Source organism: Myodes glareolus, chromosome 7, assembly GCF_982192425.1.
Source record: "Myodes glareolus chromosome 7, mMyoGla1.1, whole genome shotgun sequence".
NCBI lineage: Eukaryota > Metazoa > Chordata > Mammalia > Rodentia > Cricetidae > Myodes > Myodes glareolus.
In genome coordinates, this window is record NC_142032.1 from 106807261 (window position 1) to 106879025 (window position 71765).

The following is a 71765-nucleotide window of genomic DNA, read 5'->3' on the forward strand; positions in this document are numbered from 1 at the left end:
TTGAAAGTGCCTTAAGCTACTTACAAGCATTCACCAGAAACTCACATGCGTTTCTCTGAAAGAGAAGCAGTCTGTTCCAACACTTCAATTCACTGTGCTTAGTGAATGGATTGTTGCTTCATTTCTAAATGCTGTCCTTTCAGAGAAAATCACTTTCCTTTGAAAGTGCCTTAAGCTACTTGCAAGCATTAACAAGAAACACTAATGCGTTTCTATGAAAGAGAAGCAGTCTGTTCCAACACTTCAATTCACTGTGCGAAGTGAATGGAGTGTTGCCTCACTTTCTAAATGCTGTCCTTTCAGAGAAAATCACTTTCCATTGAAAGTGCCTTAAACTACTTTCAAGCATTCACAAAAAACTGACATGAGTTTCTCTGAAAGAGAAGCAGTCTGTTCCAATACTTCAATTCACTCTGCGAAGTGAATGGAGTGTTGCTTCACTTTCTAAATGCTGTCCTTTCAGAGAAAATCACTTTCCTTTGAAAGTGCCTTAAGCTACTTACAAGCATTCAACAGAAACTCACATGCATTTCTCTGAAAGAGAAGCAGTCTGTTCCAACACTTCAACTCACTGTGCGATGTGAATGGAGTGTTGCTTCATTTTCTAAATGCTGTCCTTTCAGAGAAAATCACTTTCCTTTGAAAGTGCCTTAAGCTACTTACAAGCATTCACCAGAAACTCACATGCGTTTCTCTGAAAGAGAAGCAGTCTGTTCCAACACTTCAATTCACTGTGCAAAGTGAATGGAGTGTTGCTTCACTTTCTAAATGCTGTCCTTTCAGAGAAAATCACTTTCCTTTGAAAGTGCCTTAAGCTACTTGCAAGCATTAGGAAGAAACTCACATGCATTTCTCGGAAAGAGAAGCAGTCTGTTCCAACACTTCAATTCACTGAGTGAAGTGAATGGAGTGTTGCCTCACTTTCTAAATACTGTCCTTTCAGAGAAAATCACTTTCCTTTGAAAGTGCCTTAAGCTACTTACAAGCATTCAACAGAAACTCACATGCATTTCTCTGAAAGAGAAGCAGTCTGTTCCAATACTTCAATTCACTCTGCGAAGTGAATGGAGTGTTGTTTCGCTTTCTAAATGCTGTCCTTTCAGAGAAAATCACTTTCCTTTGAAAGTGCCTTAAGCTACTTACAAGCATTCAACAGAAACTCACATGCATTTCTCTGAAAGAGAAGCAGTCTGTTCCAACACTTCAATTCACTGTGCGAAGTGAATGGAGTGTTGCTTCACTTTCTAAATGCTGTCCTTTCAGAGAAAATCACTTTCCTTTGAAAGTGATTTAAGCTACTCACAAGCATTCACCAGAAACTCACATGCGTTTCTCTGAAAGAGAAGCAGTCTGTTCCAACACTTCAATTCACTGTGCGAAGTGAATGGAGTATTGCTTCACTTTCTAAATGCTGTCCTTTCAGAGAAAATCACTTTCCTTTGAAAGTGCCTTAAGCTACTTGCAAGCATTAGGAAGAAACTCACATGCGTTTCTCTGAAAGAGAAGCAGTCTGTTCCAACACTTCAATTCACTGTGCGAAGTGAATGGAGTGTTGCTTCACTTTCTAAATGCTGTCCTTTCAGATTAAAACACTTTCCTTTTAAAGTGCCTTAAGCTACTTGCAAGCATTAGGAAGAAACTCACATGCGTTTCTCTGAAAGAGAAGCAGTCTGTTCCAACACTTCAATTCACTGTGTGAAGTGAATGGAGTGTTGCCTCACTTTCTAAATGTTGTCCTTTCAGAGAAAATCACTTTCCTTTGAAAGTGCCTTAAGCTACTTACAAGCATTCAACAGAAACTCACATGCGTTTCTCTGAAAGAGAAGCAGTCTGTTCCAATACTTCAATTCACTCTGCGAAGTGAATGGAGTGTTGCTTCACTTTCTAAATGCTGTCCTTTCAGAGAAAATCACTTTCCCTTGAAAGTGCCTTAAGCTACTTGCAAGCATTAGGAAGAAACTCACATGCGTTTCTCTGAAAGAGACGCAGTCTGTTCCAACACTTCAATTCACTGTGCGAAGTGAATGGAGTGTTGCTTCACTTTCTAAATGCTGTCCTTTCAGAGAAAATCACTTTCCTTTGAAAGTGTCTTAAGCTACTTACAAGCATTCACCAGAAACTCACATGCGTTTCTCTGAAAGAGAAGCAGTCTGTTCCAACACTTCAATTCACTGTGCGAAGTGAATGGAGTGTTGCTTCACTTTCTAAATGCTGTCCTTTCAGAGAAAATCACTTTCCCTTGAAAGTGCCTTGAGCTACTTGCAAGCATTAGGAAGAAACTCACATGCGTTTCTCTGAAAGAGAAGCAGTCTGTTCCAACACTTCAATTCACTGCACGAAGGGAATGGAGTGTGGCTTCACTTTCTAAATGCTGTCCTTTCAGAGAAAATCACTTTCCTTTGAAAGTGCCTTAAGCTACTTACAAGCATTCACCAGAAACTCACATGCGTTTCTCTGAAAGAGAAGCAGTCTGTTCCAACACTTCAATTCACTGTGCAAAGTGAATGGAGTGTTGCTTCACTTTCTAAATGCTGTCCTTTCAGATAAAATCACTTTCCTTTGAAAGTGCCTTAAACTGCTTTCAAGCATTCACAAAAATCTCACATGCGTTTCTCTTAAAGAGAAGCAGTCTGTTCCAACACTTCAATTCACTGTGCGAAGTGAATGGAGTGTTGCTTCAGTTTGTAAATGCTGTCCTTTCAGAGAAAATCACTTTCCTTTGAAAGTGCCTTAAGCAACTTACAAGCATTCACAAGAAACTCACATGCGTTTCTCTGAAAGAAAAGCAGTCTGTTCCAACACTTCAATTCACTGTGCGAAGTGAATGGAGTGTTGCTTCACTTTCTAAATGCTGTCCTTTCAGAGAATATCACTCTCCTTTGAAAGTGCCTTAAGCTACTTACAAGCATTCACCAGAAACTCACATGCGTTTATCTGAAAGAGAAACAGTCTGTTCCAATACTTCAATTCACCTTGCGAAGTGAATGGAGTGTTGCTTCACTTTCTAAATGCTGTCCTTTCAGAGAAAATCACTTTCCTTTGAAAGTGCCTTAAGCTACTTACAAGCATTCAACAGAAACTCACATGCATTTCTCTGAAAGAGAAGCAGTCTGTTCTAACACTTCAATTCACTGTGCGAAGTGAATGGAGTGTTGCTTCACTTTCTAAATGCTGTCCTTTCAGAGAAAATCTCTTTCCTTTGAAAGTGCCTTAAGCTACTTACAAGCATTCACCAGAAACTCACATGCGTTTCTCTGAAAGAGAAGCAGTCTGTTCCAACACTTCAATTCACTGTGCGAAGTGAATGGAGTGTTGCTTCACTTTCTAAATGCTGTCCTTTTAGAGAAAATCACTTTCCTTTGAAAGTGCCTTAAGCTACTTGCAAGCATTAACAAGAAACACTAATGCGTTTCTATGAAAGAGAAGCAGTCTGTTCCAACACTTCAATTCACTGTGCGAACTGAATGGAGTGTTGCCTCACTTTCTAAATGCTGTCCTTTCAGAGAAAATCACTTTCCATTGAAAGTGCCTTAAACTACTTTCAAGCATTCACAAAAAACTCACATGAGTTTCTCTGAAAGAGAAGCAGTCTGTTCCAATACTTCAATTCACTCTGCGAAGTGAATGGAGTGTTGCTTCACTTTCTAAATGCTGTCCTTTCAGAGAAAATCTCTTTCCTTTGAAAGTGCCTTAAGCTACTTACAAGCATTCAACAGAAACTCACATGCATTTCTTTGAAAGTGAAGCAGTCTGTTCCAACACTTCAACTCACTGTGCGATGTGAATGGAGTGTTGCTTCACTTTCTAAATGCTGTCCTTTCAGAGAAAATCACTTTCCTTTGAAAGTGCCTTAAGCTACTTACAAGCATTCACCAGAAACTCACATGCGTTTCTCTGAAAGAGAAGCAGTCCTTTCCAACACTTCAATTCACTGTGCGAAGTGAATGGAGTGTTGCTTCACTTTCTAAATGCTGTCCTTTCAGAGAAAATCACTTTCCTTTGAAAGTGCCTTAAGCTACTTGCAAGCATTAACAAGAAACACTAATGCGTTTCTATGAAAGAGAAGCAGTCTGTTCCAACACTTCAATTCACTGTGCAAAGTGAATGGAGTGTTGCCTCACTTTCTAAATGCTGTCCTTTCAGAGAAAATCACTTTCCATTGAAAGTGCCTTAAACTACTTTCAAGCATTCACAAAAAACTGACATGAGTTTCTCTGAAAGAGAAGCAGTCTGTTCCAATACTTCAATTCACTGTGCGAAGTGAATGGAGTGTTGCTTCACTTTCTAAATGCTGTCCTTTCAGAGAAAATCACTTTCCTTTGAAAGTGCCTTAAGCTACTTACAAGCATTCAACAGAAACTCACATGCATTTCTCTGAAAGAGAAGCAGTCTGTTCCAACACTTCAACTCACTGTGCGATGTGAATGGAGTGTTGCTTCACTTTCTAAATGCTGTCCTTTCAGAGAAAATCACTTTCCTTTGAAAGTGCCTTAAGCTACTTACAAGCATTCACCAGAAACTCACATGCGTTTCTCTGAAAGAGAAGCAGTCTGTTCCAACACTTCAATTCACTGTGCAAAGTGAATGGAGTGTTGCTTCACTTTCTAAATGCTGTCCTTTCAGAGAAAATCACTTTCCTTTGAAAGTGCCTTAAGCTACTTGCAAGCATTAGGAAGAAACTCACATGCGTTTCTCTGAAAGAGAAGCAGTCTGTTCCAACACTTCAATTCACTGTGCGAAGTGAATGGAGTGTTGCTTCACTTTCTAAATGCTGTCCTTTCAGAGAAAATCACTTTCCTTTGAAAGTGCCTTAAGCTACTTGCAAGCATTAGGAAGAAACTCACATGCATTTCTCGGAAAGAGAAGCAGTCTGTTCCAACACTTCAATTCACTGAGTGAAGTAAATGGAGTGTTGCCTCACTTTCTAAATACTGTCCTTTCAGAGAAAATCACTTTCCTTTGAAAGTGCCTTAAGCTACTTACAAGCATTCAACAGAAACTCACATGCATTTCTCTGAAAGAGAAGCAGTCTGTTCCAATACTTCAATTCACTCTGCGAAGTGAATGGAGTGTTGTTTCGCTTTCTAAATGCTGTCCTTTCAGAGAAAATCACTTTCCTTTGAAAGTGCCTTAAGCTACTTACAAGCATTCAACAGAAACTCACATGCATTTCTCTGAAAGAGAAGCAGTCTGTTCCAACACTTCAATTCACTGTGCGAAGTGAATGGAGTGTTGCTTCACTTTCTAAATGCTCTCCTTTCAGAGAAAATCACTTTCCTTTGAAAGTGATTTAAGCTACTCACAAGCATTCACCAGAAACTCACATGCGTTTCTCTGAAAGAGAAGCAGTCTGTTCCAACACTTCAATTCACTGTGCGAAGTGAATGGAGTGTTGCTTCACTTTCTAAATGCTGTCCTTTCAGAGAAAATCACTTTCCTTTGAAAGTGCCTTAAGCTACTTGCAAGCATTAGGAAGAAACTCACATGCGTTTCTCTGAAAGAGAAGCAGTCTGTTCCAACACTTCAATTCACTGTGCGAAGTGAATGGAGTGTTGCTTCACTTTCTAAATGCTGTCCTTTCAGATTAAAACACTTTCCTTTGAAAGTGCCTTAAGCTACTTGCAAGCATTAGGAAGAAACTCACATGTGTTTCTCTGAAAGAGAAGCAGTCTGTTCCAACACTTCAATTCACTGTGTGAAGTGAATGTAGTGTTGCCTCACTTTCTAAATGTTGTCCTTTCAGAGAAAATCACTTTCCTTTGAAAGTGCCTTAAGCTACTTACAAGCATTCAACAGAAACTCACATGCGTTTCTCTGAAAGAGAAGCAGTCTGTTCCAATACTTCAATTCACTCTGCGAAGTGAATGGAGTGTTGCTTCACTTTCTAAATGCTGTCCTTTCATAGAAAATCACTTTCCCTTGAAAGTGCCTTAAGCTACTTGCAAGCATTAGGAAGAAACTCACATGCGTTTCTCTGAAAGAGACGCAGTCTGTTCCAACACTTCAATTCACTGTGCGAAGTGAATGGAGTGTTGCTTCACTTTCTAAATGCTGTCCTTTCAGAGAAAATCACTTTCCTTTGAAAGTGTCTTAAGCTACTTACAAGCATTCACCAGAAACTCACATGCGTTTCTCTGAGAGAGAAGCAGTCTGTTCCAACACTTCAATTCACTGTGCGAAGGGAATGGAGTGTTGCTTCACTTTCTAAATGCTGTCCTTTCAGAGAAAATCACTTTCCCTTGAAAGTGCCTTGAGCTACTTGCAAGCATTAGGACGAAACTCACATGCGTTTCTCTGAAAGAGAAGCAGTCTGTTCCAACACTTCAATTCACTGCACGAAGGGAATGGAGTGTGGCTTCACTTTCTAAATGCTGTCCTTTCAGAGAAAATCACTTTCCTTTTAAAGTGCCTTAAGCTACTTACAAGCATTCACCAGAAACTCACATGCGTTTCTCTGAAAGAGAAGCAGTCTGCTCCAACACTTCAATTCACTGTGCAAAGTGAATGGAGTGTTGCTTCACTTTCTAAATGCTGTCCTTTCAGAGAAAATCACTTTCCTTTGAAAGTGCCTTAAACTGCTTTCAAGCATTCACAAAAAACTCACATGCGTTTCTCTTAAAGAGAAGCAGTCTGTTCCAACACTTCAATTCACTGTGCGAAGTGAATGGAGTGTTGCTTCAGTTTGTAAATGCTGTCCTTTCAGAGAAAATCACTTTCCTTTGAAAGTGCCTTAAGCAACTTACAAGCATTCACAAGAAACTCACATGCGTTTCTCTGAAAGAGAAGCAGTCTGTTCCAACACTTCAATTCACTGTGCGAAGTGAATGGAGTGTTGCTTCACTTTCTAAATGCTGTCCTTTCAGAGAAAATCACTCTCCTTTGAAAGTGCCTTAAGCTACTTACAAGCATTCACCAGAAACTCACATGCGTTTATCTGAAAGAGAAACAGTCTGTTCCAATACTTCAATTCACCTTGCGAAGTGAATGGAGTGTTGCTTCACTTTCTAAATGCTGTCCTTTCAGAGAAAATCACTTTCCTTTGAAAGTGCCTTAAGCTACTTACAAGCATTCAACAGAAACTCACATGCATTTCTCTGAAAGAGAAGCAGTCTGTTCTAACACTTCAATTCACTGTGCGAAGTGAATGGAGTGTTGCTTCACTTTCTAAATGCTGTCCTTTCAGAGAAAATCACTTTCTTTTGAAAGTGCCTTAAGCTACTCACAAGCATTCACCAGAAACTCACATGCATTTCTCTGAAAGAGAAGCAGTCTGTTCCAACACTTCAATTCACTGTGCGAAGTGAATGGAGTGTTGCTTCACTTTCTAAATGCTGTCCTTTCAGAGAAAATCACTTTCTTTTGTAAATGCCTTAAGCTACTTGCAAGCATTAGGAAGAAACTCACATGCGTTTCTCTGAAAGAGAAGCAGTCTGTTCCAACACTTCAATTCACAGTGCGAAGTGAATGGAGTGTTGCTTCACTTTCTAAATGCTGTCCTTTCAGAGAAAATCACTTTCCTTTGAAAGTGCCTTAAGCTACTTACAAGCATTCACCAGAAACTCACATGCATTTCTCTGAAAGAGAAGCAGTCTGTTCCAACACTTCAATTCACTGTGCGAAGTGAATGGAGTGTTGCTTCACTTTCTAAATTATGTCCTTTCAGAGAAAATCACTTTCCTTTGAAAGTGCCTTAAGCAACTTACAAGCATTCACAAGAAACACTAATGCGTTTCTATGAAAGAGAAGCACTCTGTTCCAACACTTCAATTCACTGCACGAAGGGAATGGAGTGTTGCTTCACTTTCTAAATGCTCTCCTTTCAGAGAAAATCACTTTCCTTTGAAAGTGCCTTAAGCTACTTACAAGCATTAAACAGAAACTCACATGCGTTTCTCTGAAAGAGAAGCAGTCTGTTCCAACACTTCAATTCACTGTGCGAAGTGAATGGAGTGTTGCCTCACTTTCTAAATGCTGTCGTTTCAGAGAAAATCACTTTCCTTTGAAAGTGCCTTAAACTACTTACAAGCATTCATAAAAAACTCCCAGGCGTTTCTCTGAAAGAGAAGCAGTCTGTTCCAACACTTCAATTCACTGTGCGAAGTGAATGGAGTGTTGCTTCACTTTCTAAATGCTGTCCTTTCAGAGAAAATCACTTTCCTTTGATAGTGCCTTAAGCTCCTTGCAAGCATTAGGAAGAAACTCACATGCGTTTCTCTGAAAGAGAAGCAGTCTGTTCCAACACTTCAATTCACTGTGTGAAGTGAATAGAGTGTTGCCTCACTTTGTCAATGCTGTCCTTTCAGAGAAAATCACTTTCCTTTGAAAGTGCCTTAAGCTACTTACAAGCATTTAACAGAAACTCACATGCGTTTCTCTGAAAGAGAAGCAGTCTGTTCCAACACTTCAATTCACTGTGCGAAGTGAATGGAGTGTTGCCTCACTTTCTAAATCCTGTCCTTTCAGAGAAAATCACTTTCCTTTGAAAGTGCCTTAAGCTACTTGAAAGCATTAGGAAGAAACTCACATGCGTTTCTCTGAAAGAGAAGCAGTCTGTTCCAACACTTCAATTCACTGTGCGAAGTGAATGGAGTGTTGCCTCACTTTCTAAATGCTGTCCTTTCAGAGAAAATCACTTTCCTTTGAAAGTGCCTTAAACTACTTTCAAGCATTCATAAAAAACTCACATGCGTTTCTCTGAAAGAGAAGCAGTCTGTTCCAACACTTCAATTCACTGTGCGAAGTGAATGGAGTGTTGCTTCACTTTCTAAATGCTATTCTTTCAGAGAAAATCACTTTCCTTTGAAAGTGCCTTAAGCTACTTGCAAGCATTAGGAAGAAATTCACATGCGTTTCTCTGAAAGAGAAGCAGTCCATTCCAACACTTCAATTCACTGTGCGAAGTGAATGGAGTGTTGCTTCACTTTCTAAATGCTGTCCTTTCAGAAAAAATCACTTTCCTTTGAAAGTGCCTTAAGCTGCTTGCAAGCATTAGGAAGAAACTCCCAGGCGTTTCTCTGAAAGAGAAGCAGTCTGTTCCAACACTTCAATTCACTGTGCGAAGTGAAGGGAGTGTTGCCTCACTTTCTAAATGCTGTCCTTTCAGTGAAAATCACTTTCCATTGAAAGTGCCTTAAACTACTTTCAATCATTCACAAAAAACTCACATGCGTTTCTCTGAAAGAGAAGCAGTCCGTTCCAACACTTCAATTCACTGTGCGAAGTGAATCGAGTGTTGTTGCACGTTCTAAATGCTGTCCTTTCAGAGAAAATCCCTTTCCTTTGAATGTGACTTAAGCTACTTACAAGCATTCAACTGAAACTCACATGCATTTCTCTGAAAGAGAAGCAATCTCTTCCAACACTTCAATTCTCTGTGCGAAGGGAATGGAGTGTTGCTTCACTTTCTAAATGCTGTCCTCTCAGAGAAAATCACTTTCCTTTGAAAGTGCCTTAAGCTACTTGCAAGCATTCGGAAAAAACTCACATGCGTTTCTCTGAAAGAGAATCAGTCTGTTCCAACACTTCAATTCACTGTGTGAAGTGAATAGAGTGTTGCCTCACTTTCTAAATGCTGTCCTTTCAGAGAAAATCACTTTCCTTTGAAAGTGCCTTAAGCTACTTACAACCATTTAACAGAAACTCACGTGCGTTTCTCTGAAAGAGAAGCAGTCTGTTCCAACACTTCAATTCACTGTGCGAAATGAATGGAGTGTTGCTTCACTTTCTAAATGCTGTCCTTTCAGAGAAAATCACTTTCCTTTGAAAGTGCCTTAAGCTACTTGCAAGCATTTACAAGAAACACTAATGCGTTTCTATGAAAGAGAAGCAGTCTGTTCCAACACTTCAATTCATTGCGCGAAGGGAATGGAGTGTTGCTTTACTTTCTAAATGCTGTCCTTTCAGAGAAAATCACTTTCCTTTGAAAGAGCCTTAAGCTACTTACAAGCATTCAACAGAAACTCACATGCATTTCTCTGAAAGAGAAGCAGTCTGCTCCAACATTTCAATTCACTGTACAAAGGGAATGGAGTGTTGCTTCACTTTCTAAATGCTGTCCTTTCAGAGAAAATCACTTTCCTTTGAAAGTGCCTTAAGCAACTTGCAAGCATTCACAAGAAACACTAATGCGTTTATATGAAAGAGAAGTACTCTATTCCAACACTTGAATTCACTGCACGAAGGGAATGGAGTGTTGCTTCACTTTCTAAATGCTGTCCTTTCAGAGAAAATCACTTTCCTTTGAAAGTGCCTTAAGCTACTCACAAGCATTCACCAGAAACTCACATGCGTTTCTCTGAAAGAGAAGCAGTCTGTTCCAACACTTCAATTCACTGTGCGAAGTGAATGGAGTGTTGCTTCACTTTCTAAATGCTGTCCTTTCAGAGAAAATCACTTTCCTTTGTAAATGCCTTAAGCTACTTGCAAGCATTAGGAAGAAACTCACATGCGTTTCTCTGAAAGAGAAGCAGTCTGTTCCAACACTTCAATTCACAGTGCGAAGTGAATGGAGTGTTGCTTCACTTTCCAAATGCTGTCCTTTCAGAGAAAATCACTTTCCTTTGAAAGTGCCTTAAGCTACTTACAAGCATTCACCAGAAACTCACATGCATTTCTCTGAAAGAGAAGCAGTCTGTTCCAACACTTCAATTCACTGTGCGAAGTGAATGGAGTGTTGCTTCACTTTCTAAATTATGTCCTTTCAGAGAAAATCACTTTCCTTTGAAAGTGCCTTAAGCAACTTACAAGCATTCACAAGAAACACTAATGCGTTTCTATGAAAGAGAAGCACTCTGTTCCAACACTTCAATTCACTGCACGAAGGGAATGGAGTGTTGCTTCACTTTCTAAATGCTCTCCTTTCAGAGAAAATCACTTTCCTTTGAAAGTGCCTTAAGCTACTTACAAGCATTAAACAGAAACTCACATGCGTTTCTCTGAAAGAGAAGCAGTCTGTTCCAACACTTCAATTCACTGTGCGAAGTGAATGGAGTGTTGCCTCACTTTCTAAATGCTGTCGTTTCAGAGAAAATCACTTTCCTTTGAAAGTGCCTTAAACTACTTACAAGCATTCATAAAAAACTCCCAGGCGTTTCTCTGAAAGAGAAGCAGTCTGTTCCAACACTTCAATTCACTGTGCGAAGTGAATGGAGTGTTGCTTCACTTTCTAAATGCTGTCCTTTCAGAGAAAATCACTTTCCTTTGATAGTGCCTTAAGCTCCTTGCAAGCATTAGGAAGAAACTCACATGCGTTTCTCTGAAAGAGAAGCAGTCTGTTCCAACACTTCAATTCACTGTGTGAAGTGAATAGAGTGTTGCCTCACTTTGTCAATGCTGTCCTTTCAGAGAAAATCACTTTCCTTTGAAAGTGCCTTAAGCTACTTACAAGCATTTAACAGAAACTCACATGCGTTTCTCTGAAAGAGAAGCAGTCTGTTCCAACACTTCAATTCACTGTGCGAAGTGAATGGAGTGTTGCCTCACTTTCTAAATGCTATTCTTTCAGAGAAAATCACTTTCCTTTGAAAGTGCCTTAAGCTACTTGCAAGCATTAGGAAGAAATTCACATGCGTTTCTCTGAAAGAGAAGCAGTCCATTCCAACACTTCAATTCACTGTGCGAAGTGAATGGAGTGTTGCTTCACTTTCTAAATGCTGTCCTTTCAGAAAAAATCACTTTCCTTTGAAAGTGCCTTAAGCTGCTTGCAAGCATTAGGAAGAAACTCCCAGGCGTTTCTCTGAAAGAGAAGCAGTCTGTTCCAACACTTCAATTCACTGTGCGAAGTGAAGGGAGTGTTGCCTCACTTTCTAAATGCTGTCCTTTCAGAGAAAATCACTTTCCATTGAAAGTGCCTTAAACTACTTTCAAGCATTCACAAAAAACTCACATGCGTTTCTCTGAAAGAGAAGCAGTCCGTTCCAACACTTCAATTCACTGTGCGAAGTGAATCGAGTGTTGTTGCACGTTCTAAATGCTGTCCTTTCAGAGAAAATCCCTTTCCTTTGAATGTGACTTAAGCTACTTACAAGCATTCAACTGAAACTCACATGCATTTCTCTGAAAGAGAAGCAATCTCTTCCAACACTTCAATTCTCTGTGCGAAGGGAATGGAGTGTTGCTTCACTTTCTAAATGCTGTCCTCTCAGAGAAAATCACTTTCCTTTGAAAGTGCCTTAAGCTACTTGCAAGCATTCGGAAAAAACTCACATGCGTTTCTCTGAAAGAGAATCAGTCTGTTCCAACACTTCAATTCACTGTGTGAAGTGAATAGAGTGTTGCCTCACTTTCTAAATGCTGTCCTTTCAGAGAAAATCACTTTCCTTTGAAAGTGCCTTAAGCTACTTACAACCATTTAACAGAAACTCACGTGCGTTTCTCTGAAAGAGAAGCAGTCTGTTCCAACACTTCAATTCACTGTGCGAAATGAATGGAGTGTTGCTTCACTTTCTAAATGCTGTCCTTTCAGAGAAAATCACTTTCCTTTGAAAGTGCCTTAAGCTACTTGCAAGCATTTACAAGAAACACTAATGCGTTTCTATGAAAGAGAAGCAGTCTGTTCCAACACTTCAATTCATTGCGCGAAGGGAATGGAGTGTTGCTTTACTTTCTAAATGCTGTCCTTTCAGAGAAAATCACTTTCCTTTGAAAGAGCCTTAAGCTACTTACAAGCATTCAACAGAAACTCACATGCATTTCTCTGAAAGAGAAGCAGTCTGCTCCAACATTTCAATTCACTGTACAAAGGGAATGGAGTGTTGCTTCACTTTCTAAATGCTGTCCTTTCAGAGAAAATCACTTTCCTTTGAAAGTGCCTTAAGCAACTTGCAAGCATTCACAAGAAACACTAATGCGTTTATATGAAAGAGAAGTACTCTATTCCAACACTTGAATTCACTGCACGAAGGGAATGGAGTTTTGCTTCACTTTCTAAATGCTGTCCTTTCAGAGAAAATCACTTTCCTTTGAAAGTGCCTTAAGCTACTTACAAGCATTCACCAGAAACTCACATGCGTTTCTCTGAAATAGAAGCAGTCTGTTCCAACAATTCAATTCACTGTGCGAAGTGAATGGAGTGTTGCTTCACTTTCTAAATGCTGTCCTTTCATAGAAAATCACTTTCCTTTGAAAGTGCCTTAAGCTACTTGCAAGCATGAGGAAGAAACTCACATGCGTTTCTCTGAAAGAGAAGCAGTCTGTTCCAACACTTCAATTCACTGTGCGAAGTGAATGGAGTGTTGCTTCACTTTTTAAATGCTGTCCTTTCAGAGAAAATCACTTTCCCTTGAAAGTGCCTTAAGCTACTTGCAAGCATTACGAAGAAAGTCACATGCGTTTCTCTGAAAGAGAAGCAGTCTGTTCCAACACTTCAATTCACTGTGCGAAGTGAATGGAGTGTTGCTTCACTTTCTAAATGCTGTCCTTTCAGAGAAAATCACTTTCCTTTGAAAGTGCCTTAAGCTACTTACAAGCATTCACCAGAAACTCACATGCGTTTCTCTGAAATAGAAGCAGTCAGTTCCAACACTTCAATTCACTGTGCGAAGTGAATGGAGTGTTGCTTCACTTTCTTAATGCTGTCCTTTCAGAGAAAATCACTTTCCTTTGAAAGTGCCATAAGCTACTTGCAAGCATTAGGAAGAAACCCACATGCGTTTCTCTGAAAGAGAAGCAGTCTGTTGCAACACTTCAATTCACTGCACGAAGGGAATGGAGTGTTGCTTCACTTTCTAAATGCTGTCCTTTCAGAGAAAATCACTTTCTTTGAAAGTGCCTTAAGCTACTTACATGCATTCACCAGAAACTCACATGCGTTTCTCTGAAAGAGTAGCAGTCTGTTCCAACACTTCAATTCACTGTGCAAAGTGAATGGAGTGTTGCTTCACTTTCTAAATGCTGTCCTTTCAGAGAAAATCACTTTCCTTTGAAATTGCCTTAAGCTACTTACAAGCATTCACCAGAAACTCACATGCGTTTCTCTGAAAGAGAAGCAGTCTGTTCCAACACTTCAATTCACTGTGCGAAGTGAATGGAGTGTTGCTTCATTTTCTAAATGCTGTCCTTTCAGAGAAAATCACTTTCCTTTGAAAGTGCCTTAAGCTACTTACAAGCATTCAACAGAAACTCACATGCGTTTCTCTGAAAGAGAAGCAGTCTGTTCCAACACTTCAATTCACTGTGCGAAGTGAATGGAGTGTTGCTTCACTTTCTAAATGCTGTCCTTTCAGAGAAAATCACTTTCCTTTGAAAGTGCCTTAAGCTACTTACAAGCATTCAACAGAAACTCACATGCATTTCTCTGAAAGAGAAGCAGTCTGTTCCAACACTTCAATTCACTGTGCGAAGTGAATGGAGTGTTCCTTCACTTTCTAAATTATGTCCTTTCAGAGAAAATCACTTTCCTTTGAAAGTGCCTTAAGCAACTTACAAGCATTCACAAGAAACACTAATGCGTTTCCTTGAAAGAGAAGCACTCTGTTCCAACACTTCAATTCACTGCACGAAGGGAATGGAGTGTTGCTTCACTTTCTAAATGCTGTCCTTTCAGAGAAAATCACTTTCCTTTGAAAGTGCCTTAAGCTACTTACAAGCATTCAACAGAAACTCACATGCGTTTCTCTGAAAGAGAAGCAATCTGTTCCAACACTTCAATTCACTGTGCGAAGTGAATGGAGTGTTGCTTCACTTTCTAAATGCTGTCCTTTCAGAGAAAATCACTTTCCTTTGAAAGTGCCTTAAACTACTTTCAAGCATTCACAAAAAACTCACATGCGTTTCTGTTAAAGAGAAGCAGTCTGTTCCAACACTTCAATTCACTGTGCGAAGTGAATGGAGTGTTGCTTCACTTTCTAAATGCTGTCCTTTCAGAGAAAATCACTTTCCTTTGAAAGTGCCTTAAGCTACTTACAAGCATTCACCAGAAACTCACATGCATTTCTCTGAAAAAGAAGCAGTCTGTTCCAATACTTCAATTCACTCTGCGAAGTGAATGGAGTGTTGCTTCACTTTCTAAATGCTGTCCTTTCAGAGAAAATCACTTTCCTTTGAAAGTGCCATAAGGTACTTACAAGCATTCACCAGAAACTCACATGCGTTTCTCTGAAATAGAAGCAGTCTGTTCCAACACTTCAATTCACTGTGCGAAGTGAATGGAGTGTTGCTTCACTTTCTAAATGCTGTCCTTTCAGAGAAAATCACTTTCCTTTGAAAGTGCCTTAAGCTACTTGCAAGCATGAGGAAGAAACTCACATGCGTTTCTCTGAAAGAGAAGCAGTCTGTTCCAACACTTCAATTCACTGTGCGAAGTGAATGGAGTGTTGCTTCACTTTTTAAATGCTGTCCTTTCAGAGAAAATCACTTTCCCTTGAAAGTGCCTTAAGCTACTTGCAAGCATTACGAAGAAAGTCACATGCGTTTCTCTGAAAGAGAAGCAGTCTGTTCCAACACTTCAATTCACTGTGCGAAGTGAATGGAGTGTTGCTTCACTTTCTAAATGCTGTCCTTTCAGAGAAAATCACTTTCCTTTGAAAGTGCCTTAAGCTACTTACATGCATTCACCAGAAACTCACATGCGTTTCTCTGAAAGAGTAGCAGTCTGTTCCAACACTTCAATTCACTGTGCAAAGTGAATGGAGTGTTGCTTCACTTTCTAAATGCTGTCCTTTCAGAGAAAATCACTTTCCTTTGAAATTGCCTTAAGCTACTTACAAGCATTCACCAGAAACTCACATGCGTTTCTCTGAAAGAGAAGCAGTCTGTTCCAACACTTCAATTCACTGTGCGAAGTGAATGGAGTGTTGCTTCATTTTCTAAATGCTGTCCTTTCAGAGAAAATCACTTTCCTTTGAAAGTGCCTTAAGCTACTTGCAAGCATTAGGAAGAAACTCACATGCGTTTCTCTGAAAGTGAAGCAGTCTGTTCCAACACTTCAATTCACTGTGCGAAGTGAATGGAGTGTTGCCTCACTTTCTAAATGCTGTCCTTTCAGAGAAAATCACTTTCCTTTGAAAGTGCCTTAAACTACTTTCAAGCATTCACAAAAAACTCACATGCGTTTCTCTCAAAGAGAAGCAGTCTGTTCCAACACTTCAATTCACTGTGCGAAGTGAATGGAGTGTTGCATCAGTTTGTAAATGCTGTCCTTTCAGAGAAAATCACTTTCCTTTGAAAGTGCCTTAAGCAACTTGCAAGCATTCACAAGAAACTCACATGCGTTTCTCTGAAAGAGAAGCAGTCTGTTCCAACACTTCAATTCACTGTGCGAAGTGAATGGAGTGTTGCTTCACTTTCTAAATGCTGTCCTTTCAGAGAAAATCACTTTCCTTTGAAAGTGCCTTAAGCTACTTACAAGCATTCACCAGAAATTCACATGCGTTTCTCTGAAAGAGAAGCAGTCTGTTCCAATACTTCAATTCACTCTGCGAAGTGAATGGAGTGTTGCTTCACTTTTTAAATGCTGTCCTTTCAGAGAAAATCACTTTCCTTTGAAAGTGCCTTAAGCTACTTACAAGCATTCAACAGAAACTCACATGCGTTTCTCTGAAAGAGAAGAAGTCTGTTCCAACACTTCAATTCACTGTGCGAAGTGAATGGAGTGTTGCTTCACTTTCTAAATGCTGTCCTTTCAGAGAAAATCACTTTCCTTTGAAAGTGCCTTAAGCTACTCACAAGCATTCACCAGAAACTCACATGCGTTTCTCTGAAAGAGAAGCAGTCTGTTCCAACACTTCAATTCACTGTGCGAAGTGAATGGAGTGTTGCTTCACTTTCTAAATGCTGTCCTTTCAGAGAAAATCACTTTCCTTTGAAAGTGCCTTAAGCTACTTGCAAGCATGAGGAAGAAACTCACATGCGTTTCTCTTAAAGAGAAGCAGTCTGTTCCAACACTTCAATTCACTGTGTGAAGTGAATGGAGTGTTGCCTCACTTTCTAAATGCTGTCCTTTCAGAGAAAATCACTTTCCTTTGAAAGTGCCTTAAGCTACTTACAAGCATTCAACAGAAACTCACATGCGTTTCTCTGAAAGAGAAGCAGTCTGTTCCAACACTTCAATTCAATGTGCGAAGTGAATGGAGTGTTGCTTCACTTTCTAAATGCTGTCCTTTCAGAGAAAATCACTTTCCTTTGAAAGTGCCTTAAGCTACTTACAAGCATTCAACAGAAACTCACATGCATTTCTCTGAAAGAGAAGCAGTCTGTTCCAACACTTCAATTCACTGTGCGAAGTGAATGGAGTGTTCCTTCACTTTCTAAATTATGTCCTTTCAGAGAAAATCACTTTCCTTTGAAAGTGCCTTAAGCAACTTACAAGCATTCACAAGAAACACTAATGCGTTTCCTTGAAAGAGAAGCACTCTGTTCCAACACTTCAATTCACTGCACGAAGGGAATGGAGTGTTGCTTCACTTTCTAAATGCTGTCCTTTCAGAGAAAATCACTTTCCTTTGAAAGTGCCTTAAGCTACTTACAAGCATTCAACAGAAACTCACATGCGTTTCTCTGAAAGAGAAGCAATCTGTTCCAACACTTCAATTCACTGTGCGAAGTGAATGGAGTGTTGCTTCACTTTCTAAATCCTGTCCTTTCAGAGAAAATCACTTTCCTTTGAAAGTGCCTTAAACTACTTTCAAGCATTCACAAAAAACTCACATGCGTTTCTGTTAAAGAGAAGCAGTCTGTTCCAACACTTCAATTCACTGTGCGAAGTGAATGGAGTGTTGCTTCACTTTCTAAATGCTGTCCTTTCAGAGAAAATCACTTTCCTTTGAAAGTGCCTTAAGCTACTTACAAGCATTCACCAGAAACTCACATGCATTTCTCTGAAAAAGAAGCAGTCTGTTCCAATACTTCAATTCACTCTGCGAAGTGAATGGAGTGTTGCTTCACTTTCTAAATGCTGTCCTTTCAGAGAAAATCACTTTCCTTTGAAAGTGCCATAAGGTACTTACAAGCATTCACCAGAAACTCACATGCGTTTCTTTGAAAGAGAAGCAGTCTGTTCCAACACTTCAATTCACTGTGCGAAGTGAATGGAGTGTTGCTTCACTTTCTAAATGCTGTCCTTTCAGAGAAAATCACTTTCCCTTGAAAGTGCCATAAGCTACATGCAAGCATTAGGAAGAAAGTCACATGCGTTTCTCTTAAAGAGAAGCAGTCTGTTCCAACACTTCAATTCACTGTGCGAAGTGAATGGAGTGTTGCCTCACTTTCTAAATGCTGTCCTTTCAGAGAAAATCACTTTCCTTTGAAAGTGCCTTAAACTACTTTCAAGCATTCATAAAAAACTCACATGCGTTTCTCTGAAAGAGAAGCAGTCTGTTCCAGCACTTCAATTCACTGTGTGAAGTGCATGGAGTGTTGCCTCACTTTCTAAATGCTGTCCTTTCAGAGAAAATCACTTTCCTTTGAAAGTGCCTTAAGCTACTTATAAGCATTCAACAGAAACTCACATGCGTTTCTCTGAAAGAGAAGCAGTCTGTTCCAACACTTCAATTCACTGTGCGAAGTGAATGGAGTGTTGCTTCACTTTCTAAATTATGTCCTTTCAGAGAAAATCACTTTCCTTTGAAAGTGCCTTAAGCAACTTGCAAGCATTCACAAAAAACTCACATGCGTTTCTCTTAAAGAGAAGCAGTCTGTTCCAACACTTCAATTCACTGTGCGAAGTGAATGGAGTGTTGCATCAGTTTGTAAATGCTGTCCTTTCAGAGAAAATCACTTTCCTTTGAAAGTGCCTTAAGCAACTTGCAAGCATTCACAAGAAACTCACATGCGTTTCTCTGAAAGAGAAGCAGTCTGTTCCAACACTTCAATTCACTGTGCGAAGTGAATGGAGTGTTGCTTCACTCTCTAAATGCTGTCCTTTCAGAGAAAATCACTTTCCTTTGAAAGTGCCTTAAGCTACTTACAAGCATTCACCAGAAACTCACATGCGTTTCTCTGAAAGAGAAGCAGTCTGTTCCAATACTTCAATTCACTCTGCGAAGTGAATGGAGTGTTGCTTCACTTTTTAAATGCTGTCCTTTCAGAGAAAATCACTTTCCTTTGAAAGTGCCTTAAGCTACGTACAAGCATTCAACAGAAACTCACATGCATTTCTCTGAAAGAGAAGCAGTCTGTTCCAACACTTCAATTCACTGTGCGAAGTGAATGGAGTGTTGCTTCACTTTCTAAATGCTGTCCTTTCAGAGAAAATCACTTTCCTTTGAAAGTGCCTTAAGCTACTTACAGGCATTCAACAGAAACTCACATGCATTTCTCTGAAAGAGAAGCAGTCTGTTCCAACACTTCAATTCACTGTGCGAAGTGAATGGAGTGTTGCTTCACTTTCTAAATTATGTCCTTTCAGAGAAAATCACTTTCCTTTGAAAGTGCCTTAAGCAACTTACAAGCATTCACAAGAAACACTAATGCGTTTCTATGAAAGAGAAGCACTCTGTTCCAACACTTCAACTCACTGCACGAAGGGAATGGAGTGTAGCTTCACTTTCTAAATGCTGTCCTTTCAGAGAAAATCACTTTCCTTTGAAAGTGCCTTAAGCAACTTGCAAGCATTCACAAGAAACACTAATGCATTTCTATGAAAGAGAAGCACTCTGTTCCAACACTTCAATTCACTGCACGAAGGGAATGGAGTGTTGCTTCACTTTCTAAATGCTGTCCTCTCAGAGAAAATCACGTGCCTTAAGCTACTTACAAGCATTCACCAGAAACTCACATGCGTTTCTCTGAAAGAGAAGCAGTCTGTTCCAACACTTCAATTCACTGTGCGAAGTGAATGGAGTGTTGCTTCACTTTCTAAATGCTGTCCTTTCAGAGAAAATCACTTTCCTTTGAAAGTGCCTTAAGTTACTTACAAGCATTCACCAGAAACTCACATGCGTTTCTCTGAAAGAGAAGCAGTCTGTTCCAACACTTCAATTCACTGTGCGAAGTGAATGGAGTGTTGCTTCACTTTCTAAATGCTGTCCTTTCAGAGAAAATCACTTTCCTTTGAAAGTGCCTTAAGCTACTTGCAAGCATTAACAAGTAACACTAATGCGTTTCTATGAAAGAGAAGCAGTCTGTTCCAACACTTCAATTTACTGTGCGACGTGAATGGAGTGTTGCCTCACATTCTAAATGCTGTCCTTTCAGAGAAAATCACTTTCCATTGAAAGTGCCTTAAACTACTTTCAAGCATTCACAAAAAACTCACATGAGTTTCTCTGAAAGAGAAGCAGTCTGTTCCAATACTTCAATTCACTCTGCGAAGTGAATGGAGTGTTGCTTCACTTTCTAAATGCTGTCCTTTCAGAGAAAATCTCTTTCCTTTGAAAGTGCCTTAAGCTACTTACAAGCATTCAACAGAAACTCACATGCATTTCTTTGAAAGTGAAGCAGTCTGTTCCCACACTTCAACTCACTGTGCGATGTGAATGGAGTGTTGCTTCACTTTCTAAATGCTGTCCTTTCAGAGAAAATCACTTTCCTTTGAAAGTGCCTTAAGCTACTTACAAGCATTCACCAGAAACTCACATGCGTTTCTCTGAAAGAGAAGCAGTCCTTTCCAACACTTCAATTCACTGTGCGAAGTGAATGGAGTGTTGCTTCACTTTCTAAATGCTGTCCTTTCAGAGAAAATCACTTTCCTTTGAAAGTGCCTTAAGCTACTTGCAAGCATTAGGAAGAAACTCACATGCGTTTCTCTGAAAGAGAAGCAGTCTTTTCCAACACTTCAATTCACTGTGCGAAGTGAATGGAGTGTTGCTTCACTTTCTAAATGCTGTCCTTTCAGAGAAAATCACTTTCCTTTGAAAGTGCCTTAAGCTACTTACAAGCATTCACCAGAAACTCACATGCGTTTCTCTGAAAGAGAAGCAGTCTGTTCCAACACTTCAATTCACTGTGCGAAGTGAATGGAGTGTTGCTTCATTTCTAAATGCTGTCCTTTCAGAGAAAATCACTTTCCTTTGAAAGTGCCTTAAGCTACTTACAAGCATTCAACAGAAACTCACATGCGTTTCTCTGAAAGAGAAGCAGTCTGTTCCAACACTTCAATTCACTGGGCGAAGTGAATGGAGTGTTGCTTCACTTTCTAAATGCTGTCCTTTCATAGAAAATCACTTTCCTTTGAAAGTGCCTTAAGCTACTTGCAAGCATTAACAGGAAACACTAATGCGTTTCTATGAAAGAGAAGCAGTCTGTTCCAACACTTCAATTCACTGTGCGAAGTGAATGGAGTGTTGCCTCACTTTCTAAATGCTGTCCTTTCAGAGAAAATCACTTTCCATTGAAAGTGCCTTAAACTACTTTCAAGCATTCACAAAAAACTCACATGAGTTTCTCTGAAAGAGAAGCAGTCTGTTCCAATACTTCAATTCACTCTGCGAAGTGAATGGAGTGTTGCTTCACTTTCTAAATGCTGTCCTTTCAGAGAAAATCACTTTCCTTTGAAAGTGCCTTAAGCTACTTACAAGCATTCAACAGAAACTCACATGCATTTCTCTGAAAGAGAAGCAGTCTGTTCCAACACTTCAATTCACTGTGCGAAGTGAATGGAGTGTTGCTTCAGTTTCTAAATGCTGTCCTTTCAGAGAAAATCACTTTTTTTTGAAATTGCCTTAAGCATCTTGCAAGAATTCACCAGAAACTCACATGCGTTTCTCTGAAAGAGAAGCAGTCGGTTCCAACACTTCAATTCACTGTGCGAAGTGAATGGAGTGTTGCTTCACTTTCTAAATGCTGTCCTTTCAGAGAAAATCACTTTCCTTTGAAAGTGCCTTAAGCTACTTACAAGCATTCAACAGAAACTCACATGCGTTTCTCTGAAAGAGAAGCAGTCTGTTCCAACACTTCAATTCACTGGGCGAAGTGAATGGAGTGTTGCTTCACTTTCTAAATGCTGTCCTTTCATAGAAAATCACTTTCCTTTGAAAGTGCCTTAAGCTACTTGCAAGCATTAACAGGAAACACTAATGCGTTTCTATGAAAGAGAAGCAGTCTGTTCCAACACTTCAATTCACTGTGCGAAGTGAATGGAGTGTTGCCTCACTTTCTAAATGCTGTCCTTTCAGAGAAAATCACTTTCCATTGAAAGTGCCTTAAACTACTTTCAAGCATTCACAAAAAACTCACATGAGTTTCTCTGAAAGAGAAGCAGTCTGTTCCAATACTTCAATTCACTCTGCGAAGTGAATGGAGTGTTGCTTCACTTTCTAAATGCTGTCCTTTCAGAGAAAATCACTTTCCTTTGAAAGTGCCTTAAGCTACTTACAAGCATTCAACAGAAACTCACATGCATTTCTCTGAAAGAGAAGCAGTCTGTTCCAACACTTCAATTCACTGTGCGAAGTGAATGGAGTGTTCCTTCACTTTCTAAATTATGTCCTTTCAGAGAAAATCACTTTCCTTTGAAAGTGCCTTAAGCAACTTACAAGCATTCACAAGAAACACTAATGCGTTTCCTTGAAAGAGAAGCACTCTGTTGAACACTTCAATTCACTGCACGAAGGGAATGGATTGTTGCTTCACTTTCTAAATGCTGTCCTTTCAGAGAAAATCACTTTCCTTTGAAAGTGCCTTAAGCTACTTACAAGCATTCAACAGAAACTCACATGCGTTTCTCTGAAAGAGAAGCAGTCTGTTCCAACACTTCAATTCACTGTGCGAAGTGAATGGAGTGTTGCTTCACTTTCTAAATGCTGTCCTTTCAGAGAAAATCACTTTCCTTTGAAAGTGCCTTAAACTACTTTCAAGCATTCACAAAAAACTCACATGCGTTTCTCTTAAAGAGAAGCAGTCTGTTCCAACACTTCAATTCACTGTGCGAAGTGAATGGAGTGTTCTTCACTTTCTAAATGCTGTCCTTTCAGAGAAAATCACTTTCCTTTGAAAGTGCCTTTAGCTACTTACAAGCATTCACCAGAAACTCACATGCGTTTCTCTGAAAAAGAAGCAGTCTGTTCCAATACTTCAATTCACTCTGCGAAGTGAATGGAGTGTTGCTTCACTTTCTAAATGCTGTCCTTTCAGAGAAAATCACTTTCCTTTGAAAGTGCCTTAAGGTACTTAGAAGCATTCACCAGAAACTCACATGCGTTTCTTTGAAAGAGAAGCAGTCTGTTCCAACACTTCAATTCACTGTGCGAAGTGAATGGAGTGTTGCTTCACTTTCTAAATGCTGTCCTTTCAGAGAAAATCACTTTCCCTTGAAAGTGCCTTAAGCTACATGCAAGCATTAGGAAGAAAGTCACATGCGTTTCTCTGAAAGAGAAGCAGTCTGTTCCAACACTTCAATTCACTGTGCGAAGTGAATGGAGTGTTGCCTCACTTTCTAAATGCTGTCCTTTCAGAGAAAATCACTTTCCTTTGAAAGTGCCTTAAACTACTTTCAAGCATTCATAAAAAACTCACATGCGTTTCTCTGAAAGAGAAGCAGTCTGTTCCAGCACTTCAATTCACTGTGTGAAGTGCATGGAGTGTTGTTTCACTTTCTAAATGCTGTCCTTTCAGAGAAAATCACTTTCCTTTGAAAGTGCCTTAAGCTACTTACAAGCATTCAACAGAAACTCACATGCGTTTCTCTGAAAGAGAAGCAGTCTGTTCCAACACTTCAACTCACTGTGCGAAGTGAATGGAGTGTTGCTTCACTTTCTAAATTATGTCGTTTCAGAGAAAATCACTTTCCTTTGAAAGTGCCTTAAGCAACTTGCAACATTCACAAAAAACTCACATGCGTTTCTTTAAAGAGAAGCAGTCTGTTCCAACACTTCAATTCACTGTGCGAAGTGAATGGAGTGTTGCTTCACTTTCTAAATGCTGTCCTTTCAGAGAAAATCACTTTCCTTTGAAAATGCCTTAAGCAACTTGCAAGCATTCACAAGAAACTCACATGCGTTTCTCTGAAAGAGAAGCAGTCTGTTCCAACACTTCAATTCACTGTGCGAAGTGAATGGAGTGTTGCTTCACTCTCTAAATGCTGTCCTTTCAGAGAAAATCACTTTCCTTTGAAAGTGCCTTAAGCAACTTACAAGCATTCACCAGAAACTCACATGCGTTTCTCTGAAAGAGAAGCAGTCTGTTCCAATACTTCAATTCACTGTGCGAAGTGAATGGAGTGTTGCTTCACTTTCTAAATGCTGTCCTTTCAGAGAAAATCACTTTCCTTTGAAAGTGCCTTAAGCTACTTACAAGCATTCAACAGAAACTCACATGCGTTTCTCTGAAAGAGAAGCAGTCTGTTCCAACACTTCAATTCACTGGGCGAAGTGAATGGAGTGTTGCTTCACTTTCTAAATGCTGTCCTTTCATAGAAAATCACTTTCCTTTGAAAGTGCCTTAAGCTACTTGCAAGCATTAACAGGAAACACTAATGCGTTTCTATGAAAGAGAAGCAGTCTGTTCCAACACTTCAATTCACTGTGCGAAGTGAATGGAGTGTTGCCTCACTTTCTAAATGCTGTCCTTTCAGAGAAAATCACTTTCCATTGAAAGTGCCTTAAACTACTTTCAAGCATTCACAAAAAACTCAAATGAGTTTCTCTGAAAGAGAAGCAGTCTGTTCCAATACTTCAATTCACTCTGCGAAGTGAATGGAGTGTTGCTTCACTTTCTAAATGCTGTCCTTTCAGAGAAAATCACTTTCCTTTGAAAGTGCCTTAAGCTACTTACAAGCATTCAACAGAAACTCACATGCATTTCTCTGAAAGAGAAGCAGTCTGTTCCAACACTTCAATTCACTGTGCGAAGTGAATGGAGTGTTGCTTCAGTTTCTAAATGCTGTCCTTTCAGAGAAAATCACTTTTTTTTGAAATTGCCTTAAGCATCTTGCAAGAATTCACCAGAAACTCACATGCGTTTCTCTGAAAGAGAAGCAGTCGGTTCCAACACTTCAATTCACTGTGCGAAGTGAATGGAGTGTTGCTTCACTTTCTAAATGCTGTCCTTTCAGAGAAAATCACTTTCCTTTGAAAGTGCCTTAAGCTACTTACAAGCATTCAACAGAAACTCACATGCGTTTCTCTGAAAGAGAAGCAGTCTGTTCCAACACTTCAATTCACTGGGCGAAGTGAATGGAGTGTTGCTTCACTTTCTAAATGCTGTCCTTTCATAGAAAATCACTTTCCTTTGAAAGTGCCTTAAGCTACTTGCAAGCATTAACAGGAAACACTAATGCGTTTCTATGAAAGAGAAGCAGTCTGTTCCAACACTTCAATTCACTGTGCGAAGTGAATGGAGTGTTGCCTCACTTTCTAAATGCTGTCCTTTCAGAGAAAATCACTTTCCATTGAAAGTGCCTTAAACTACTTTCAAGCATTCACAAAAAACTCACATGAGTTTCTCTGAAAGAGAAGCAGTCTGTTCCAATACTTCAATTCACTCTGCGAAGTGAATGGAGTGTTGCTTCACTTTCTAAATGCTGTCCTTTCAGAAAAAATCACTTTCCTTTGAAAGTGCCTTAAGCTACTTACAAGCATTCAACAGAAACTCACATGCATTTCTCTGAAAGAGAAGCAGTCTGTTCCAACACTTCAATTCACTGTGCGAAGTGAATGGAGTGTTCCTTCACTTTCTAAATTATGTCCTTTCAGAGAAAATCACTTTCCTTTGAAAGTGCCTTAAGCAACTTACAAGCATTCACAAGAAACACTAATGCGTTTCCTTGAAAGAGAAGCACTCTGTTGAACACTTCAATTCACTGCACGAAGGGAATGGATTGTTGCTTCACTTTCTAAATGCTGTCCTTTCAGAGAAAATCACTTTCCTTTGAAAGTGCCTTAAGCTACTTACAAGCATTCAACAGAAACTCACATGCGTTTCTCTGAAAGAGAAGCAGTCTGTTCCAACACTTCAATTCACTGTGCGAAGTGAATGGAGTGTTGCTTCACTTTCTAAATGCTGTCCTTTCAGAGAAAATCACTTTCCTTTGAAAGTGCCTTAAACTACTTTCAAGCATTCACAAAAAACTCACATGCGTTTCTCTTAAAGAGAAGCAGTCTGTTCCAACACTTCAATTCACTGTGCGAAGTGAATGGAGTGTTCTTCACTTTCTAAATGCTGTCCTTTCAGAGAAAATCACTTTCCTTTGAAAGTGCCTTAAGCTACTTACAAGCATTCACCAGAAACTCACATGCGTTTCTCTGAAAAAGAAGCAGTCTGTTCCAATACTTCAATTCACTCTGCGAAGTGAATGGAGTGTTGCTTCACTTTCTAAATGCTGTCCTTTCAGAGAAAATCACTTTCCTTTGAAAGTGCCTTAAGGTACTTAGAAGCATTCACCAGAAACTCACATGCGTTTCTTTGAAAGAGAAGCAGTCTGTTCCAACACTTCAATTCACTGTGCGAAGTGAATGGAGTGTTGCTTCACTTTCTAAATGCTGTCCTTTCAGAGAAAATCACTTTCCCTTGAAAGTGCCTTAAGCTACATGCAAGCATTAGGAAGAAAGTCACATGCGTTTCTCTGAAAGAGAAGCAGTCTGTTCCAACACTTCAATTCACTGTGCGAAGTGAATGGAGTGTTGCCTCACTTTCTAAATGCTGTCCTTTCAGAGAAAATCACTTTCCTTTGAAAGTGCCTTAAACTACTTTCAAGCATTCATAAAAAACTCACATGCGTTTCTCTGAAAGAGAAGCAGTCTGTTCCAGCACTTCAATTCACTGTGTGAAGTGCATGGAGTGTTGTTTCACTTTCTAAATGCTGTCCTTTCAGAGAAAATCACTTTCCTTTGAAAGTGCCTTAAGCTACTTACAAGCATTCAACAGAAACTCACATGCGTTTCTCTGAAAGAGAAGCAGTCTGTTCCAACACTTCAATTCACTGTGCGAAGTGAATGGAGTGTTGCTTCACTTTCTAAATTATGTCGTTTCAGAGAAAATCACTTTCCTTTGAAAGTGCCTTAAGCAACTTGCAACATTCACAAAAAACTCACATGCGTTTCTTTAAAGAGAAGCAGTCTGTTCCAACACTTCAATTCACTGTGCGAAGTGAATGGAGTGTTGCTTCACTTTCTAAATGCTGTCCTTTCAGAGAAAATCACTTTCCTTTGAAAGTGCCTTAAGCAACTTGCAAGCATTCACAAGAAACTCACATGCGTTTCTCTGAAAGAGAAGCAGTCTGTTCCAACACTTCAATTCACTGTGCGAAGTGAATGGAGTGTTGCTTCACTCTCTAAATGCTGTCCTTTCAGAGAAAATCACTTTCCTTTGAAAGTGCCTTAAGCAACTTACAAGCATTCACCAGAAACTCACATGCGTTTCTCTGAAAGAGAAGCAGTCTGTTCCAATACTTCAATTCACTGTGCGAAGTGAATGGAGTGTTGCTTCACTTTCTAAATGCTGTCCTTTCAGAGAAAATCACTTTCCTTTGAAAGTGCCTTAAGCTACTTACAAGCATTCAACAGAAACTCACATGCGTTTCTCTGAAAGAGAAGCAGTCTGTTCCAACACTTCAATTCACTGGGCGAAGTGAATGGAGTGTTGCTTCACTTTCTAAATGCTGTCCTTTCATAGAAAATCACTTTCCTTTGAAAGTGCCTTAAGCTACTTGCAAGCATTAACAGGAAACACTAATGCGTTTCTATGAAAGAGAAGCAGTCTGTTCCAACACTTCAATTCACTGTGCGAAGTGAATGGAGTGTTGCCTCACTTTCTAAATGCTGTCCTTTCAGAGAAAATCACTTTCCATTGAAAGTGCCTTAAACTACTTTCAAGCATTCACAAAAAACTCAAATGAGTTTCTCTGAAAGAGAAGCAGTCTGTTCCAATACTTCAATTCACTCTGCGAAGTGAATGGAGTGTTGCTTCACTTTCTAAATGCTGTCCTTTCAGAGAAAATCACTTTCCTTTGAAAGTGCCTTAAGCTACTTACAAGCATTCAACAGAAACTCACATGCATTTCTCTGAAAGAGAAGCAGTCTGTTCCAACACTTCAATTCACTGTGCGAAGTGAATGGAGTGTTGCTTCAGTTTCTAAATGCTGTCCTTTCAGAGAAAATCACTTTTTTTTGAAATTGCCTTAAGCATCTTGCAAGAATTCACCAGAAACTCACATGCGTTTCTCTGAAAGAGAAGCAGTCGGTTCCAACACTTCAATTCACTGTGCGAAGTGAATGGAGTGTTGCTTCACTTTCTAAATGCTGTCCTTTCAGAGAAAATCACTTTCCTTTGAAAGTGCCTTAAGCTACTTACAAGCATTCAACAGAAACTCACATGCGTTTCTCTGAAAGAGAAGCAGTCTGTTCCAACACTTCAATTCACTGGGCGAAGTGAATGGAGTGTTGCTTCACTTTCTAAATGCTGTCCTTTCATAGAAAATCACTTTCCTTTGAAAGTGCCTTAAGCTACTTGCAAGCATTAACAGGAAACACTAATGCGTTTCTATGAAAGAGAAGCAGTCTGTTCCAACACTTCAATTCACTGTGCGAAGTGAATGGAGTGTTGCCTCACTTTCTAAATGCTGTCCTTTCAGAGAAAATCACTTTCCATTGAAAGTGCCTTAAACTACTTTCAAGCATTCACAAAAAACTCACATGAGTTTCTCTGAAAGAGAAGCAGTCTGTTCCAATACTTCAATTCACTCTGCGAAGTGAATGGAGTGTTGCTTCACTTTCTAAATGCTGTCCTTTCAGAGAAAATCACTTTCCTTTGAAAGTGCCTTAAGCTACTTACAAGCATTCAACAGAAACTCACATGCATTTCTCTGAAAGAGAAGCAGTCTGTTCCAACACTTCAATTCACTGTGCGAAGTGAATGGAGTGTTCCTTCACTTTCTAAATTATGTCCTTTCAGAGAAAATCACTTTCCTTTGAAAGTGCCTTAAGCAACTTACAAGCATTCACAAGAAACACTAATGCGTTTCCTTGAAAGAGAAGCACTCTGTTGAACACTTCAATTCACTGCACGAAGGGAATGGATTGTTGCTTCACTTTCTAAATGCTGTCCTTTCAGAGAAAATCACTTTCCTTTGAAAGTGCCTTAAGCTACTTACAAGCATTCAACAGAAACTCACATGCGTTTCTCTGAAAGAGAAGCAGTCTGTTCCAACACTTCAATTCACTGTGCGAAGTGAATGGAGTGTTGCTTCACTTTCTAAATGCTGTCCTTTCAGAGAAAATCACTTTCCTTTGAAAGTGCCTTAAACTACTTTCAAGCATTCACAAAAAACTCACATGCGTTTCTCTTAAAGAGAAGCAGTCTGTTCCAACACTTCAATTCACTGTGCGAAGTGAATGGAGTGTTCTTCACTTTCTAAATGCTGTCCTTTCAGAGAAAATCACTTTCCTTTGAAAGTGCCTTAAGCTACTTACAAGCATTCACCAGAAACTCACATGCGTTTCTCTGAAAAAGAAGCAGTCTGTTCCAATACTTCAATTCACTCTGCGAAGTGAATGGAGTGTTGCTTCACTTTCTAAATGCTGTCCTTTCAGAGAAAATCACTTTCCTTTGAAAGTGCCTTAAGGTACTTAGAAGCATTCACCAGAAACTCACATGCGTTTCTTTGAAAGAGAAGCAGTCTGTTCCAACACTTCAATTCACTGTGCGAAGTGAATGGAGTGTTGCTTCACTTTCTAAATGCTGTCCTTTCAGAGAAAATCACTTTCCCTTGAAAGTGCCTTAAGCTACATGCAAGCATTAGGAAGAAAGTCACATGCGTTTCTCTGAAAGAGAAGCAGTCTGTTCCAACACTTCAATTCACTGTGCGAAGTGAATGGAGTGTTGCCTCACTTTCTAAATGCTGTCCTTTCAGAGAAAATCACTTTCCTTTGAAAGTGCCTTAAACTACTTTCAAGCATTCATAAAAAACTCACATGCGTTTCTCTGAAAGAGAAGCAGTCTGTTCCAGCACTTCAATTCACTGTGTGAAGTGCATGGAGTGTTGTTTCACTTTCTAAATGCTGTCCTTTCAGAGAAAATCACTTTCCTTTGAAAGTGCCTTAAGCTACTTACAAGCATTCAACAGAAACTCACATGCGTTTCTCTGAAAGAGAAGCAGTCTGTTCCAACACTTCAATTCACTGTGCGAAGTGAATGGAGTGTTGCTTCACTTTCTAAATTATGTCGTTTCAGAGAAAATCACTTTCCTTTGAAAGTGCCTTAAGCAACTTGCAACATTCACAAAAAACTCACATGCGTTTCTTTAAAGAGAAGCAGTCTGTTCCAACACTTCAATTCACTGTGCGAAGTGAATGGAGTGTTGCTTCACTTTCTAAATGCTGTCCTTTCAGAGAAAATCACTTTCCTTTGAAAGTGCCTTAAGCAACTTGCAAGCATTCACAAGAAACTCACATGCGTTTCTCTGAAAGAGAAGCAGTCTGTTCCAACACTTCAATTCACTGTGCGAAGTGAATGGAGTGTTGCTTCACTCTCTAAATGCTGTCCTTTCAGAGAAAATCACTTTCCTTTGAAAGTGCCTTAAGCAACTTACAAGCATTCACCAGAAACTCACATGCGTTTCTCTGAAAGAGAAGCAGTCTGTTCCAATACTTCAATTCACTGTGCGAAGTGAATGGAGTGTTGCTTCACTTTCTAAATGCTGTCCTTTCAGAGAAAATCACTTTCCTTTGAAAGTGCCTTAAGCTACTTACAAGCATTCAACAGAAACTCACATGCGTTTCTCTGAAAGAGAAGCAGTCTGTTCCAACACTTCAATTCACTGGGCGAAGTGAATGGAGTGTTGCTTCACTTTCTAAATGCTGTCCTTTCATAGAAAATCACTTTCCTTTGAAAGTGCCTTAAGCTACTTGCAAGCATTAACAGGAAACACTAATGCGTTTCTATGAAAGAGAAGCAGTCTGTTCCAACACTTCAATTCACTGTGCGAAGTGAATGGAGTGTTGCCTCACTTTCTAAATGCTGTCCTTTCAGAGAAAATCACTTTCCATTGAAAGTGCCTTAAACTACTTTCAAGCATTCACAAAAAACTCACATGAGTTTCTCTGAAAGAGAAGCAGTCTGTTCCAATACTTCAATTCACTCTGCGAAGTGAATGGAGTGTTGCTTCACTTTCTAAATGCTGTCCTTTCAGAGAAAATCACTTTCCTTTGAAAGTGCCTTAAGCTACTTACAAGCATTCAACAGAAACTCACATGCATTTCTCTGAAAGAGAAGCAGTCTGTTCCAACACTTCAATTCACTGTGCGAAGTGAATGGAGTGTTGCTTCAGTTTCTAAATGCTGTCCTTTCAGAGAAAATCACTTTTTTTTGAAATTGCCTTAAGCATCTTGCAAGAATTCACCAGAAACTCACATGCGTTTCTCTGAAAGAGAAGCAGTCGGTTCCAACACTTCAATTCACTGTGCGAAGTGAATGGAGTGTTGCTTCACTTTCTAAATGCTGTCCTTTCAGAGAAAATCACTTTCCTTTGAAAGTGCCTTAAGCTACTTACAAGCATTCAACAGAAACTCACATGCGTTTCTCTGAAAGAGAAGCAGTCTGTTCCAACACTTCAATTCACTGGGCGAAGTGAATGGAGTGTTGCTTCACTTTCTAAATGCTGTCCTTTCATAGAAAATCACTTTCCTTTGAAAGTGCCTTAAGCTACTTGCAAGCATTAACAGGAAACACTAATGCGTTTCTATGAAAGAGAAGCAGTCTGTTCCAACACTTCAATTCACTGTGCGAAGTGAATGGAGTGTTGCCTCACTTTCTAAATGCTGTCCTTTCAGAGAAAATCACTTTCCATTGAAAGTGCCTTAAACTACTTTCAAGCATTCACAAAAAACTCACATGAGTTTCTCTGAAAGAGAAGCAGTCTGTTCCAATACTTCAATTCACTCTGCGAAGTGAATGGAGTGTTGCTTCACTTTCTAAATGCTGTCCTTTCAGAGAAAATCACTTTCCTTTGAAAGTGCCTTAAGCTACTTACAAGCATTCAACAGAAACTCACATGCATTTCTCTGAAAGAGAAGCAGTCTGTTCCAACACTTCAATTCACTGTGCGAAGTGAATGGAGTGTTCCTTCACTTTCTAAATTATGTCCTTTCAGAGAAAATCACTTTCCTTTGAAAGTGCCTTAAGCAACTTACAAGCATTCACAAGAAACACTAATGCGTTTCCTTGAAAGAGAAGCACTCTGTTGAACACTTCAATTCACTGCACGAAGGGAATGGATTGTTGCTTCACTTTCTAAATGCTGTCCTTTCAGAGAAAATCACTTTCCTTTGAAAGTGCCTTAAGCTACTTACAAGCATTCAACAGAAACTCACATGCGTTTCTCTGAAAGAGAAGCAGTCTGTTCCAACACTTCAATTCACTGTGCGAAGTGAATGGAGTGTTGCTTCACTTTCTAAATGCTGTCCTTTCAGAGAAAATCACTTTCCTTTGAAAGTGCCTTAAACTACTTTCAAGCATTCACAAAAAACTCACATGCGTTTCTCTTAAAGAGAAGCAGTCTGTTCCAACACTTCAATTCACTGTGCGAAGTGAATGGAGTGTTCTTCACTTTCTAAATGCTGTCCTTTCAGAGAAAATCACTTTCCTTTGAAAGTGCCTTAAGCTACTTACAAGCATTCACCAGAAACTCACATGCGTTTCTCTGAAAAAGAAGCAGTCTGTTCCAATACTTCAATTCACTCTGCGAAGTGAATGGAGTGTTGCTTCACTTTCTAAATGCTGTCCTTTCAGAGAAAATCACTTTCCTTTGAAAGTGCCTTAAGGTACTTAGAAGCATTCACCAGAAACTCACATGCGTTTCTTTGAAAGAGAAGCAGTCTGTTCCAACACTTCAATTCACTGTGCGAAGTGAATGGAGTGTTGCTTCACTTTCTAAATGCTGTCCTTTCAGAGAAAATCACTTTCCCTTGAAAGTGCCTTAAGCTACATGCAAGCATTAGGAAGAAAGTCACATGCGTTTCTCTGAAAGAGAAGCAGTCTGTTCCAACACTTCAATTCACTGTGCGAAGTGAATGGAGTGTTGCCTCACTTTCTAAATGCTGTCCTTTCAGAGAAAATCACTTTCCTTTGAAAGTGCCTTAAACTACTTTCAAGCATTCATAAAAAACTCACATGCGTTTCTCTGAAAGAGAAGCAGTCTGTTCCAGCACTTCAATTCACTGTGTGAAGTGCATGGAGTGTTGTTTCACTTTCTAAATGCTGTCCTTTCAGAGAAAATCACTTTCCTTTGAAAGTGCCTTAAGCTACTTACAAGCATTCAACAGAAACTCACATGCGTTTCTCTGAAAGAGAAGCAGTCTGTTCCAACACTTCAATTCACTGTGCGAAGTGAATGGAGTGTTGCTTCACTTTCTAAATTATGTCGTTTCAGAGAAAATCACTTTCCTTTGAAAGTGCCTTAAGCAACTTGCAACATTCACAAAAAACTCACATGCGTTTCTTTAAAGAGAAGCAGTCTGTTCCAACACTTCAATTCACTGTGCGAAGTGAATGGAGTGTTGCTTCACTTTCTAAATGCTGTCCTTTCAGAGAAAATCACTTTCCTTTGAAAGTGCCTTAAGCAACTTGCAAGCATTCACAAGAAACTCACATGCGTTTCTCTGAAAGAGAAGCAGTCTGTTCCAACACTTCAATTCACTGTGCGAAGTGAATGGAGTGTTGCTTCACTCTCTAAATGCTGTCCTTTCAGAGAAAATCACTTTCCTTTGAAAGTGCCTTAAGCAACTTACAAGCATTCACCAGAAACTCACATGCGTTTCTCTGAAAGAGAAGCAGTCTGTTCCAACACTTCAATTCACTGTGCGAAGTGAATGGAGTGTTGCTTCACTTTCTAAATGCTGTCCTTTCAGAGAAAATCACTTTCCTTTGAAAGTGCCTTAAGCTACTTACAGGCATTCAACAGAAACTCACATGCATTTCTCTGAAAGAGAAGCAGTCTGTTCCAACACTTCAATTCACTGTGCGAAGTGAATGGAGTGTTGCTTCACTTTCTAAATTATGTCCTTTCAGAGAAAATCACTTTCCTTTGAAAGTGCCTTAAGCAACTTACAAGCATTCACAAGAAACACTAATGCGTTTCTATGAAAGAGAAGCACTCTGTTCCAACACTTCAATTCACTGCACGAAGGGAATGGAGTGTTGCTTCACTTTCTAAATTCTGTCCTTTCAGAGAAAATCACTTTCCTTTGAAAGTGCCTTAAGCAACTTGCAAGCATTCACAAGAAACACTAATGCATTTCTATGAAAGAGAAGCACTCTGTTCCAACACTTCAATTCACTGCACGAAGGGAATGGAGTGTTGCTTCACTTTCTAAATGCTGTCCTCTCAGAGAAAATCACTTTCCTTTGAAAGTGCCTTAAGCTAATTACAAGCATTCACCAGAAACTCACATGCGTTTCTCTGAAAGAGAAGCAGTCTGTTCCAACACTTCAATTCACTGTGCGAAGTGAATGGAGTGTTGCTTCACTTTCTAAATGCTGTCCTTTCAGAGAAAATCACTTTCCTTTGAAAGTGCCTTAAGTTACTTACAAGCATTCACCAGAAACTCACATGCGTTTCTCTGAAAGAGAAGCAGTCTGTTCCAACACTTCAATTCACTGTGCGAAGTGAATGGAGTGTTGCTTCACTTTCTAAATGCTGTCCTTTCAGAGAAAATCACTTTCCTTTGAAAGTGCCTTAAGCTACTTTCAAGCATTAACAAGAAACACTAATGCGTTTCTATGAAAGAGAAGCAGTCTGTTCCAACACTTCAATTCACTGTGCGAAGTGAATGGAGTGTTGCCTCACGTTCTAAATGCTGTCCTTTCAGAGAAAATCACTTTCCATTGAAAGTGCCTTAAACTACTTTCAAGCATTCACAAAAAACTCACATGAGTTTCTCTGAAAGAGAAGCAGTCTGTTCCAATACTTCAATTCACTGTGCGAAGTGAATGGAGTGTTGCTTCACTTTCTAAATGCTGTCCTTTCAGAGAAAATCTCTTTCCTTTGAAAGTGCCTTAAGCTACTTACAAGCATTCAACAGAAACTCACATGCATTTCTTTGAAAGTGAAGCAGTCTGTTCCAACACTTCAACTCACTGTGCGATGTGAATGGAGTGTTGCTTCACTTTCTAAATGCTGTCCTTTCAGAGAAAATCACTTTCCTTTGAAAGTGCCTTAAGCTACTTCCAAGCATTCACCAGAAACTCACATGCGTTTCTCTGAAAGAGAAGCAGTCCTTTCCAACACTTCAATTCACTGTGCGAAGTGAATGGAGTGTTGCTTCACTTTCTAAATGCTGTCCTTTCAGAGAAAATCACTTTCCTTTGAAAGTGCCTTAAGCTACTTGCAAGCATTAGGAAGAAACTCAGATGCGTTTCTCTGAAAGAGAAGCAGTCTTTTCCAACACTTCAATTCACTGTGCGAAGTGAATGGAGTGTTGCTTCACTTTCTAAATGCTGTCCTTTCAGAGAAAATCACTTTCCTTTGAAAGTGCCTTAAGCTACTTACAAGCATTCACCAGAAACTCACATGCGTTTCTCTGAAAGAGAAGCAGTCTGTTCCAACACTTCAATTCACTGTGCGAAGTGAATGGAGTGTTGCTTCATTTCTAAATGCTGTCCTTTCAGAGAAAATCACTTTCCTTTGAAAGTGCCTTAAGCTACTTGCAAGCATTAACAAGAAACACTAATGCGTTTTTATGAAAGAGAAGCAGTCTGTTCCAACACTTCAATTCACTGCACGAAGTGAATGGAGTGTTGCCTCACGTTCTAAATGCTGTCCTTTCAGAGAAAATCACTTTCCATTGAAAGTGCCTTAAACTACTTTCAAGCATTCACAAAAAACTCACATGAGTTTCTCTGAAAGAGAAGCAGTCTGTTCCAATACTTCAACTCACTGTGCGATTTGAATGGAGTGTTGCTTCACTTTCTAAATGCTGTCCTTTCAGAGAAAATCACTTTCCTTTGAAAGTGCCTTAAGCTACTTACAAGCATTCACCAGAAACTCACATGCGTTTCTCTGAAAGAGAAGCAGTCTGTTCCAACACTTCAATTCACTGTGCGAAGTGAATGGAGTGTTGCTTCACTTTCTAAATGCTGTCCTTTCAGAGAAAATCACTTTACTTTGAAAGTGCCTTAAGCTACTTGCAAGCATTAGGAAGAAACTCACATGCGTTTCTCTGAAAGAGAAGCAGTCCGTTCCAACACTTCAATTCACTGTGCGAAGTGAATGGAGTGTTGCTTCACTTTCTAAATGCTGTCCTTTCAGAGAAAATCACTTTCCTTTGAAAGGGACTTAAGTTACTCACAAGCATTCACCAGAAACTCACATGCGTTTCTCTGAAAGAGAAGCAGCCTGTTCCAACACTTCAATTCACTGTGCGAAGTGAATAGAGTGTTGCTTCACTTTCTAAATGCTGTCCTTTCAGAGAAAATCACTTTCCTTTGAAAGTGCCTTAAGCTACTCGCAAGCATTAACAAGAAACACTAATGCGTTTCTATGAAAGAGAAGCAGTCTGTTCCAACACTTCAATTCACTGTGCGAAGTGAATGGAGTGTTGCCTCACTTACTAAATGCTGTCCTTTCAGAGAAAATCACTTTCCATTGAAAGTGTCTTAAACTACTTTCAAGCATTCACAAAAAATTCACATGAGTTTCTCTGAAAGAGAAGCAGTCTGTTCCAATACTTCAATTCACTGTGCGAAGTGAATGGAGTGTTGCTTCACTTTCTAAATGCTGTCCTTTCAGAGAAAATCACTTTCCTTTGAAAGTGCCTTAAGCTACTTACAAGCATTCACCAGAAACTCACATGCGTTTCTCTGAAAGAGAAGCAGTCTGTTCCAACACTTCAATTCACTGTGCGAAGTGAATGGAGTGTTGCTTCACTTTCTAAATGCTGTCCTTTTAGAGAAAATCACTTTCCTTTGAAAGTGCCTTAAGCTACTTGCAAGCATTAACAAGAAACACTAATGCGTTTCTATGAAAGATAAGCAGTCTGTTCCAACACTTCAATTCACTGTGCGAAGTGAATGGAGTGTTGCCTCACTTACTAAATGCTGTCCTTTCAGAGAAAATCACTTTCCATTGAAAGTGTCTTAAACTACTTTCAAGCATTCACAAAAAATTCACATGAGTTTCTCTGAAAGAGAAGCAGTCTGTTCCAATACTTCAATTCACTGTGCGAAGTGAATGGAGTGTTGCTTCACTTTCTAAATGCTGTCCTTTCAGAGAAAATCACTTTCCTTTGAAAGTGCCTTAAGCTACTTACAAGCATTCACCAGAAACTCACATGCGTTTCTCTGAAAGAGAAGCAGTCTGTTCCAACACTTCAATTCACTGTGCGAAGTGAATGGAGTGTTGCTTCACTTTCTAAATGCTGTCCTTTTAGAGAAAATCACTTTCCTTTGAAAGTGCCTTAAGCTACTTGCAAGCATTAACAAGAAACACTAATGCGTTTCTATGAAAGATAAGCAGTCTGTTCCAACACTTCAATTCACTGTGCGAAGTGAATGGAGTGTTGCCTCACTTTCTAAATGCTGTCCTTTCAGAGAAAATCACTTTCCATTGAAAGTGCCTTAAACTACTTTCAAGCATTCACAAAAAACTCACATGAGTTTCTCTGAAAGAGAAGCAGTCTGTTCCAATACTTCAATTCACTCTCCGAAGTGAATGGAGTGTTGCTTCACTTTCTAAATGCTGTCCTTTCAGAGAAAATCTCTTTCCTTTGAAAGTGCCTTAAGCTACTTACAAGCATTCAACAGAAACTCACATGCATTTCTTTGAAAGTGAAGCAGTCTGTTCCAACACTTCAACTCACTGTGCGATGTGAATGGAGTGTTGCTTCACTTTCTAAATGCTGTCCTTTCAGAGAAAATCACTTTCCTTTGAAAGTGCCTTAAGCTACTTACAAGCATTCACCAGAAACTCACATGCGTTTCTCTGAAAGAGAAGCAGTCTGTTTCAACACTTCAATTCACTGTGCGAAGTGAATGGAGTGTTGCTTCACTTTCTAAATGCTGTCCTTTCAGAGAAAATCACTTTCATTTGAAAGTGCCTTAAGCTACTTGCAAGCATTAGGAAGAAACTCACATGCGTTTCTCTGAAAGAGAAGCAGTCTTTTCCAACACTTCAATTCACTGTGCGAAGTGAATGGAGTGTTGCTTCACTTTCTAAATGCTGTCCTTTCAGAGAAAATCACTTTCCTTTGAAAGTGCCTTAAGCTACTTGCAAGCATTAACAAGAAACACTAATGCGTTTCTATGAAAGAGAAGCAGTCTGTTCCAACACTTCAATTCACTGTGCGAAGTGAATGGAGTGTTGCCTCACTTTCTAAATGCTGTCCTTTCAGAGAAAATCACTTTCCATTGAAAGTGCCTTAAACTACTTTCAAGCATTCACAAAAAACTCACATGCGTTTCTCTGAAAGAGAAGCAGTCTGTTCCAACACTTCAATTCACTGTGCGAAGTGAATGGAGTGTTGCTTCATTTCTAAATGCTGTCCTTTCAGAGAAAATCACTTTCCTTTGAAAGTGCCTTAAGCTACTTGCAAGCATTAACAAGAAACACTAATGCGTTTCTATGAAAGAGAAGCAGTCTGTTCCAACACTTCAATTCACTGTGCGAAGTGAATGGAGTGTTGCCTCACTTTCTAAATGCTGTCCTTTCAGAGAAAATCACTTTCCATTGAAAGTGCCTTAAACTACTTTCAAGCATTCACAAAAAACTGACATGAGTTACTCTGAAAGAGAAGCAGTCTGTTCCAATACTTCAATTCACTCTGCGAAGTGAATGGAGTGTTGCTTCACTTTCTAAATGCTGTCCTTTCAGAGAAAATCACTTTCCTTTGAAAGTGCCTTAAGCAACTTGCAAGCATTCACAAGAAACACTAATGCATTTCTATGAAAGAGAAGCACTCTGTTCCAACACTTCAATTCACTGCACGAAGGGAATGGAGTGTTGCTTCACTTTCTAAATGCTGTCCTCTCAGAGAAAATCACTTTCCTTTGAAAGTGCCTTAAGCTAATTACAAGCATTCACCAGAAACTCACATGCGTTTCTCTGAAAGAGAAGCAGTCTGTTCCAACACTTCAATTCACTGTGCGAAGTGAATGGAGTGTTGCTTCACTTTCTAAATGCTGTCCTTTCAGAGAAAATCACTTTCCTTTGAAAGTGCCTTAAGTTACTTACAAGCATTCACCAGAAACTCACATGCGTTTCTCTGAAAGAGAAGCAGTCTGTTCCAACACTTCAATTCACTGTGCGAAGTGAATGGAGTGTTGCTTCACTTTCTAAATGCTGTCCTTTCAGAGAAAATCACTTTCCTTTGAAAGTGCCTTAAGCTACTTTCAAGCATTAACAAGAAACACTAATGCGTTTCTATGAAAGAGAAGCAGTCTGTTCCAACACTTCAATTCACTGTGCGAAGTGAATGGAGTGTTGCCTCACGTTCTAAATGCTGTCCTTTCAGAGAAAATCACTTTCCATTGAAAGTGCCTTAAACTACTTTCAAGCATTCACAAAAAACTCACATGAGTTTCTCTGAAAGAGAAGCAGTCTGTTCCAATACTTCAATTCACTCTGCGAAGTGAATGGAGTGTTGCTTCACTTTCTAAATGCTGTCCTTTCAGAGAAAATCTCTTTCCTTTGAAAGTGCCTTAAGCTACTTACAAGCATTCAACAGAAACTCACATGCATTTCTTTGAAAGTGAAGCAGTCTGTTCCAACACTTCAACTCACTGTGCGATGTGAATGGAGTGTTGCTTCACTTTCTAAATGCTGTCCTTTCAGAGAAAATCACTTTCCTTTGAAAGTGCCTTAAGCTACTTCCAAGCATTCACCAGAAACTCACATGCGTTTCTCTGAAAGAGAAGCAGTCCTTTCCAACACTTCAATTCACTGTGCGAAGTGAATGGAGTGTTGCTTCACTTTCTAAATGCTGTCCTTTCAGAGAAAATCACTTTCCTTTGAAAGTGCCTTAAGCTACTTGCAAGCATTAGGAAGAAACACACATGCGTTTCTCTGAAAGAGAAGCAGTCTTTTCCAACACTTCAATTCACTGTGCGAAGTGAATGGAGTGTTGCTTCACTTTCTAAATGCTGTCCTTTCAGAGAAAATCACTTTCCTTTGAAAGTGCCTTAAGCTACTTACAAGCATTCACCAGAAACTCACATGCGTTTCTCTGAAAGAGAAGCAGTCTGTTCCAACACTTCAATTCACTGTGCGAAGTGAATGGAGTGTTGCTTCATTTCTAAATGCTGTCCTTTCAGAGAAAATCACTTTCCTTTGAAAGTGCCTTAAGCTACTTGCAAGCATTAACAAGAAACACTAATGCGTTTTTATGAAAGAGAAGCAGTCTGTTCCAACACTTCAATTCACTGTGCGAAGTGAATGGAGTGTTGCCTCACGTTCTAAATGCTGTCCTTTCAGAGAAAATCACTTTCCATTGAAAGTGCCTTAAACTACTTTCAAGCATTCACAAAAAACTCACATGAGTTTCTCTGAAAGAGAAGCAGTCTGTTCCAATACTTCAACTCACTGTGCGATTTGAATGGAGTGTTGCTTCACTTTCTAAATCCTGTCCTTTCAGAGAAAATCACTTTCCTTTGAAAGTGCCTTAAGCTACTTACAAGCATTCACCAGAAACTCACATGCGTTTCTCTGAAAGAGAAGCAGTCTGTTCCAACACTTCAATTCACTGTGCGAAGTGAATGGAGTGTTGCTTCACTTTCTAAATGCTGTCCTTTCAGAGAAAATCACTTTACTTTGAAAGTGCCTTAAGCTACTTGCAAGCATTAGGAAGAAACTCACATGCGTTTCTCTGAAAGAGAAGCAGTCCGTTCCAACACTTCAATTCACTGTGCGAAGTGAATGGAGTGTTGCTTCACTTTCTAAATGCTGTCCTTTCAGAGAAAATCACTTTCCTTTGAAAGGGACTTAAGTTACTCACAAGCATTCACCAGAAACTCACATGCGTTTCTCTGAAAGAGAAGCAGCCTGTTCCAACACTTCAATTCACTGTGCGAAGTGAATAGAGTGTTGCTTCACTTTCTAAATGCTGTCCTTTCAGAGAAAATCACTTTCCTTTGAAAGTGCCTTAAGCTACTCGCAAGCATTAACAAGAAACACTAATGCGTTTCTATGAAAGAGAAGCAGTCTGTTCCAACACTTCAATTCACTGTGCGAAGTGAATCGAGTGTTGCCTCACTTACTAAATGCTGTCCTTTCAGAGAAAATCACTTTCCATTGAAAGTGTCTTAAACTACTTTCAAGCATTCACAAAAAATTCACATGAGTTTCTCTGAAAGAGAAGCAGTCTGTTCCAATACTTCAATTCACTGTGCGAAGTGAATGGAGTGTTGCTTCACTTTCTAAATGCTGTCCTTTCAGAGAAAATCACTTTCCTTTGAAAGTGCCTTAAGCTACTTACAAGCATTCACCAGAAACTCACATGCGTTTCTCTGAAAGAGAAGCAGTCTGTTCCAACACTTCAATTCACTGTGCGAAGTGAATGGAGTGTTGCTTCACTTTCTAAATGCTGTCCTTTTAGAGAAAATCACTTTCCTTTGAAAGTGCCTTAAGCTACTTGCAAGCATTAACAAGAAACACTAATGCGTTTCTATGAAAGATAAGCAGTCTGTTCCAACACTTCAATTCACTGTGCGAAGTGAATGGAGTGTTGCCTCACTTTCTAAATGCTGTCCTTTCAGAGAAAATCACTTTCCATTGAAAGTGCCTTAAACTACTTTCAAGCATTCACAAAAAACTCACATGAGTTTCTCTGAAAGAGAAGCAGTCTGTTCCAATACTTCAATTCACTCTCCGAAGTGAATGGAGTGTTGCTTCACTTTCTAAATGCTGTCCTTTCAGAGAAAATCTCTTTCCTTTGAAAGTGCCTTAAGCTACTTACAAGCATTCAACAGAAACTCACATGCATTTCTTTGAAAGTGAAGCTGTCTGTTCCAACACTTCAACTCACTGTGCGATGTGAATGGAGTGTTGCTTCACTTTCTAAATGCTGTCCTTTCAGAGAAAATCACTTTCCTTTGAAAGTGCCTTAAGCTACTTACAAGCATTCACCAGAAACTCACATGCGTTTCTCTGAAAGAGAAGCAGTCTGTTTCAACACTTCAATTCACTGTGCGAAGTGAATGGAGTGTTGCTTCACTTTCTAAATGCTGTCCTTTCAGAGAAAATCACTTTCCTTTGAAAGTGCCTTAAGCTACTTGCAAGCATTAGGAAGAAACTCACATGCGTTTCTCTGAAAGAGAAGCAGTCTTTTCCAACACTTCAATTCACTGTGCGAAGTGAATGGAGTGTTGCTTCACTTTCTAAATGCTGTCCTTTCAGAGAAAATCACTTTCCTTTGAAAGTGCCTTAAGCTACTTGCAAGCATTAACAAGAAACACTAATGCGTTTCTATGAAAGAGAAGCAGTCTGTTCCAACACTTCAATTCACTGTGCGAAGTGAATGGAGTGTTGCCTCACTTTCTAAATGCTGTCCTTTCAGAGAAAATCACTTTCCATTGAAAGTGCCTTAAACTACTTTCAAGCATTCACAAAAAACTCACATGCGTTTCTCTGAAAGAGAAGCAGTCTGTTCCAACACTTCAATTCACTGTGCGAAGTGAATGGAGTGTTGCTTCATTTCTAAATGCTGTCCTTTCAGAGAAAATCACTTTCCTTTGAAAGTGCCTTAAGCTACTTGCAAGCATTAACAAGAAACACTAATGCGTTTCTATGAAAGAGAAGCAGTCTGTTCCAACACTTCAATTCACTGTGCGAAGTGAATGGAGTGTTGCCTCACTTTCTAAATGCTGTCCTTTCAGAGAAAATCACTTTCCATTGAAAGTGCCTTAAACTACTTTCAAGCATTCACAAAAAACTGACATGAGTTACTCTGAAAGAGAAGCAGTCTGTTCCAATACTTCAATTCACTCTGCGAAGTGAATGGAGTGTTGCTTCACTTTCTAAATGCTGTCCTTTCAGAGAAAATCACTTTCCTTTGAAAGTGCCTTAAGCTACTTACAAGCATTCAACAGAAACTCACATGCATTTCTCTGAAAGAGAAGCAGTCTGTTCCAACACTTCAACTCACTGTGCGATGTGAATGGAGTGTTGCTTCACTTTCTAAATGCTGTCCTTTCAGAGAAAATCACTTTCCTTTGAAAGTGCCTTAAGCTACTTACAAGCATTCACCAGAAACTCACATGCGTTTCTCTGAAAGAGAAGCAGTCTGTTCCAACACTTCAATTCACTGTGCAAAGTGAATGGAGTGTTGCTTCACTTTCTAAATGCTGTCCTTTCAGAGAAAATCACTTTCCTTTGAAAGTGCCTTAAGCTACTTGCAAGCATTAGGAAGAAACTCACATGCGTTTCTCTGAAAGAGAAGCAGTCTGTTCCAACACTTCAATTCACTGTGCGAAGTGAATGGAGTGTTGCTTCACTTTCTAAATGCTGTCCTTTCAGAGAAAATCACTTTCCTTTGAAAGTGCCTTAAGCTACTTGCAAGCATTAAGAAGAAACTCACATGCATTTCTCGGAAAGAGAAGCAGTCTGTTCCAACACTTCAATTCACTGAGTGAAGTGAATGGAGTGTTGCCTCACTTTCTAAATGCTGTCCTTTCAGAGAAAATCACTTTCCTTTGAAAGTGCCTTAAGCTACTTACAAGCATTCAACAGAAACTCACATGCATTTCTCTGAAAGAGAAGCAGTCTGTTCCAATACTTCTATTCACTCTGCGAAGTGAATGGAGTGTTGTTTCGCTTTCTAAATGCTGTCCTTTCAGAGAAAATCACTTTCCTTTGAAAGTGCCTTAAGCTACTTACAAGCATTCAACAGAAACTCACATGCATTTCTCTGAAAGAGAAGCAGTCTGTTCCAACACTTCAATTCACTGTGCGAAGTGAATGCAGTGTTGCTTCACTTTCTAAATGCTGTCCTTTCAGAGAAAATCACTTTCCATTGAAAGTGTCTTAAACTACTTTCAAGCATTCACAAAAAATTCACATGAGTTTCTCTGAAAGAGAAGCAGTCTGTTCCAATACTTCAATTCACTGTGCGAAGTGAATGGAGTGTTGCTTCACTTTCTAAATGCTGTCCTTTCAGAGAAAATCACTTTCCTTTGAAAGTGCCTTAAGCTACTTACAAGCATTCACCAGAAACTCACATGCGTTTCTCTGAAAGAGAAGCAGTCTGTTCCAACACTTCAATTCACTGTGCGAAGTGAATGGAGTGTTGCTTCACTTTCTAAATGCTGTCCTTTTAGAGAAAATCACTTTCCTTTGAAAGTGCCTTAAGCTACTTGCAAGCATTAACAAGAAACACTAATGCGTTTCTATGAAAGAGAAGCAGTCTGTTCCAACACTTCAATTCACTGTGCGAAGTGAATGGAGTGTTGCCTCACTTTCTAAATGCTGTCCTTTCAGAGAAAATCACTTTCCATTGAAAGTGCCTTAAACTACTTTCAAGCATTCACAAAAAACTCACATGAGTTTCTCTGAAAGAGAAGCAGTCTGTTCCAATACTTCAATTCACTCTCCGAAGTGAGTGGAGTGTTGCTTCACTTTCTAAATGCTGTCCTTTCAGAGAAAATCTCTTTCCTTTGAAAGTGCCTTAAGCTACTTACAAGCATTCAACAGAAACTCACATGCGTTTCTCTGAAAGAGAAGCAGTCTGTTTCAACACTTCAATTCACTGTGCGAAGTGAATGGAGTGTTGCTTCACTTTCTAAATGCTGTCCTTTCAGAGAAAATCACTTTCCTTTGAAAGTGCCTTAAGCTACTTACAAGCATTCACCAGAAACTCACATGCGTTTCTCTGAAAGAGAAGCAGTCTGTTTCAACACTTCAATTCACTGTGCGAAGTGAATGGAGTGTTGCTTCACTTTCTAAATGCTGTCCTTTCAGAGAAAATCACTTTCCTTTGAAAGTGCCTTAAGCTACTTGCAAGCATTAGGAAGAAACTCACATGCGTTTCTCTGAAAGAGAAGCAGTCTTTTCCAACACTTCAATTCACTGTGCGAAGTGAATGGAGTGTTGCTTCACTTTCTAAATGCTGTCCTTTCAGAGAAAATCACTTTCCTTTGAAAGTGCCTTAAGCTACTTGCAAGCATTAGGAAGAAACTCACATGCGTTTCTCTGAAAGAGAAGCAGTCTTTTCCAACACTTCAATTCACTGTGCGAAGTGAATGGAGTGTTGCTTCACTTTCTAAATGCTGTCCTTTCAGAGAAAATCACTTTCCTTTGAAAGTGCCTTAAGCTACTTACAAGCATTCACCAGAAACTCACATGCGTTTCTCTGAAAGAGAAGCAGTCTGTTCCAACACTTCAATTCACTGTGCGAAGTGAATGGAGTGTTGCTTCATTTCTAAATGCTGTCCTTTCAGAGAAAATCACTTTCCTTTGAAAGTGCCTTAAGCTACATGCAAGCATTAACAAGAAACACTAATGCGTTTCTATGAAAGAGAAGCAGTCTGTTCCAACACTTCAATTCACTGTGCGAAGTGAGTGGAGTGTTGCCTCACTTTCTAAATGCTGTCCTTTCAGAGAAAATCACTTTCCATTGAAAGTGCCTTAAACTACTTTCAAGCATTCACAAAAAACTGACATGAGTTACTCTGAAAGAGAAGCAGTCTGTTCCAATACTTCAATTCACTCTGCGAAGTGAATGGAGTGTTGCTTCACTTTCTAAATGCTGTCCTTTCAGAGAAAATCACTTTCCTTTGAAAGTGCCTTAAGCTACTTACAAGCATTCAACTGAAACTCACATGCATTTCTCTGAAAGAGAAGCAGTCTGTTCCAACACTTCAACTCACTGTGCGATGTGAATGGAGTGTTGCTTCACTTTCTAAATGCTGTCCTTTCAGAGAAAATCACTTTCCTTTGAAAGTGCCTTAAGCTACTTGCAAGCATTAGGAAGAAACTCACATGCGTTTCTCTGAAAGAGAAGCAGTCTGTTCCAACACTTCAATTCACTGTGCGAAGTGAATGGAGTGTTGCTTCACTTTCTAAATGCTGTCCTTTCAGAGAAAATCACTTTCCTTTGAAAGTGCCTTAAGCTACTTGCAAGCATTAGGAAGAAACTCACATGCATTTCTCGGAAAGAGAAGCAGTCTGTTCCAACACTTCAATTCACTGAGTGCAGTGAATGGAGTGTTGCCTCACTTTCTAAATGCTGTCCTTTCAGAGAAAATCACTTTCCTTTGAAAGTGCCTTAAGCTACTTACAAGCATTCAACAGAAACTCACATGCATTTCTCTGAAAGAGAAGCAGTCTGTTCCAATACTTCAATTCACTCTGCGAAGTGAATGGAGTGTTGTTTCGCTTTCTAAATGCTGTCCTTTCAGAGAAAATCACTTTCCTTTGAAAGTGCCTTAAGCTACTTGCAAGCATTAGGAAGAAACTCACATGCGTTTCTCTGAAAGAGAAGCAGTCTGTTCCAACACTTCAATTCACTGTGCGAAGTGAATGGAGTGTTGCTTCACTTTCTAAATGCTGTCCTTTCAGATTAAAACACTTTCCTTTGAAAGTGCCTTAAGCTACTTGCAAGCATTAGGAAGAAACTCACATGCGTTTCTCTGAAAGAGAAGCAGTGTGTTCCAACACTTCAATTCACTGTGTGAAGTGAATGGAGTGTTGCCTCACTTTCTAAATGCTGTCCTTTCAGAGAAAATCACTTTCCTTTGAAAGTGCCTTAAGCTACTTACAAGCATTCAACAGAAACTCACATGCGTTTCTCTGAAAGAGAAGCAGTCTGTTCCAATACTTCAATTCACTCTGCGAAGTGAATGGAGTGTTGCTTCACTTTCTAAATGCTGTCCTTTCAGAGAAAATCACTTTCCCTTGAAAGTGCCTTAAGCTACTAGCAAGCATTAGGAAGAAACTCACATGCGTTTCTCTGAAAGAGAAGCAGTCTGTTCCAACACTTCAATTCACTGCACGAAGGTAATGGAGTGTGGCTTCACTTTCTAAATGCTGTCCTTTCAGAGAAAATCACTTTCCTTTGAAAGTGCCTTAAGCTACTTACAAGCATTCACCAGAAACTCACATGCGTTTCTCTGAAAGAGAAGCAGTCTGTTCCAACACTTCAATTCACTGTGCAAAGTGAATGGAGTGTTGCTTCACTTTCTAAATGCTGTCCTTTCAGAGAAAATCACTTTCCTTTGAAAGTGCCTTAAACTGCTTTCAAGCATTCACAAAAAACTCACATGCGTTTCTCTTAAAGAGAAGCAGTCTGTTCCAACACTTCAATTCACTGTGCGAAGTGAATGGAGTGTTGCTTCAGTTTCTAAATGCTGTCCTTTCAGAGAAAATCACTTTCCTTTGAAAGTGCCTTAAGCAACTTACAAGCATTAACAAGAAACTCACATGCGTTTCTCTGAAAGAGAAGCTGTCTGTTCCAACACTTCAATTCACTGTGCGAAGTGAATGGAGTGTTGCTTCACTTTCTAAATGCTGTCCTTTCAGAGAAAATCACTCTCCTTTGAAAGTGCCTTAAGCTACTTACAAGCATTCACCAGAAACTCACATGCGTTTATCTGAAAGAGAAACAGTCTGTTCCAATACTTCAATTCACTGTGCGAAGTGAATGGAGTGTTGCTTCACTTTCTAAATGCTGTCCTTTTAGAGAAAATCACTTTCCTTTGAAAGTGCCTTAAGCTACTTGCAAGCATTAACAAGAAACACTAATGCGTTTCTATGAAAGATAAGCAGTCTGTTCCAACACTTCAACTCACTGTGCGATGTGAATGGAGTGTTGCTTCACTTTCTAAATGCTGTCCTTTCAGAGAAAATCACTTTCCTTTGAAAGTGCCTTAAGCTACTTACAAGCATTCACCAGAAACTCACATGCGTTTCTCTGAAAGAGAAGCAGTCTGTTTCAACACTTCAATTCACTGTGCGAAGTGAATGGAGTGTTGCTTCACTTTCTAAATGCTGTCCTTTCAGAGAAAATCACTTTCCCTTGAAAGTGCCTTAAGCTACTTGCAAGCATTAGGAAGAAACTCACATGCGTTTCTCTGAAAGAGAAGCAGTCTTTTCCAACACTTCAATTCACTGTGCGAAGTGAATGGAGTGTTGCTTCACTTTCTAAATGCTGTCCTTTCAGAGAAAATCACTTTCCTTTGAAAGTGCCTTAAACTACTTTCAAGCATTCACAAAAAACTGACATGAGTTACTCTGAAAGAGAAGCAGTCTGTTCCAATACTTCAATTCACTCTGCGAAGTGAATGGAGTGTTGCTTCACTTTCTAAATGCTGTCCTTTCAGAGAAAATCACTTTCCTTTGAAAGTGCCTTAAGCTACTTACAAGCATTCAACAGAAACTCACATGCATTTCTCTGAAAGAGAAGCAGTCTGTTCCAACACTTCAACTCACTGTGCGATGTGAATGGAGTGTTGCTTCACTTTCTAAATGCTGTCCTTTCAGAGAAAATCACTTTCCTTTGAAAGTGCCTTAAGCTACTTACAAGCATTCACCAGAAACTCACATGCGTTTCTCTGAAAGAGAAGCAGTCTGTTCCAACACTTCAATTCACTGTGCAAAGTGAATGGAGTGTTGCTTCACTTTCTAAATGCTGTCCTTTCAGAGAAAATCACTTTCCTTTGAAAGTGCCTTGAGCTACTTGCAAGCATTCACAAGAAACTCACATGCGTTTCTCTGAAAGAGAAGCAGTCTGTTCCAACACTTCAATTCACTGTGCGAAGTGAATGGAGTGTTGCTTCACTTTCTAAATGCTGTCCTTTCAGAGAAAATCACTCTCCTTTGAAAGTGCCTTAAGCTACTTACAAGCATTCACCAGAAACTCACATGCGTTTATCTGAAAGAGAAACAGTCTGTTCCAATACTTCAATTCACTGTGCGAAGTGAATGGAGTGTTGCTTCACTTTCTAAATGCTGTCCTTTTAGAGAAAATCACTTTCCTTTGAAAGTGCCTTAAGCTACTTGCAAGCATTAACAAGAAACACTAATGCGTTTCTATGAAAGATAAGCAGTCTGTTCCAACACTTCAACTCACTGTGCGATGTGAATGGAGTGTTGCTTCACTTTCTAAATGCTGTCCTTTCAGAGAAAATCACTTTCCTTTGAAAGTGCCTTAAGCTACTTACAAGCATTCACCAGAAACTCACATGCGTTTCTCTGAAAGAGAAGCAGTCTGTTTCAACACTTCAATTCACTGTGCGAAGTGAATGGAGTGTTGCTTCACTTTCTAAATGCTGTCCTTTCAGAGAAAATCACTTTCCCTTGAAAGTGCCTTAAGCTACTTGCAAGCATTAGGAAGAAACTCACATGCGTTTCTCTGAAAGAGAAGCAGTCTTTTCCAACACTTCAATTCACTGTGCGAAGTGAATGGAGTGTTGCTTCACTTTCTAAATGCTGTCCTTTCAGAGAAAATCACTTTCCTTTGAAAGTGCCTTAAACTACTTTCAAGCATTCACAAAAAACTGACATGAGTTACTCTGAAAGAGAAGCAGTCTGTTCCAATACTTCAATTCACTCTGCGAAGTGAATGGAGTGTTGCTTCACTTTCTAAATGCTGTCCTTTCAGAGAAAATCACTTTCCTTTGAAAGTGCCTTAAGCTACTTACAAGCATTCAACAGAAACTCACATGCATTTCTCTAAAAGAGAAGCAGTCTGTTCCAACACTTCAACTCACTGTGCGATGTGAATGGAGTGTTGCTTCACTTTCTAAATGCTGTCCTTTCAGAGAAAATCACTTTCCTTTGAAAGTGCCTTAAGCTACTTACAAGCATTCACCAGAAACTCACATGCGTTTCTCTGAAAGAGAAGCAGTCTGTTCCAACACTTCAATTCACTGTGCAAAGTGAATGGAGTGTTGCTTCACTTTCTAAATGCTGTCCTTTCAGAGAAAATCACTTTCCTTTGAAAGTGCCTTAAGCTACTTGCAAGCATTAGGAAGAAACTCACATGCGTTTCTCTGAAAGAGAAGCAGTCTGTTCCAACACTTCAATTCACTGTGCGAAGTGAATGGAGTGTTGCTTCACTTTCTAAATGCTGTCCTTTCAGAGAAAATCACTTTCCTTTGAAAGTGCCTTAAGCTACTTGCAAGCATTAGGAAGAAACTCACATGCATTCTCGGAAAGAGAAGCAGTCTGTTCCAACACTTCAATTCACTGAGTGAAGTGAATGGAGTGTTGCCTCACTTTCTAAATGCTGTCCTTTCAGAGAAAATCACTTTCCTTTGAAAGTGCCTTAAGCTACTTACAAGCATTCAACAGAAACTCACATGCATTTCTCTGAAAGAGAAGCAGTCTGTTCCAATACTTCAATTCACTCTGCGAAGTGAATGGAGTGTTGTTTCGCTTTCTAAATGCTGTCCTTTCAGAGAAAATCACTTTCCTTTGATAGTGCCTTAAGCTACTTACAAGCATTCAACAGAAACTCACATGCATTTCTCTGAAAGAGAAGCAGTCTGTTCCAACACTTCAATTCACTGTGCGAAGTGAATGGAGTGTTGCTTCACTTTCTAAATGCTGTCCTTTCAGAGAAAATCACTTTCCTTTGAAAGTGATTCAAGCTACTCACAAGCATTCACCAGAAACTCACATGCGTTTCTCTGAAAGAGAAGCAGTCTGTTCCAACACTTCAATTCACTGTGCGAAGTGAATGGAGTGTTGCTTCACTTTCTAAATGCTGTCCTTTCAGAGAAAATCACTTTCCTTTGAAAGTGCCTTAAGCTACTTGCAAGCATTAGGAAGAAACTCACATGCGTTTCTCTGAAAGAGAAGCAGTCTGTTCCAACACTTCAATTCACTGTGCGAAGTGAATGGAGTGTTGCTTCACTTTCTAAATGCTGTCCTTTCAGATTAAAACACTTTCCTTTGAAAGTGCCTTAAGCTACTTGCAAGCATTAGGAAGAAACTCACATGCGTTTCTCTGAAAGAGAAGCAGTGTGTTCCAACACTTCAATTCACTGTGTGAAGTGAATGGAGTGTTGCCTCACTTTCTAAATGCTGTCCTTTCAGAGAAAATCACTTTCCTTTGAAAGTGCCTTAAGCTACTTACAAGCATTCAACAGAAACTCACATGCGTTTCTATGAAAGAGAAGCAGTCTGTTCCAATACTTCAATTCACTCTGCGAAGTGAATGGAGTGTTGCTTCACTTTCTAAATGCTGTCCTTTCAGAGAAAATCACTTTCCCTTGAAAGTGCCTTAAGCTACTAGCAAGCATTAGGAAGAAACTCACATGCGTTTCTCTGAAAGAGAAGCAGTCTGTTCCAACACTTCAATTCACTGCACGAAGGTAATGGAGTGTGGCTTCACTTTCTAAATGCTGTCCTTTCAGAGAAAATCACTTTCCTTTGAAAGTGCCTTAAGCTACTTACAAGCATTCACCAGAAACTCACATGCGTTTCTCTGAAAGAGAAGCAGTCTGTTCCAACACTTCAATTCACTGTGCAAAGTGAATGGAGTGTTGCTTCACTTTCTAAATGCTGTCCTTTCAGAGAAAATCACTTTCCTTTGAAAGTGCCTTAAACTGCTTTCAAGCATTCACAAAAAACTCACATGCGTTTCTCTTAAAGAGAAGCAGTCTGTTCCAACACTTCAATTCACTGTGCGAAGTGAATGGAGTGTTGCTTCAGTTTCTAAATGCTGTCCTTTCAGAGAAAATCACTTTCCTTTGAAAGTGCCTTAAGCAACTTACAAGCATTCACAAGAAACTCACATGCGTTTCTCTGAAAGAGAAGCAGTCTGTTCCAACACTTCAATTCACTGTGCGAAGTGAATGGAGTGTTGCTTCACTTTCTAAATGCTGTCCTTTCAGAGAAAATCACTCTCCTTTGAAAGTGCCTTAAGCTACTTACAAGCATTCACCAGAAACTCACATGCGTTTATCTGAAAGAGAAACAGTCTGTTCCAATACTTCAATTCACTGTGCGAAGTGAATGGAGTGTTGCTTCACTTTCTAAATGCTGTCCTTTTAGAGAAAATCACTTTCCTTTGAAAGTGCCTTAAGCTACTTGCAAGCATTAACAAGAAACACTAATGCGTTTCTATGAAAGATAAGCAGTCTGTTCCAACACTTCAACTCACTGTGCGATGTGAATGGAGTGTTGCTTCACTTTCTAAATGCTGTCCTTTCAGAGAAAATCACTTTCCTTTGAAAGTGCCTTAAGCTACTTACAAGCATTCACCAGAAACTCACATGCGTTTCTCTGAAAGAGAAGCAGTCTGTTTCAACACTTCAATTCACTGTGCGAAGTGAATGGAGTGTTGCTTCACTTTCTAAATGCTGTCCTTTCAGAGAAAATCACTTTCCTTTGAAAGTGCCTTAAGCTACTTGCAAGCATTAGGAAGAAACTCACATGCGTTTCTCTGAAAGAGAAGCAGTCTTTTCCAACACTTCAATTCACTGTGCGAAGTGAATGGAGTGTTGCTTCACTTTCTAAATGCTGTCCTTTCAGAGAAAATCACTTTCCTTTGAAAGTGCCTTAAGCTACTTGCAATCATTAACAAGAAACACTAATGCGTTTCTATGAAAGAGAAGCAGTCTGTTCCAACACTTCAATTCACTGTGCGAAGTGAATGGAGTGTTGCCTCACTTTCTAAATGCTGTCCTTTCAGAGAAAATCACTTTCCATTGAAAGTGCCTTAAACTACTTTCAAGCATTCACAAAAAACTCACATGCGTTTCTCTGAAAGAGAAGCAGTCTGTTCCAACACTTCAATTCACTGTGCGAAGTGAATGGAGTGTTGCTTCATTTCTAAATGCTGTCCTTTCAGAGAAAATCACTTTCCTTTGAAAGTGCCTTAAGCTACTTGCAAGCATTAACAAGAAACACTAATGCGTTTCTATGAAAGAGAAGCAGTCTGTTCCAACACTTCAATTCACTGTGCGAAGTGAATGGAGTGTTGCCTCACTTTCTAAATGCTGTCCTTTCAGAGAAAATCACTTTCCTTTGAAAGTGCCTTAAGCTACTTACAAGCATTCAACAGAAACTCACATGCATTTCTCTGAAAGAGAAGCAGTCTGTTCCAACACTTCAACTCACTGTGCGATGTGAATGGAGTGTTGCTTCACTTTCTAAATGCTGTCCTTTCAGAGAAAATCACTTTCCTTTGAAAGTGCCTTAAGCTACTTACAAGCATTCACCAGAAACTCACATGCGTTTCTCTGAAAGAGAAGCAGTCTGTTCCAACACTTCAATTCACTGTGCAAAGTGAATGGAGTGTTGCTTCACTTTCTAAATGCTGTCCTTTCAGAGAAAATCACTTTCCTTTGAAAGTGCCTTAAGCTACTTGCAAGCATTAGGAAGAAACTCACATGCGTTTCTCTGAAAGAGAAGCAGTCTGTTCCAACACTTCAATTCACTGTGCGAAGTGAATGGAGTGTTGCTTCACTTTCTAAATGCTGTCCTTTCAGAGAAAATCACTTTCCTTTGAAAGTGCCTTAAGCTACTTGCAAGCATTAGGAAGAAACTCACATGCATTTCTCGGAAAGAGAAGCAGTCTGTTCCAACACTTCAATTCACTGAGTGAAGTGAATGGAGTGTTGCCTCACTTTCTAAATGCTGTCCTTTCAGAGAAAATCACTTTCCTTTGAAAGTGCCTTAAGCTACTTACAAGCATTCAACAGAAACTCACATGCATTTCTCTGAAAGAGAAGCAGTCTGTTCCAATACTTCTATTCACTCTGCGAAGTGAATGGAGTGTTGTTTCGCTTTCTAAATGCTGTCCTTTCAGAGAAAATCACTTTCCTTTGAAAGTGCCTTAAGCTACTTACAAGCATTCAACAGAAACTCACATGCATTTCTTTGAAAGTGAAGCAGTCTGTTCCAACACTTCAACTCACTGTGCGATGTGAATGGAGTGTTGCTTCACTTTCTAAATGCTGTCCTTTCAGAGAAAATCACTTTCCTTTGAAAGTGCCTTAAGCTACTTACAAGCATTCACCAGAAACTCACATGCGTTTCTCTGAAAGAGAAGCAGTCTGTTTCAACACTTCAATTCACTGTGCGAAGTGAATGGAGGGTTGCTTCACTTTCTAAATGCTGTCCTTTCAGAGAAAATCACTTTCCTTTGAAAGTGCCTTAAGCTACTTGCAAGCATTAGGAAGAAACTCACATGCGTTTCTCTGAAAGAGAAGCAGTCTTTTCCAACACTTCAATTCACTGTGCGAAGTGAATGGAGTGTTGCTTCACTTTCTAAATGCTGTCCTTTCAGAGAAAATCACTTTCCTTTGAAAGTGCCTTAAGATACTTACAAGCATTCACCAGAAACTCACATGCGTTTCTCTGAAAAGAAGCAGTCTGTTCCAACACTTCAATTCACTGTGCGAAGTGAATGGAGTGTTGCTTCATTTCTAAATGCTGTCCTTTCAGAGAAAATCACTTTCCTTTGAAAGTGCCTTAAGCTACTTGCAAGCATTAACAAGAAACACTAATGCGTTTCTATGAAAGAGAAGCAGTCTGTTCCAACACTTCAATTCACTGTGCGAAGTGAATGGAGTGTTGCCTCACTTTCTAAATGCTGTCCTTTCAGAGAAAATCACTTTCCATTGTAAGTGCCTTAAACTACTTTCAAGCATTCACAAAAAACTGACATGAGTTACTCTGAAAGAGAAGCAGTCTGTTCCAATACTTCAATTCACTCTGCGAAGTGAATGGAGTGTTGCTTCACTTTCTAAATGCTGTCCTTTCAGAGAAAATCACTTTCCTTTGAAAGTGCCTTAAGCTACTTACAAGCATTCAACAGAAACTCACATGCATTTCTCTGAAAGAGATGCAGTCTGTTCCAACACTTCAACTCACTGTGCGATGTGAATGGATTGTTGCTTCACTTTCTAAATGCTGTCCTTTCAGAGAAAATCACTTTCCTTTGAAAGTGCCTTAAGCTACTTACAAGCATTCACCAGAAACTCACATGCGTTTCTCTGAAAGAGAAGCAGTCTGTTCCAACACTTCAATTCACTGTGCAAAGTGAATGGAGTGTTGCTTCACTTTCTAAATGCTGTCCTTTCAGAGAAAATCACTTTCCTTTGAAAGTGCCTTAAGCTACTTGCAAGCATTAGGAAGAAACTCACATGCGTTTCTCTGAAAGAGAAGCAGTCTGTTCCAACACTTCAATTCACTGTGCAAAGTGAATGGAGTGTTGCTTCACTTTCTAAATGCTGTCCTTTCAGAGAAAATCACTTTCCTTTGAAAGTGCCTTAAGCTACTTGCAAGCATTAGGAAGAAACTCACATGCGTTTCTCTGAAAGAGAAGCAGTCTGTTCCAACACTTCTATTCATTCTGCGAAGTGAATGGAGTGTTGTTTCGCTTTCTAAATGCTGTCCTTTCAGAGAAAATCACTTTCCTTTGAAAGTGCCTTAAGCTACTTACAAGCATTCAACAGAAACTCACATGCATTTCTCTGAAAGAGAAGCAGTCTGTTCCAACACTTCAATTCACTGTGCGAAGTGAATGGAGTGTTGCTTCACTTTCTAAATGCTGTCCTTTCAGAGAAAATCACTTTCCATTGAAAGTGTCTTAAACTACTTTCAAGCATTCACAAAAAATTCACATGAGTTTCTCTGAAAGAGAAGCAGTCTGTTCCAATACTTCAATTCACTGTGCGAAGTGAATGGAGTGTTGCTTCACTTTCTAAATGCTGTCCTTTCAGAGAAAATCACTTTCCTTTGAAAGTGCCTTAAGCTACTTACAAGCATTCACCAGAAACTCACATGCGTTTCTCTGAAAGAGAAGCAGTCTGTTCCAACACTTCAATTCACTGTGCGAAGTGAATGGAGTGTTGCTTCACTTTCTAAATGCTGTCCTTTTAGAGAAAATCACTTTCCTTTGAAAGTGCCTTAAGCTACTTGCAAGCATTAACAAGAAACACTAATGCGTTTCTATGAAAGAGAAGCAGTCTGTTCCAACACTTCAATTCACTGTGCGAAGTGAATGGAGTGTTGCCTCACTTTCTAAATGCTGTCCTTTCAGAGAAAATCACTTTCCATTGAAAGTGCCTTAAACTACTTTCAAGCATTCACAAAAAACTCACATGAGTTTCTCTGAAAGAGAAGCAGTCTGTTCCAATACTTCAATTCACTCTCCGAAGTGAATGGAGTGTTGCTTCACTTTCTAAATGCTGTCATTTCAGAGAAAATCTCTTTCCTTTGAAAGTGCCTTAAGCTACTTACAAGCATTCAACAGAAACTCACATGCATTTCTTTGAAAGTGAAGCAGTCTGTTCCAACACTTCAACTCACTGTGCGATGTGAATGGAGTGTTGCTTCACTTTCTAAATGCTGTCCTTTCAGAGAAAATCACTTTCCTTTGAAAGTGCCTTAAGCTACTTACAAGCATTCACCAGAAACTCACATGCGTTTCTCTGAAAGAGAAGCAGTCTGTTTCAACACTTCAATTCACTGTGCGAAGTGAATGGAGGGTTGCTTCACTTTCTAAATGCTGTCCTTTCAGAGAAAATCACTTTCCTTTGAAAGTGCCTTAAGCTACTTGCAAGCATTAGGAAGAAACTCACATGCATTTCTCGGAAAGAGAAGCAGTCTGTTCCAACACTTCAATTCACTGAGTGAAGTGAATGGAGTGTTGCCTCACTTTCTAAATGCTGTCCTTTCAGAGAAAATCACTTTCCTTTGAAAGTGCCTTAAGCTACTTACAAGCATTCAACAGAAACTCACATGCATTTCTCTGAAAGAGAAGCAGTCTGTTCCAATACTTCAATTCACTCTGCGAAGTGAATGGAGTGTTGCTTCACTTTCTAAATGCTGTCCTTTCAGAGAAAATCACTTTCCTTTGAAAGTGCCTTAAGCTACTTGCAAGCATTAGGAAGAAACTCACATGCGTTTCTCTGAAAGAGAAGCAGTCTTTTCCAACACTTCAATTCACTGTGCGAAGTGAATGGAGTGTTGCTTCACTTTCTAAATGCTGTCCTTTCAGAGAAAATCACTTTCCTTTGAAAGTGCCTTAAGCTACTTACAAGCATTCACCAGAAACTCACATGCGTTTCTCTGAAAGAGAAGCAGTCTGTTCCAACACTTCAATTCACTGTGCGAAGTGAATGGAGTGTTGCTTCATTTCTAAATGCTGTCCTTTCAGAGAAAATCACTTTCCTTTGAAAGTGCCTTAAGCTACATGCAAGCATTAACAAGAAACACTAATGCGTTTCTATGAAAGAGAAGCAGTCTGTTCCAACACTTCAATTCACTGTGCGAAGTGAGTGGAGTGTTGCCTCACTTTCTAAATGCTGTCCTTTCAGAGAAAATCACTTTCCATTGAAAGTGCCTTAAACTACTTTCAAGCATTCACAAAAAACTGACATGAGTTACTCTGAAAGAGAAGCAGTCTGTTCCAATACTTCAATTCACTCTGCGAAGTGAATGGAGTGTTGCTTCACTTTCTAAATGCTGTCCTTTCAGAGAAAATCACTTTCCTTTGAAAGTGCCTTAAGCTACTTACAAGCATTCAACTGAAACTCACATGCATTTCTCTGAAAGAGAAGCAGTCTGTTCCAACACTTCAACTCACTGTGCGATGTGAATGGAGTGTTGCTTCACTTTCTAAATGCTGTCCTTTCAGAGAAAATCACTTTCCTTTGAAAGTGCCTTAAGCTACTTGCAAGCATTAGGAAGAAACTCACATGCGTTTCTCTGAAAGAGAAGCAGTCTGTTCCAACACTTCAATTCACTGTGCGAAGTGAATGGAGTGTTGCTTCACTTTCTAAATGCTGTCCTTTCAGAGAAAATCACTTTCCTTTGAAAGTGCCTTAAGCTACTTGCAAGCATTAGGAAGAAACTCACATGCATTTCTCGGAAAGAGAAGCAGTCTGTTCCAACACTTCAATTCACTGAGTGCAGTGAATGGAGTGTTGCCTCACTTTCTAAATGCTGTCCTTTCAGAGAAAATCACTTTCCTTTGAAAGTGCCTTAAGCTACTTACAAGCATTCAACAGAAACTCACATGCATTTCTCTGAAAGAGAAGCAGTCTGTTCCAATACTTCAATTCACTCTGCGAAGTGAATGGAGTGTTGTTTCGCTTTCTAAATGCTGTCCTTTCAGAGAAAATCACTTTCCTTTGAAAGTGCCTTAAGCTACTTGCAAGCATTAGGAAGAAACTCACATGCGTTTCTCTGAAAGAGAAGCAGTCTGTTCAAACACTTCAATTCACTGTGCGAAGTGAATGGAGTGTTGCTTCACTTTCTAAATGCTGTCCTTTCAGATTAAAACACTTTCCTTTGAAAGTGCCTTAAGCTACTTGCAAGCATTAGGAAGAAACTCACATGCGTTTCTCTGAAAGAGAAGCAGTGTGTTCCAACACTTCAATTCACTGTGTGAAGTGAATGGAGTGTTGCCTCACTTTCTAAATGCTGTCCTTTCAGAGAAAATCACTTTCCTTTGAAAGTGCCTTAAGCTACTTACAAGCATTCAACAGAAACTCACATGCGTTTCTCTGAAAGAGAAGCAGTCTGTTCCAATACTTCAATTCACTCTGCGAAGTGAATGGAGTGTTGCTTCACTTTCTAAATGCTGTCCTTTCAGAGAAAATCACTTTCCCTTGAAAGTGCCTTAAGCTACTAGCAAGCATTAGGAAGAAACTCACATGCGTTTCTCTGAAAGAGAAGCAGTCTGTTCCAACACTTCAATTCACTGCACGAAGGTAATGGAGTGTGGCTTCACTTTCTAAATGCTGTCCTTTCAGAGAAAATCACTTTCCTTTGAAAGTGCCTTAAGCTACTTACAAGCATTCACCAGAAACTCACATGCGTTTCTCTGAAAGAGAAGCAGTCTGTTCCAACACTTCAATTCACTGTGCAAAGTGAATGGAGTGTTGCTTCACTTTCTAAATGCTGTCCTTTCAGAGAAAATCACTTTCCTTTGAAAGTGCCTTAAACTGCTTTCAAGCATTCACAAAAAACTCACATGCGTTTCTCTTAAAGAGAAGCAGTCTGTTCCAACACTTCAATTCACTGTGCGAAGTGAATGGAGTGTTGCTTCAGTTTCTAAATGCTGTCCTTTCAGAGAAAATCACTTTCCTTTGAAAGTGCCTTAAGCAACTTACAAGCATTAACAAGAAACTCACATGCGTTTCTCTGAAAGAGAAGCAGTCTGTTCCAACACTTCAATTCACTGTGCGAAGTGAATGGAGTGTTGCTTCACTTTCTAAATGCTGTCCTTTCAGAGAAAATCACTCTCCTTTGAAAGTGCCTTAAGCTACTTACAAGCATTCACCAGAAACTCACATGCGTTTATCTGAAAGAGAAACAGTCTGTTCCAATACTTCAATTCACTGTGCGAAGTGAATGGAGTGTTGCTTCACTTTCTAAATGCTGTCCTTTTAGAGAAAATCACTTTCCTTTGAAAGTGCCTTAAGCTACTTGCAAGCATTAACAAGAAACACTAATGCGTTTCTATGAAAGATAAGCAGTCTGTTCCAACACTTCAACTCACTGTGCGATGTGAATGGAGTGTTGCTTCACTTTCTAAATGCTGTCCTTTCAGAGAAAATCACTTTCCTTTGAAAGTGCCTTAAGCTACTTACAAGCATTCACCAGAAACTCACATGCGTTTCTCTGAAAGAGAAGCAGTCTGTTTCAACACTTCAATTCACTGTGCGAAGTGAATGGAGTGTTGCTTCACTTTCTAAATGCTGTCCTTTCAGAGAAAATCACTTTCCCTTGAAAGTGCCTTAAGCTACTTGCAAGCATTAGGAAGAAACTCACATGCGTTTCTCTGAAAGAGAAGCAGTCTTTTCCAACACTTCAATTCACTGTGCGAAGTGAATGGAGTGTTGCTTCACTTTCTAAATGCTGTCCTTTCAGAGAAAATCACTTTCCTTTGAAAGTGCCTTAAACTACTTTCAAGCATTCACAAAAAACTGACATGAGTTACTCTGAAAGAGAAGCAGTCTGTTCCAATACTTCAATTCACTCTGCGAAGTGAATGGAGTGTTGCTTCACTTTCTAAATGCTGTCCTTTCAGAGAAAATCACTTTCCTTTGAAAGTGCCTTAAGCTACTTACAAGCATTCAACAGAAACTCACATGCATTTCTCTGAAAGAGAAGCAGTCTGTTCCAACACTTCAACTCACTGTGCGATGTGAATGGAGTGTTGCTTCACTTTCTAAATGCTGTCCTTTCAGAGAAAATCACTTTCCTTTGAAAGTGCCTTAAGCTACTTACAAGCATTCACCAGAAACTCACATGCGTTTCTCTGAAAGAGAAGCAGTCTGTTCCAACACTTCAATTCACTGTGCAAAGTGAATGGAGTGTTGCTTCACTTTCTAAATGCTGTCCTTTCAGAGAAAATCACTTTCCTTTGAAAGTGCCTTGAGCTACTTGCAAGCATTCACAAGAAACTCACATGCGTTTCTCTGAAAGAGAAGCAGTCTGTTCCAACACTTCAATTCACTGTGCGAAGTGAATGGAGTGTTGCTTCACTTTCTAAATGCTGTCCTTTCAGAGAAAATCACTCTCCTTTGAAAGTGCCTTAAGCTACTTACAAGCATTCACCAGAAACTCACATGCGTTTATCTGAAAGAGAAACAGTCTGTTCCAATACTTCAATTCACTGTGCGAAGTGAATGGAGTGTTGCTTCACTTTCTAAATGCTGTCCTTTTAGAGAAAATCACTTTCCTTTGAAAGTGCCTTAAGCTACTTGCAAGCATTAACAAGAAACACTAATGCGTTTCTATGAAAGATAAGCAGTCTGTTCCAACACTTCAACTCACTGTGCGATGTGAATGGAGTGTTGCTTCACTTTCTAAATGCTGTCCTTTCAGAGAAAATCACTTTCCTTTGAAAGTGCCTTAAGCTACTTACAAGCATTCACCAGAAACTCACATGCGTTTCTCTGAAAGAGAAGCAGTCTGTTTCAACACTTCAATTCACTGTGCGAAGTGAATGGAGTGTTGCTTCACTTTCTAAATGCTGTCCTTTCAGAGAAAATCACTTTCCCTTGAAAGTGCCTTAAGCTACTTGCAAGCATTAGGAAGAAACTCACATGCGTTTCTCTGAAAGAGAAGCAGTCTTTTCCAACACTTCAATTCACTGTGCGAAGTGAATGGAGTGTTGCTTCACTTTCTAAATGCTGTCCTTTCAGAGAAAATCACTTTCCTTTGAAAGTGCCTTAAACTACTTTCAAGCATTCACAAAAAACTGACATGAGTTACTCTGAAAGAGAAGCAGTCTGTTCCAATACTTCAATTCACTCTGCGAAGTGAATGGAGTGTTGCTTCACTTTCTAAATGCTGTCCTTTCAGAGAAAATCACTTTCCTTTGAAAGTGCCTTAAGCTACTTACAAGCATTCAACAGAAACTCACATGCATTTCTCTAAAAGAGAAGCAGTCTGTTCCAACACTTCAACTCACTGTGCGATGTGAATGGAGTGTTGCTTCACTTTCTAAATGCTGTCCTTTCAGAGAAAATCACTTTCCTTTGAAAGTGCCTTAAGCTACTTACAAGCATTCACCAGAAACTCACATGCGTTTCTCTGAAAGAGAAGCAGTCTGTTCCAACACTTCAATTCACTGTGCAAAGTGAATGGAGTGTTGCTTCACTTTCTAAATGCTGTCCTTTCAGAGAAAATCACTTTCCTTTGAAAGTGCCTTAAGCTACTTGCAAGCATTAGGAAGAAACTCACATGCGTTTCTCTGAAAGAGAAGCAGTCTGTTCCAACACTTCAATTCACTGTGCGAAGTGAATGGAGTGTTGCTTCACTTTCTAAATGCTGTCCTTTCAGAGAAAATCACTTTCCTTTGAAAGTGCCTTAAGCTACTTGCAAGCATTAGGAAGAAACTCACATGCATTCTCGGAAAGAGAAGCAGTCTGTTCCAACACTTCAATTCACTGAGTGAAGTGAATGGAGTGTTGCCTCACTTTCTAAATGCTGTCCTTTCAGAGAAAATCACTTTCCTTTGAAAGTGCCTTAAGCTACTTACAAGCATTCAACAGAAACTCACATGCATTTCTCTGAAAGAGAAGCAGTCTGTTCCAATACTTCAATTCACTCTGCGAAGTGAATGGAGTGTTGTTTCGCTTTCTAAATGCTGTCCTTTCAGAGAAAATCACTTTCCTTTGATAGTGCCTTAAGCTACTTACAAGCATTCAACAGAAACTCACATGCATTTCTCTGAAAGAGAAGCAGTCTGTTCCAACACTTCAATTCACTGTGCGAAGTGAATGGAGTGTTGCTTCACTTTCTAAATGCTGTCCTTTCAGAGAAAATCACTTTCCTTTGAAAGTGATTCAAGCTACTCACAAGCATTCACCAGAAACTCACATGCGTTTCTCTGAAAGAGAAGCAGTCTGTTCCAACACTTCAATTCACTGTGCGAAGTGAATGGAGTGTTGCTTCACTTTCTAAATGCTGTCCTTTCAGAGAAAATCACTTTCCTTTGAAAGTGCCTTAAGCTACTTGCAAGCATTAGGAAGAAACTCACATGCGTTTCTCTGAAAGAGAAGCAGTCTGTTCCAACACTTCAATTCACTGTGCGAAGTGAATGGAGTGTTGCTTCACTTTCTAAATGCTGTCCTTTCAGATTAAAACACTTTCCTTTGAAAGTGCCTTAAGCTACTTGCAAGCATTAGGAAGAAACTCACATGCGTTTCTCTGAAAGAGAAGCAGTGTGTTCCAACACTTCAATTCACTGTGTGAAGTGAATGGAGTGTTGCCTCACTTTCTAAATGCTGTCCTTTCAGAGAAAATCACTTTCCTTTGAAAGTGCCTTAAGCTACTTACAAGCATTCAACAGAAACTCACATGCGTTTCTATGAAAGAGAAGCAGTCTGTTCCAATACTTCAATTCACTCTGCGAAGTGAATGGAGTGTTGCTTCACTTTCTAAATGCTGTCCTTTCAGAGAAAATCACTTTCCCTTGAAAGTGCCTTAAGCTACTAGCAAGCATTAGGAAGAAACTCACATGCGTTTCTCTGAAAGAGAAGCAGTCTGTTCCAACACTTCAATTCACTGCACGAAGGTAATGGAGTGTGGCTTCACTTTCTAAATGCTGTCCTTTCAGAGAAAATCACTTTCCTTTGAAAGTGCCTTAAGCTACTTACAAGCATTCACCAGAAACTCACATGCGTTTCTCTGAAAGAGAAGCAGTCTGTTCCAACACTTCAATTCACTGTGCAAAGTGAATGGAGTGTTGCTTCACTTTCTAAATGCTGTCCTTTCAGAGAAAATCACTTTCCTTTGAAAGTGCCTTAAACTGCTTTCAAGCATTCACAAAAAACTCACATGCGTTTCTCTTAAAGAGAAGCAGTCTGTTCCAACACTTCAATTCACTGTGCGAAGTGAATGGAGTGTTGCTTCAGTTTCTAAATGCTGTCCTTTCAGAGAAAATCACTTTCCTTTGAAAGTGCCTTAAGCAACTTACAAGCATTCACAAGAAACTCACATGCGTTTCTCTGAAAGAGAAGCAGTCTGTTCCAACACTTCAATTCACTGTGCGAAGTGAATGGAGTGTTGCTTCACTTTCTAAATGCTGTCCTTTCAGAGAAAATCACTCTCCTTTGAAAGTGCCTTAAGCTACTTACAAGCATTCACCAGAAACTCACATGCGTTTATCTGAAAGAGAAACAGTCTGTTCCAATACTTCAATTCACTGTGCGAAGTGAATGGAGTGTTGCTTCACTTTCTAAATGCTGTCCTTTTAGAGAAAATCACTTTCCTTTGAAAGTGCCTTAAGCTACTTGCAAGCATTAACAAGAAACACTAATGCGTTTCTATGAAAGATAAGCAGTCTGTTCCAACACTTCAACTCACTGTGCGATGTGAATGGAGTGTTGCTTCACTTTCTAAATGCTGTCCTTTCAGAGAAAATCACTTTCCTTTGAAAGTGCCTTAAGCTACTTACAAGCATTCACCAGAAACTCACATGCGTTTCTCTGAAAGAGAAGCAGTCTGTTTCAACACTTCAATTCACTGTGCGAAGTGAATGGAGTGTTGCTTCACTTTCTAAATGCTGTCCTTTCAGAGAAAATCACTTTCCTTTGAAAGTGCCTTAAGCTACTTGCAAGCATTAGGAAGAAACTCACATGCGTTTCTCTGAAAGAGAAGCAGTCTTTTCCAACACTTCAATTCACTGTGCGAAGTGAATGGAGTGTTGCTTCACTTTCTAAATGCTGTCCTTTCAGAGAAAATCACTTTCCTTTGAAAGTGCCTTAAGCTACTTGCAATCATTAACAAGAAACACTAATGCGTTTCTATGAAAGAGAAGCAGTCTGTTCCAACACTTCAATTCACTGTGCGAAGTGAATGGAGTGTTGCCTCACTTTCTAAATGCTGTCCTTTCAGAGAAAATCACTTTCCATTGAAAGTGCCTTAAACTACTTTCAAGCATTCACAAAAAACTCACATGCGTTTCTCTGAAAGAGAAGCAGTCTGTTCCAACACTTCAATTCACTGTGCGAAGTGAATGGAGTGTTGCTTCATTTCTAAATGCTGTCCTTTCAGAGAAAATCACTTTCCTTTGAAAGTGCCTTAAGCTACTTGCAAGCATTAACAAGAAACACTAATGCGTTTCTATGAAAGAGAAGCAGTCTGTTCCAACACTTCAATTCACTGTGCGAAGTGAATGGAGTGTTGCCTCACTTTCTAAATGCTGTCCTTTCAGAGAAAATCACTTTCCTTTGAAAGTGCCTTAAGCTACTTACAAGCATTCAACAGAAACTCACATGCATTTCTCTGAAAGAGAAGCAGTCTGTTCCAACACTTCAACTCACTGTGCGATGTAAATGGAGTGTTGCTTCACTTTCTAAATGCTGTCCTTTCAGAGAAAATCACTTTCCTTTGAAAGTGCCTTAAGCTACTTACAAGCATTCACCAGAAACTCACATGCGTTTCTCTGAAAGAGAAGCAGTCTGTTCCAACACTTCAATTCACTGTGCAAAGTGAATGGAGTGTTGCTTCACTTTCTAAATGCTGTCCTTTCAGAGAAAATCACTTTCCTTTGAAAGTGCCTTAAGCTACTTGCAAGCATTAGGAAGAAACTCACATGCGTTTCTCTGAAAGAGAAGCAGTCTGTTCCAACACTTCAATTCACTGTGCGAAGTGAATGGAGTGTTGCTTCACTTTCTAAATGCTGTCCTTTCAGAGAAAATCACTTTCCTTTGAAAGTGCCTTAAGCTACTTGCAAGCATTAGGAAGAAACTCACATGCATTTCTCGGAAAGAGAAGCAGTCTGTTCCAACACTTCAATTCACTGAGTGAAGTGAATGGAGTGTTGCCTCACTTTCTAAATGCTGTCCTTTCAGAGAAAATCACTTTCCTTTGAAAGTGCCTTAAGCTACTTACAAGCATTCAACAGAAACTCACATGCATTTCTCTGAAAGAGAAGCAGTCTGTTCCAATACTTCTATTCACTCTGCGAAGTGAATGGAGTGTTGTTTCGCTTTCTAAATGCTGTCCTTTCAGAGAAAATCACTTTCCTTTGAAAGTGCCTTAAGCTACTTACAAGCATTCAACAGAAACTCACATGCATTTCTCTGAAAGAGAAGCAGTCTGTTCCAACACTTCAATTCACTGTGCGAAGTGAATGGAGTGTTGCTTCACTTTCTAAATGCTGTCCTTTCAGAGAAAATCACTTTCCATTGAAAGTGTCTTAAACTACTTTCAAGCATTCACAAAAAATTCACATGAGTTTCTCTGAAAGAGAAGCAGTCTGTTCCAATACTTCAATTCACTGTGCGAAGTGAATGGAGTGTTGCTTCACTTTCTAAATGCTGTCCTTTCAGAGAAAATCACTTTCCTTTGAAAGTGCCTTAAGCTACTTACAAGCATTCACCAGAAACTCACATGCGTTTCTCTGAAAGAGAAGCAGTCTGTTCCAACACTTCAATTCACTGTGCGAAGTGAATGGAGTGTTGCTTCACTTTCTAAATGCTGTCCTTTTAGAGAAAATCACTTTCCTTTGAAAGTGCCTTAAGCTACTTGCAAGCATTAACAAGAAACACTAATGCGTTTCTATGAAAGAGAAGCAGTCTGTTCCAACACTTCAATTCACTGTGCGAAGTGAATGGAGTGTTGCCTCACTTTCTAAATGCTGTCCTTTCAGAGAAAATCACTTTCCATTGAAAGTGCCTTAAACTACTTTCAAGCATTCACAAAAAACTCACATGAGTTTCTCTGAAAGAGAAGCAGTCTGTTCCAATACTTCAATTCACTCTCCGAAGTGAATGGAGTGTTGCTTCACTTTCTAAATGCTGTCCTTTCAGAGAAAATCTCTTTCCTTTGAAAGTGCCTTAAGCTACTTACAAGCATTCAACAGAAACTCACATGCATTTCTTTGAAAGTGAAGCAGTCTGTTCCAACACTTCAACTCACTGTGCGATGTGAATGGAGTGTTGCTTCACTTTCTAAATGCTGTCCTTTCAGAGAAAATCACTTTCCTTTGAAAGTGCCTTAAGCTACTTACAAGCATTCACCAGAAACTCACATGCGTTTCTCTGAAAGAGAAGCAGTCTGTTTCAACACTTCAATTCACTGTGCGAAGTGAATGGAGGGTTGCTTCACTTTCTAAATGCTGTCCTTTCAGAGAAAATCACTTTCCTTTGAAAGTGCCTTAAGCTACTTGCAAGCATTAGGAAGAAACTCACATGCGTTTCTCTGAAAGAGAAGCAGTCTTTTCCAACACTTCAATTCACTGTGCGAAGTGAATGGAGTGTTGCTTCACTTTCTAAATGCTGTCCTTTCAGAGAAAATCACTTTCCTTTGAAAGTGCCTTAAGATACTTACAAGCATTCACCAGAAACTCACATGCGTTTCTCTGAAAAGAAGCAGTCTGTTCCAACACTTCAATTCACTGTGCGAAGTGAATGGAGTGTTGCTTCATTTCTAAATGCTGTCCTTTCAGAGAAAATCACTTTCCTTTGAAAGTGCCTTAAGCTACTTGCAAGCATTAACAAGAAACACTAATGCGTTTCTATGAAAGAGAAGCAGTCTGTTCCAACACTTCAATTCACTGTGCGAAGTGAATGGAGTGTTGCCTCACTTTCTAAATGCTGTCCTTTCAGAGAAAATCACTTTCCATTGTAAGTGCCTTAAACTACTTTCAAGCATTCACAAAAAACTGACATGAGTTACTCTGAAAGAGAAGCAGTCTGTTCCAATACTTCAATTCACTCTGCGAAGTGAATGGAGTGTTGCTTCACTTTCTAAATGCTGTCCTTTCAGAGAAAATCACTTTCCTTTGAAAGTGCCTTAAGCTACTTACAAGCATTCAACAGAAACTCACATGCATTTCTCTGAAAGAGATGCAGTCTGTTCCAACACTTCAACTCACTGTGCGATGTGAATGGATTGTTGCTTCACTTTCTAAATGCTGTCCTTTCAGAGAAAATCACTTTCCTTTGAAAGTGCCTTAAGCTACTTACAAGCATTCACCAGAAACTCACATGCGTTTCTCTGAAAGAGAAGCAGTCTGTTCCAACACTTCAATTCACTGTGCAAAGTGAATGGAGTGTTGCTTCACTTTCTAAATGCTGTCCTTTCAGAGAAAATCACTTTCCTTTGAAAGTGCCTTAAGCTACTTGCAAGCATTAGGAAGAAACTCACATGCGTTTCTCTGAAAGAGAAGCAGTCTGTTCCAACACTTCAATTCACTGTGCAAAGTGAATGGAGTGTTGCTTCACTTTCTAAATGCTGTCCTTTCAGAGAAAATCACTTTCCTTTGAAAGTGCCTTAAGCTACTTGCAAGCATTAGGAAGAAACTCACATGCGTTTCTCTGAAAGAGAAGCAGTCTGTTCCAACACTTCAATTCACTGTGCGAAGTGAATGGAGTGTTGCTTCACTTTCTAAATGCTGTCCTTTCAGAGAAAATCACTTTCCTTTGAAAGTGCCTTAAGCTACTTGCAAGCATTAGGAAGAAACTCACATGCATTTCTCGGAAAGAGAAGCAGTCTGTTCCAACACTTCAATTCACTGAGTGAAGTGAATGGAGTGTTGCCTCACTTTCTAAATGCTGTCCTTTCAGAGAAAATCACTTTCCTTTGAAAGTGCCTTAAGCTACTTACAAGCATTCAACAGAAACTCACATGCATTTCTCTGAAAGAGAAGCAGTCTGTTCCAATACTTCTATTCATTCTGCGAAGTGAATGGAGTGTTGTTTCGCTTTCTAAATGCTGTCCTTTCAGAGAAAATCACTTTCCTTTGAAAGTGCCTTAAGCTACTTACAAGCATTCAACAGAAACTCACATGCATTTCTCTGAAAGAGAAGCAGTCTGTTCCAACACTTCAATTCACTGTGCGAAGTGAATGGAGTGTTGCTTCACTTTCTAAATGCTGTCCTTTCAGAGAAAATCACTTTCCATTGAAAGTGTCTTAAACTACTTTCAAGCATTCACAAAAAATTCACATGAGTTTCTCTGAAAGAGAAGCAGTCTGTTCCAATACTTCAATTCACTGTGCGAAGTGAATGGAGTGTTGCTTCACTTTCTAAATGCTGTCCTTTCAGAGAAAATCACTTTCCTTTGAAAGTGCCTTAAGCTACTTACAAGCATTCACCAGAAACTCACATGCGTTTCTCTGAAAGAGAAGCAGTCTGTTCCAACACTTCAATTCACTGTGCGAAGTGAATGGAGTGTTGCTTCACTTTCTAAATGCTGTCCTTTTAGAGAAAATCACTTTCCTTTGAAAGTGCCTTAAGCTACTTGCAAGCATTAACAAGAAACACTAATGCGTTTCTATGAAAGAGAAGCAGTCTGTTCCAACACTTCAATTCACTGTGCGAAGTGAATGGAGTGTTGCCTCACTTTCTAAATGCTGTCCTTTCAGAGAAAATCACTTTCCATTGAAAGTGCCTTAAACTACTTTCAAGCATTCACAAAAAACTCACATGAGTTTCTCTGAAAGAGAAGCAGTCTGTTCCAATACTTCAATTCACTCTCCGAAGTGAATGGAGTGTTGCTTCACTTTCTAAATGCTGTCATTTCAGAGAAAATCTCTTTCCTTTGAAAGTGCCTTAAGCTACTTACAAGCATTCAACAGAAACTCACATGCATTTCTTTGAAAGTGAAGCAGTCTGTTCCAACACTTCAACTCACTGTGCGATGTGAATGGAGTGTTGCTTCACTTTCTAAATGCTGTCCTTTCAGAGAAAATCACTTTCCTTTGAAAGTGCCTTACGCTACTTACAAGCATTCACCAGAAACTCACATGCGTTTCTCTGAAAGAGAAGCAGTCTGTTTCAACACTTCAATTCACTGTGCGAAGTGAATGGAGGGTTGCTTCACTTTCTAAATGCTGTCCTTTCAGAGAAAATCACTTTCCTTTGAAAGTGCCTTAAGCTACTTGCAAGCATTAGGAAGAAACTCACATGCGTTTCTCTGAAAGAGAAGCAGTCTTTGCCAACACTTCAATTCACTGTGCGAAGTGAATGGAGTGTTGCTTCACTTTCTAAATGCTGTCCTTTCAGAGAAAATCACTTTCCTTTGAAAGTGCCTTAAGCTACTTACAAGCATTCACCAGAAACTCACATGCGTTTCTCTGAAAGAGAAGCAGTCTGTTCCAACACTTCAATTCACTGTGCGAAGTGAATGGAGTGTTGCTTCATTTCTAAATGCTGTCCTTTCAGAGAAAATCACTTTCCTTTTAAAGTGCCTTAAGCTACTTGCAAGCATTAACAAGAAACACTAATGCGTTTCTATGAAAGAGAAGCATCTGTTCCAACACTTCAATTCACTGTGCGAAGTGAATGGAGTGTTGCCTCACTTTCTAAATGCTGTCCTTTCAGAGAAAATCACTTTCCATTGAAAGTGCCTTAAACTACTTTCAAGCATTCACAAAAAACTGACATGAGTTACTCTGAAAGAGAAGCAGTCTGTTCCAATACTTCAATTCACTCTGCGAAGTGAATGGAGTGTTGCTTCACTTTCTAAATGCTGTCCTTTCAGAGAAAATCACTTTCCTTTGAAAGTGCCTTAAGCTACTTACAAGCATTCAACAGAAACTCACATGCATTTCTCTGAAAGAGAAGCAGTCTGTTCCAACACTTCAACTCACTGTGCGATGTGAATGGATTGTTGCTTCACTTTCTAAATGCTGTCCTTTCAGAGAAAATCACTTTCCTTTGAAAGTGCCTTAAGCTACTTACAAGCATTCACCAGAAACTCACATGCGTTTCTCTGAAAGAGAAGCAGTCTGTTCCAACACTTCAATTCACTGTGCAAAGTGAATGGAGTGTTGCTTCACTTTCTAAATGCTGTCCTTTCAGAGAAAATCACTTTCCTTTGAAAGTGCCTTAAGCTACTTGCAAGCATTAGGAAGAAACTCACATGCATTTCTCGGAAAGAGAAGCAGTCTGTTCCAACACTTCAATTCACTGAGTGAAGTGAATGGAGTGTTGCCTCACTTTCTAAATGCTGTCCTTTCAGAGAAAATCACTTTCCTTTGAAAGTGCCTTAAGCTACTTACAAGCATTCAACAGAAACTCACATGCATTTCTCTGAAAGAGAAGCAGTCTGTTCCAATACTTCAATTCACTCTGCGAAGTGAATGGAGTGTTGTTTCGCTTTCTAAATGCTGTCCTTTCAGAGAAAATCACTTTCCTTTGAAAGTGCCTTAAGCTACTTACAAGCATTCAACAGAAACTCACATGCATTTCTCTGAAAGAGAAGCAGTCTGTTCCAACACTTCAATTCACTGTGCGAAGTGAATGGAGTGTTGCTTCACTTTCTAAATGCTGTCCTTTCAGAGAAAATCACTTTCCTTTGAAAGTGATTCAAGCTACTCACAAGCATTCACCAGAAACTCACATGCGTTTCTCTGAAAGAGAAGCAGTCTGTTCCAACACTTCAATTCACTGTGCGAAGTGAATGGAGTGTTGCTTCACTTTCTAAATGCTGTCCTTTCAGAGAAAATCACTTTCCTTTGAAAGTGCCTTAAGCTACTTGCAAGCATTAGGAAGAAACTCACATGCGTTTCTCTGAAAGAGAAGCAGTCTGTTCCAACACTTCAATTCACTGTGCGAAGTGAATGGAGTGTTGCTTCACTTTCTAAATGCTGTCCTTACAGATTAAAACACTTTCCTTTGAAAGTGCCTTAAGCTACTTGCAAGCATTAGGAAGAAACTCACATGCGTTTCTCTGAAAGAGAAGCAGTGTGTTCCAACACTTCAATTCACTGTGTGAAGTGAATGGAGTGTTGCCTCACTTTCTAAATGCTGTCCTTTCAGAGAAAATCACTTTCCTTTGAAAGTGCCTTAAGCTACTTACAAGCATTTAACAGAAACTCACATGCGTTTCTCTGAAAGAGAAGCAGTCTGTTCCAACACTTCAATTCACTGTGCGAAGTGAATGGAGTGTTGCCTCACTTTCTAAATGCTGTCCTTTCAGAGAAAATCACTTTCCTTTGAAAGTGCCTTAAGCTACTTGCAAGCATTAGGAAGAAACTCACATGCGTTTCTCTGAAAGAGAAGCAGTCTGTTCCAACACTTCAATTCACTGTGCGAAGTGAATGGAGTGTTGCCTCACTTTCTAAATGCTGTCCTTTCAGAGAAAATCACTTTCCTTTGAAAGTGCCTTAAACTACTTTCAAGCATTCATAAAAAACTCACATGCGTTTCTCTGAAAGAGAAGCAGTCTGTTCCAACACTTCAATTCACTGTGCGAAGTGAATGGAGTGTTGCTTCACTTTCTAAATGCTGTTCTTTCAGAGAAAATCACTTTCCTTTGAAAGTGCCTTAAGCTACTTGCAAGCATTAGGAAGAAACTCACATGCGTTTCTCTGAAAGAGAAGCAGTCCATTCCAACACTTCAATTCACTGTGCGAAGTGAATGGAGTGTTGCTTCACTTTCTAAATGCTGTCCTTTCAGAGAAAATCACTTTCCTTTGAAAGTGCCTTAAGCTGCTTGCAAGCATTAGGAAGAAACTCCCAGGCGTTTCTCTGAAAGAGAAGCAGTCTGTTCCAACACTTCAATTCACTGTGCGAAGTGAAGGGAGTGTTGCCTCACTTTCTAAATG